This window comes from Mixophyes fleayi, chromosome 4, assembly GCF_038048845.1.
Source record: "Mixophyes fleayi isolate aMixFle1 chromosome 4, aMixFle1.hap1, whole genome shotgun sequence".
Classification (NCBI taxonomy): domain Eukaryota; kingdom Metazoa; phylum Chordata; class Amphibia; order Anura; family Limnodynastidae; genus Mixophyes; species Mixophyes fleayi.
In genome coordinates this window covers 125,241,901-125,303,378 of record NC_134405.1, presented here as the reverse complement: position 1 = coordinate 125,303,378, position 61,478 = coordinate 125,241,901, and the positions used below count along the sequence as shown (strand labels likewise).

General features: G+C 41.9%; 1 protein-coding gene, 5 non-coding genes and 1 pseudogene across 6 annotated transcripts; 4 read left to right on the top strand and 3 right to left on the bottom strand.

Annotated features, from left to right (window-relative positions):
• Positions 1-1,780: 1,780 nt before the first annotated feature.
• LOC142150738 (olfactory receptor 5T7-like) lies at positions 1,781-2,742 on the top strand (annotated as a pseudogene).
• A 10,323-nt stretch (positions 2,743-13,065) lies between these two features.
• Positions 13,066-13,137, top strand: TRNAD-GUC (transfer RNA aspartic acid (anticodon GUC)). The gene has a single exon. It is a non-coding gene; the product is annotated as a tRNA-Asp (tRNA).
• Positions 13,138-13,757: 620 nt separating this feature from the next.
• Positions 13,758-13,831, bottom strand: TRNAI-AAU (transfer RNA isoleucine (anticodon AAU)). The gene has a single exon. It is a non-coding gene; the product is annotated as a tRNA-Ile (tRNA).
• A 7,995-nt stretch (positions 13,832-21,826) lies between these two features.
• TRNAD-GUC (transfer RNA aspartic acid (anticodon GUC)) lies at positions 21,827-21,898 on the top strand. Its single transcript has one exon. It is a non-coding gene; the product is annotated as a tRNA-Asp (tRNA).
• A 445-nt stretch (positions 21,899-22,343) lies between these two features.
• Positions 22,344-22,417, bottom strand: TRNAI-AAU (transfer RNA isoleucine (anticodon AAU)). The gene has a single exon. It is a non-coding gene; the product is annotated as a tRNA-Ile (tRNA).
• A 431-nt stretch (positions 22,418-22,848) lies between these two features.
• Positions 22,849-22,920, bottom strand: TRNAD-GUC (transfer RNA aspartic acid (anticodon GUC)). The gene has a single exon. It is a non-coding gene; the product is annotated as a tRNA-Asp (tRNA).
• A 28,991-nt stretch (positions 22,921-51,911) lies between these two features.
• On the top strand, positions 51,912-52,877 carry LOC142150737 (olfactory receptor 5AR1-like). The gene has a single exon (XM_075205932.1). The coding sequence runs from the start codon at positions 51,912-51,914 to the stop codon at positions 52,875-52,877; it is 966 nt and encodes a 321-aa protein (XP_075062033.1).
• The last annotated feature ends 8,601 nt before the right edge of the window (positions 52,878-61,478 follow it).

Genomic DNA, 61,478 nt, shown 5'->3' with positions numbered 1-61,478 from the left:
GCGACGGCTGGACAGGAGGTAAGTTTCAAAGCAGGGGAAGGGGGATGTAAGCTTCAATTATGAAGGGGATGTAAGCTGCAATTATGGAGGAGATGTAAGCTGCAATTATGGAGGGGAGGGGGGGATGTAAGCTGCAATTATGGATGGAGGCAAGGGGGGGGAATGTAAGCTGCAATTATGGATGGAGGCAAGGGGAGGGGGGAATGTAAGCTGCAATTATGGATGGAGGCAAGGGGAGGGGGGAATGTAAGCTGCAATTATGGATGGAGGCAAGGGGAGGGGGGAATGTAAGCTGCAATTATGGATGGAGGCAAGGGGAGGGGGGAATGTAAGCTGCAATTATGGATGGAGGCAAGGGGGGGGGAATGTAAGCTGAAATTATGGAGGAGGGGAGGGGATGTATGCTGCTATTAGGGAGGGGGGAATGTGTGCTGCTATTAGGGAGGGGAGGAATGTGTGCTGCATCTTGCTATTATGGAGGGGGGGGGGATGCTGCTATGCTTTATGAGGGATGGGGGGGTATGCTGCCATAATGTGTGAGGGAAGGGGGGTATGTATTATGAGGGTAGGGAGGTTGGGTGTCTTAGTACATGGGTGGGAGGTAGGCTATTAATTTAATGGTGACGTTTAGGCGGGGCTAATTATTTAATGGGTACTAGTTTATTTGTGGGGTGCTGGTGGGTCAATTTAATTTATTGATGGGGCTTTTTAATTTAATGGTGGGGTCTATTAATTTCAGGTGAGGTATTTATCTGTATTGCAGTCACAAGAATGCTCTCTGTATTGTATGGTGATCATAGGAATCCTCTTTGTATAGTATGGCGGTCACAGGAATGCTCTCTGTATAGTATGGTGGTCACAGGAATGCTCTCTGTATGGTATGGAGGTCACAGGAATGCTCTCTGTATGGTATGGAGGTCACAGGTGTTCTAGAGTGGTTCCTCATTTCCTTCTTCCTGTTGATCCACTATTATTACCTGAGTGTCTATACCTATTTAGTGGTTAAGATTCTGACTTTTGGTACACCTTTCTGTATTTTTATATACAGTATTATACTATTTGGCGCCCCCTCCCATTTGTTTTGTGTTATATATATATATATTATATTTAGTGTGATGGTGACAAGGGGGCACAATGATAGAGATGGCTCCATGGCACGGTGTGATAAAGGAGAAACTGTTATGGAGAGCACAGTGGGATGAAGGGGCAGTGTGATACAGATGGTACCATTACATTTATGTTTTAATTTGTTTCAGTGAGTTTTATTTCAATAACCAATTAATTTTTTTATACAGCTAGCATGTGATAGCTGCATTTAAAGTACTTTGATTCTATGGAGGCTTATTACATAAAGATCCTTACAAAACCAGACCAAGAATAATGGAGAGGGAGGGGGTTTCAGTGCGGTCTAGAACTTGTAAAGTGCTAGCCACGCCCCCACAGTAGGTTGACCACACCCACCCGACAATTGACACTCCCACTTAGATGGGGGGCGCCGGTTCCCTGTCTCGCCCAGGGCACTAAAATGGCTAGTTACGGCACTGGCTTGACCTACACTGTCTTCTACAGAAGGTGAGTACAGCCTGAAGGTAGGACTTAATTATATTCAACAGATCACGATGAGGATCACACCGTGACTATGCATACAGTACTGACCATCTAGCTGCATCCAGGGTGTGTCAGGTGCAAGACACATGAAAGACATTTAAATAAAATATAACAATATTGTAATGTTGTTTCTAATATTTTTTTGTATTAAAAACACTGATTTTTCACCTTTATGTGTCTCACAGGTCATCAGGTATGCAATCAGTCATCAGAAAACACTTTTACATTCTTAGGATTTAATGATCAAGCAGATCTCTTTTTTCTCTTATTCCTATTATTTATGTCCATGTATTTAGTCACTGTTGTTGGGAATATGGGAATAATATTTCTAATAGTGACACACATTCATTTGCACAGCCCAATGTATTTTTTTTCTTTGTAACCTGGCATTCATTGATCTTTGATATTCCTCAAGTATCACACCTAAAATGTTGGTTGAATTAATTTCAACAGAAAAAAAATATTTCCTACCTCGGTTGTGCTTGTCAAATGTATTTCTTTATTGCCCTGGGGAGCACTGAGAGTTTTTTCCTTGCAGCAATGGCATTTGATCGCTATGTAACGATATGTAATCCACCTCTTTATTTCAAATACATGACAAAAGAAAAGTGTCTTCAACTGTTGAGTGCATCTTACATAGGTGGCTTCCTTCACTCTTTAATACAGACCTGTTGCACATTTCGTCTTTCATTCTGTGGCTCCCATCGTATTAAAAATTTATTGTGTGATATTCCCCCTTTGTTGAAACTCTCCGTCTCTGACACATCTACAAATGAGATTGTTCTATCATTTTTTGCATCATTTGTCATTGTGAATTCTATTATTGTCATTGTCATATCCTATGCTTCCATTTTACATGCTGTGTTTAGAAGTCACTCTTCACAGGGAAGACGCAAAGCATTCTCCACATGTGGCTCCCATTTCATTTGTGTCTGTCTTTTCTACAGCACAGTTCTCTTTATGTACCTGAGACCCAGTTCCCAATATTCATTAGAACAAGACAGGATTGTCTCAGTAGTTTATGCGCTGCTTATTCCCATGCTGAACCCTCTTATTTACAGCTTACGAAATCGAGAAATGAAGCTTGCTCTGAGGCGGGTAAAAAGTGTTTCATATTTCCAAATAATAACTTAGAAATGCATTAGACACCATGGGGTAAATGTATCATACCCCGGTTTTTTCAACTCGCGGGAGTTCGGCGTCTTCACAGCTTAAATTTAAAGCGGCGCTGCCTTGTAAAGGGCCAAGGCAGCGCCGCTTTAAATTTAAGCAGCGAAGACGCCGAACTCCCGCGAGTTGAAAAAACCGGGGTATGATACATTTACCCCCATATCTTTTTGTTAGATTGTTGTTCTTCTTATATTACTATATTTATAAGTAACAATAATAACAACAATACTTTCAATTTATTTCACAGGACTGTGTATAAAAGAGCAGTAGGGAACAAATGAGCGCACAAAAACAGACCAGACCTAGTAGTTTGCAAGATCATGCACAAAAACATGTTTTAGCAATCTAGAGGAAGTGAAACATTAGCAATATTTAAAGATTATTTTCATGCAGTCAAAATTCAGTACCCAAAATTCATGCTAAAGAAACTTGACAGTAGGAAATCAATCAGAAACAGATAGTTTAAATGATGTATCCACACAGGTACTGTAATGTTTATGACCCAAATCTTGAGTTAATAAAAGAGATATGAATGAATAAAGCGTAATGCCTGTGATACACTGGTCTATATTTGTTCTGTGACACTCTGTGCCTGTAAACGGCAGGATATTTGTATACACAAGAACTATGAGATATCTTTATCACATCTTGGGGGGGAAGAGAGCAGCTTTAAAGAACCTCTAGTGTGGGCTATGTCTTGTCACCTAACAAGACATCAAGGTTCCAGCTCAGTGGGAAGCCTATAACTCATATAGGAAAATATAATTCACAAATATACCTCTTATAATTGATATTACTAGTGACCAAACATATATTTGTGAATAGGAAGGTGAATGGCATCCCGTACATTGAATAAAGCTGATTGTCATGCAGGGCATGGGAGTAAATGAGTAAAGTATTGGCTCAACTGATCAACTTTACATAGCTCTGGTTAGTATATATACAATGGTAAATATATACTGGATTGATTTGTGATTAAATTGGGTTTGTATGACACTCACCAGAAAAAATCTGCTACTGATAAGTTGTAAAATGTTATCATTAGTCTGGCTGCACACTCACACATCTCCATACCAGCAGGAGGGAAGAAGGTAAGAAGCAGTCTTTAAGTGACCAGGTAACCTCATAGCAAGAGTCAGTCTTTGAGAAAACAATCAAATTGCAAGCCATCCAAGCCATCCATCTTTCTTGCCAGTGTCAGGCACAGGATATATAACTCATATGTAAGTATATTTTGTAATTGTTTTTACCATATGTTGTATGTCATCGTTATTAATTATTTTTATATTCCTTATTGCTCTAAATGAATCCATAGACTGTTTAGAAGAGATAGATTGCTTGGCCATATCAACCCTTTAAATGCAAATGTAGAAGTGTTAAATCTTAGCTGTCAGAACGCAGAGTGTGCACAATTGATTAAGTAAGTTAAAGGGGTTTCTATTGGCCTTATACAGTAGATGGTAGCAGCTATAGGTGTGTATGGAAGTAAGTGCATGTGTTGGGTAGGGATCTAGTTAGATTTGTAGCCTATGGTATAGGTGAGTGTATGAATGATTGGTGAAATTTTGCGTGGTCTCTTACAGTAGCTTCCAAGTCAAGTGCAGCTCTGAGTGCTGTTTGTGACAGGTTAAAGTTAGTAGTAGTTTCTTGACAATTTAGTAAGGGTAATTTGAGCCCTGACACATTGGTGACATAGCAGTGAGATAGTTTTTTTTCTTTTTTGGAGCATTTTAGTGCTTGGTTTAAGTAATTATTCCCTGCACTTATGGACTGGTAATATTCTTGCAATGAATATGGGCATTTATAAGGACATAAGCATATAAAAAAAAAAGATAAAGAAGTTTTAATTGGCCTCTGTGAACAGCATTTAAATTGGGCTGATAAAAAATAAAGAGATGCTGATCTATACATTAATAGCGGATGATGCAAAACAACAGCGAGATCCAAGCTGGGGACTAATACAGCACCAGTACAGCACACAATGGTTGTTGTCCAAGAACTGTCGGCTGAGCATATGTCAGCTGCCAAAGTTCTCAGGACGGTAGAGATTCCTCTCTGCTAATGATTCTTCAACAGTTGTGTATGTGTGACTCTAAAATGTGGGTGTAGCTTATTTTTATGAACGCCAGGCACTATACCTGGCACAGGCGGAGAGAAATATCAACTGGAAATGGCAGAAAGGCACAGTGATCCATCATATCACTGAGAGCCCAGGGATGTAAAATCTTTTAAACCCATTTGCAGCATTTTCCTATTATAGAAAAGAATGGGGGCTTGGACATTTATTTACAAGAATTTGAAAAGACTTGTAGACAATATAAGTTGCAAAGGACAGCCATTGTGATGTGGTGGATAGTCTCGTGGTCATCCTGCAACAATGGCTTTGAGGACCAGTCAATTACCACATTTGAGGAACTTAAGGGCCTAATCAGGGCCGTAACTAGGGGTGTGCGACAGGGGCGACTGCCCAGGGCGCAACGCTGAAGGGGGGGCGCAATTTAGGAATATTATAGGTTAATTTGGTTAAAATTGAGGGCTAGGGGAGGCGGCATTTGTTTTTCTCGCCCCGGGCGCTAGAATTCTAAGTTACGGCTCTGGGCCTAATGGTTAAAGAACAATGCCTGCATACTTGCCCTGGAGAAGTGAACCAGTTTGTTCAGAACCATGAACTCTAAACCACGGCTCAGGCAGCACGAATTGCGGATACTTATGCTGCCAACTGAGCGCCAAAGGCTAAGAAGCCTGCTTTTGCTAGCTGGAAAGGGGATAAGCCACTTGGAAATACCTTTGTCCTCCCAGCCAATCATCAAAGGCCTCTGTCCCATCTGCTAAACCTGCCTTTGACAGCTGCAGGGGTTTTGTGTGCAATAAAGTGGGACATATCAGTATATCTTGTCCTCACAAAAGGAGGCACACTGCTTCCTCATAGCCCAGGGGTAGGCAACCCGCGGCTCTCCAGGTGTTGTGAAACTACAAGTCCCAGCATGCTTTGCCAGTCGATAATCAGCAGATAGGTGGCAAGGCATGCTGGGATTTGTAGTTTCACAACACCTGGAGAGCCGCAGGTTGCCTACCCCTGTCATAGCCTCTCGGCCCATCTGCAGCTGGGATGGACAAAAAACATTCTGACAATCTACAGTCAGTTAACTTGGGTAACACCATCACTCTTGGACTGAGAGGCACTGAGGCTGAAATGACCTTAGTACACCAAGAAACTGTGGATTCTAAGGACCTTATTCCTGGAAGGACCCTGTCTGTCACAAGTATTGGTGGAATCAGCCCAGCCGTTTATATGGCCAGAGTTTATTTGGACTGATGTGCAGGGAGTGGGATGAGAGAGGTGGGAGTGTCGGAAAATATCCCCTCAGATGTGTAACTGTGTACTGACCTTGTACTGACTTGTGGTCCTCTTAACCCCATGCAAGGTCAAAGAGGGTGAAAACACCATGAACACCAGAAAGTGGCAAGGGGAATAGTGCTTCAAATGCTGGTGTAATCCGTAGTCAGAATGCCCACCCCCCTCCAGACCTAGGTCTGGGTGGTAAACATTCAGTTGAGTTGTGTGCAGAGGAGGTGAGGCCACTGACTAACTTAAACTCCTGCAGACAATCATTAGAGGACACAAAAGGTAAGGTTTCTCATCTGTTGAGCTCCTGTATGGAATACAGGTATGAGGACCCATGGATCTGATAAGAGAATCCTGGGAGGGAGAATTGAGTACAGAAGTCTCATTGCTAAATTATGAGTTTCAGGAAGAAACTACACACCTTGTCAGGATTGGTGCATTATGACACCATGCAAGCCAGAAACAATGGTAGGAGCACAATGCCAGAGAAATAGTTTATGAAGCGGGTCCAAGGTGTGGATTCTAGTTCTTATGACCCAGAATAAACTTTAGGCTGCATGAGAAGGCCCATATCTCATACACAGATGCCTGAATCTCCCTGTGTTTGTGTGGGTTACCTCTGGGTGCTACGGTTGTCTTCCACACTTCAAAAACATACTGGTAGGTTAATTGACTGCTGACAAAATTAAAACTCGTAATTTTTCAGAGTATTGCAATATCTAAAACATGGCTGATTTTTGAGGCGCAAGCAAAAGTTAAAAATGTTTTAGTACTCTAACATTCCAGTCTCAGCATGCAAGGCTCCCACTTGAATCCCCCCCCCCTCCATTCTTTTGTATTTAAATAGGATGCATCACCATCTGTTCACTTTCTATTTTTTTTAAATTGTAGACTACCATTGTTCAAAAAGCATCTAGAAGTTATGTAAATGCATTTTGAGCATTCGAAAAAATAATATTGCACCTGTTTTTCCCGATAGCCTCAGTAGTCTGTGTGGCTCTGTATTATACAATGATTAAAAGCTTCTGGGAGAGGGACCGACTTTCCAAAGTAAAATATACATTTACTACTATCCTGCTAGTTCACAGATTGCCTACAGTGCTTCTTTGTCCCTTATGTGCGAATGCTCCTACTAGTACCCAATAGCATTTACAAAACACATGCATAGTATCTCTGAATCCCGCCCCATGGGGCACATTTATCAACAGCCGCATAAAATGAAAAATAGTTATCGCATTGATCAGGATTGAACTATTTTTCATATTTATTAAAAAATCTCCACAGGAGCAGCAGTCACGGAAAACTGCTGTTCCTGTGAAGTTAAAAACGTACATTTTCACTGTCTCTTCGTTCCCAAAGCTGCTGTGGGGTCCATAGAAGTCTTGTGCGCATGCTCTGTCTCAAAACTTCTCTGCACTTCACTGTTGCAGAGAGCGGAGTGTGACAGCACTGTAAAGGTCTGCTCTTCGGAGCAGAGCTGAACAGTGCTGAAAAATAGGTGAAACGGTAATGTATGTCAGCCTGAGCTGCCGTACATTACCATATGTGTTAAACCATTTTCATTCATTGCTAAATTACTGTACATAGCAGTCCCCATAGCAGTCTATGGGGACTGCTATGTATAACGAAAAAAAGTGCAAAGCACTTGATGCACTGTTGATAGATGAGGCAAATATTTCAATTGGCGTCTATTCCCCGAAACCTGCTCTTTTCAGGGATTAGACGGCAATTGAGGGTTTAATAAATAGGTCCCTAGCATTTTATCAGTAGCTCTTCATTAACAACAGTATAATGAATCTGATTACTACTGTTGCTCATTGTGCATCTCTCTCCATATGCGGCCACTAAGCATGAAACAATCATATAATAAAACATTAGAGTCATAAAAGTACTGATTCCTAATAGAAAAAGCACCCAAGCAATTCACAGTAAGATTACAGACAGTATTACAGTTAGTTCTTGTTAGTATAGTGGGAAGTATTTCTGCCTGTCACGTGGGAGACCTGGGTTTGATTCCCTGACGGGGAGGCTTCATTGTTTTTTTGTTTGCAAATACGCATAAAAGATTTAACCTCAAGAAACAGGTCATTAAGCAATAGCAAGTTAGCTAACTTGCCTATAGCAAAGCACATAGAGAATATCTTCTTCCTTCAACATTTTACTGTAGACATATATCTCAGTTGGTTATAACTAACCCTGCAGGTGTTAGCCCAGTACGGCCATTATATTTTTCTTATATCTACACTTATTTTAAAGTTTTAGCTAATATTTTCAAATTTCTAAATTGCATTGTTCGATTCCCCGACTAGGGAGGCTTCATTTTTTATTTTATTTTTTTTCCAGTAGTAGAAATAGTCAGTTACCTTACAGTGCTTACAGCATGGTGCATAGATAATAATATATTCTTTCTTCAAGTTTTAGATATCATTTTCAGATTTAAAAAATTTATTTGCACAGTTCTGCAGCAAAATTACCAAAAAGGCAGATTAAAGAAAAAGAAAATATTTTTTTTCTAATGAATCGTTTCCTTCTTTTTATTAATGTATTTGTAAAAATAATAAATACAGAGCATACATATTAAAACTTGACTCCCCAATGGCTTTGTGTCTGTAATTAAATACATGGTTTTTTTTTACCAATGAATGGACTTTTTTTTTTAGGATACATTGATACTTAATTTTCTAGTTTATTAGTTTAAACTTTATCTTAAGGCTGCAAAAAAGCCTTGTGTTATTTTCTGAAGGAACAAAATAATTTTTTTAAAAAATAAATGTTCATTAAACCACAATGAACATTTATTTTTTAAAAAAATTATGTAAAAATAAAAAAAAATGTAATTCCCTATTTAGAACTTCCTTTTGTGTCGTAATCTGTGGTTCATTGTTTTCACCCTGGGGAGAATAAGATGAAGGACTAAATTCAACATGGCCCGTACGGGGATCGGACCCGCGACCTTGGCGTTATTAGCACCATGCTCTAACCAACTGAGTTAACCGGCCGATAGCTAAGTTCTTCTTACGACACATTTATGGAATACAAAAGAGAAGGTTTAAGGGCACTAAATGTAAATAGTTTATTTTTGTGATGTATATTTTTGGTAAATCTCTAATACAGGCTTTACATGAGAGAAGCTTACAGTATCAAATATGCGTTAGAAATTATACTGCTCTAAAATAAAATAAATACAATATTTCTTCCATAATACTAACAAGGATTAGCTGTTCAAACATCTCTTCTGGAAATACACATAGCTCAAACATGTTATATTTCCTCCACTTCAATTAAATCTGCGTAGATAGCTTTAAAACACAGCAAAGTATTAATTAGTCTGCATGGAGTTCATAAAAGCAACATATAATTAACAAAATAGAGAATGTAGTTTTCCTCTGTGATTCTTTAGCTACTTTATTGTTTTGTACAGAGTACACAGCCACATTATATCATGTGTAATACTGTTGTCATGTTTAACACTTTCACAATGTCAACATCAAAAGAACTTTAGCAAAAGCAAATCTATTATAATGTAGCTCTCAAATGTACTTCTAATAGGCAAATATCTAATAGTTTATTTACAAACTTTAAATGTACAATGTCGTTCTTTCGAGCATATACAGACATGATGGAATGGTCAGCTGCACAGTAGAAGCCGTGCCCCCCTCACATGGACTTTCCTATTATGAGTCGGCATGAGGCAGCTGTTACACCATTCATTACTAAATTAACACCAGACTAAACTAATAATCAGCAGGTCATTCTATGCAGTGCTTTGATGAGTGCTAATTAGTAACAATCTATATGTTCATAAATTAGATTTATATTTGGACACATTTGAGATAAGGGTCAGTTTTCATATTGAGACTAATTTATGTCTCGATTTATAAGGGCTCTAAGATCCTGGGTTTTAACAATGTCTATATGAGCTTTAGGTTAATAAATTAAGGCTTTTATTTGAGTCCATAAAGTTATTACTAACAAAGGTTGACTGCCCTATAATAATTTGCCTTTTGATTAATGCCTAAATTTCATATTTATCCTTAATAACTAATAATCCATCCTGGTAAAAACGGCTAGCTTTAATGAGATTTTGTATATGGCAGTTGACCCATTGCAGCTATAAATTCTATTTATGTTTTATATACTCTATTTTCTTTTTACATCCTTATATGACTTATTTGGTCATTTGAAGTGCTTGGCAATTCGTAGATTTGTTAATTGCTGTCAGTTTGATTGAAAGACAAGTATGTAAAACTGCTGCTGTGAAAAAAATCAACAGATACAAATTCTCCCCCTCACAAACCCTTATTCACCAATTTATTGCTCACATAATTCCTATGTTGCATGGGAGGTGTCTCTCTTCTGTTAGTAATCCATAGGATAAAAATAAAATACCTCAGAGAGCGCCAAACCTGTGCTCGCTAGGAGCTGTCATGGTAATGAGCCTGATTCAACACTTGAATTTATTATAGTGGGGCTTTCCTATGCTATGACATCAGTTACATACGCCCACAGTTCACCATTGTTGCCGCTCATCAGCACACTATCAGCCCTTCTTTAAATACTTTCTTGATATAAAGGGGAGTTCATGGTGGACTTAATGATTGTAAGTCATCCCAGCTGTGATTGAAAAGCAACCGCAAATCATAACCCTCAACCAGCGTGCTGGAGGTTCTTGTCGTGATGCGCTGTGATAATTGGTTTTACTTGTCCAGAGAAGTTTTGCGTGTTATCCAGATGCAACTTTGAAACCTAAACCATACTGCATTATTTTGCATTTTTTTTGGGAGAGAAAAGGCTACCAAGCCATATTTATTCATTGTTCAGTTCAGTCTTTTTGTGATAGTAACATTTATTTTGCTGACAGTGATTACTCAGAGCATACATTCTGATGTTGGGCTGTATTTGCTGGGACATCCACTTAAAGTGATGGACTTCAAATAGTTTGGAAGTGACCTCATAAACTTATCCAGATTGATATGCAGCAACAATTGCTTCTCTGTGACCATTTCAGGTGTCTTTTCTGTATAAAGAAAGCAGGATTCTGCTTTTATATAGATATAGCAGCATATCCTGATGATTTCCTTATGATCAATTAATTAAATGTTCTTGATTACCATTGTCTGGCTCAAATTACCTTACTTGATATGGAAGTAGTTACTTTTATGAACAAATGGCCTCTTCATGTTTACAGATATTACTTTGTCATTTTGTCATCACTTTGTACTTTGGTACACTTGCTGTTTCTCATCGAGATACAAGTGCATCTTTTCCACATCTTCAGTGAAAGGTAACAGCTAAGGCACATTCCACACTGACTCCTTCAGGGTTTTCAAGGTAGCCGATTAGATAAGCTCCTTCCATCTTGCCTCATTGATTTTCCTGAAGTTGAGATACATCTCGCAGATTGTTTCTGTGCCCAGACATTTTCTGTTCAGGAGTCTGGAGAGTAGAAGTCCCAGGATTTCCTGCCAAAGGTCAGGGCTTTGACCCTTACAAGACTGGAAATCCAATGATGTGTCAGTCATTTGTCAGACAGTCTTGGGCACTCTCACTGTGGGGCCTAAATATCATACAGTAATTACATGTGAAATCCCTGAAAATGGATTAAGAATGACATTTATCATCATTGTATCGCAGCAGATAGCTTCTTTGCACCTGTGTTAGTTTTACTGAGCAGTCCTCATAAAAACGTATGGAGATTGCTCAGTAATGCTATTTATGAATTGCAGAAAATCTCTTTTTTTTCATGGCAAAGTAGTATGCCATCTGAAGCTGGTGTACATTAACTAGAGATGGGCGGGCTCGGTTCCCTGAGATCCAAATTCATCCGAATTCAGCCTATCTGAGTACCGAGCCGAGCACGCTCGGTACTCTCCTGCCCGTTCGGATTCGAAAACGTCATCGTGACGTATTCGTTTTTCTGAGCTCGGTTCTCGCGAGATGTGAAAAGCATAAATACCCGCCTCCACAGCAATCCATCGCCATTTGACAGAGGGAGATAGCAGGGTTAGGTGACACTGACTATATCAGCGCAATTTGTCTAAGCCTTTTTTAAACATATCAATTGAATCTGCCATACCAACCTACGCTGGCAGTGAATTCCATTTTTTGACTGCCTTTACTATAAAGAACCCCTTCCTTTGTTGTAAAATAATATTTTCAACCTTCGTTCCATTCTATCAGTTTATGCAGCACTGTCCACGTTTATAGCCTTAATACATATTTCTAGACTATAACTTATTAATAAAGTTGAAACATACAACAAGAAGATATCCAGCGTTGGAACCGACTTCACTAAAAAAAAAAATCTTTCCCTACTATCCTACTGATTCACAGCTTCTTTGTCCCTTTTTTGGAATGCCCCTCTACCTATTACCCAGTAGTATTTACTAAAGACATGCATAGTATCTCTGAATCCCGCACCTAGCATTTTACCAGTAGCATTTCATTAACACCAGTAGTGTCTCTGATTACTACCGCATCTGCTTGTGAATCTCTCTTCATATACAGCCAGTAAGCATGGAAAAAGCATAGCTAATCCTATTAATAAGCTGCAGATTTGTGCAATTACAGTTCTGCATTAGCAATTTGTCTATTAGACTAATCATATTTCACCCCATTGTCTCAGTAGTCTGTGTGGTCTTGTATTATACGTTTCTGAGAAAGGGACTGACGTCACAGAAAAAAACCCCCATACCCTACTATCCTACTGATTCACAGACTGTCGGTGGTGCATCTTTTTAACTTATGTGTGAATGCCCCTCTCCCTAGTAGTATTTACCAAACACATGCATAGTATCTCTGATCCCGCACTCAGTATTTTATCAGTAGCACTTCATAAACATCAGTACAGTCTGATTACTACTGTGTCTCCTTGTGCTTTTCTCTCCATTTGACGTCAGTAAGCATAAAACACTTACATGATAAAGTGATAATACAGCTAATCCTCGTTAGTATAGTGGTCAGTATCCCCGCCTGTCACGCGGGAGACCGGGGTTCGATTCCCCGACGGGGAGGCTTCACTTTTTTTTTTACAGTGGAAATTCTCTTACATTTTACAAATACGGATTAAAAATTCCAGCTGATTTCAATAAGCAATACCCAGTTAGCTACAGCTGGTGCATAGAGAATACATATCTTCTTACTTCAAGTTTTACATAATATTTTCAGATTTAAAAATTGCATTTACACAATTCTGCAGTGCAGTTACCAAAAAGTGCAGATTACATGAAAATAAAATCACTTTTTATAATGAAATGTTACCTTCTTTTGATTATATTTTTTAGAAATAATAAATATACATATTACAACTAGCCTCCCCACTGGGGTTGTATCTGTAATTAAAATGATTTTTTACTAATGAATGGACTTTTTATTTTTGTGGGATACATTGAATTTCCTCTCTTATAACTTAACTTTGTACTCCATTAGCTAAAACTATATCTTAATGCTAAAAGCCGGTGTCTTATTTTCTGAAGGAACAAAATGTGTTATTTTTTTAAAACCCTTTCATTGTGGTTTATTTATTTATTTTTAAAAATGTAAATTTCCCATTTAGAACTTCCATCTGCCCTGTAATCTGTGAATCACTGTATTCACCCTGGGGAAAGTAACGTGAAGCAACAAAAAGGCAACTTGGCCCGTACGGGGATCGAACCCGCGACCTTGGCGTTATTAGCACCACGCTCTAACCAACTGAGCTAACCGGCCAGTGGTACATTGCAGTTTATGACAAATTTATACAATTAATAGGACTCCGCTCAGAAATAAGGTTTAATGCACTATACGTAATTTTTATTTAATCTGCACTTTTTGGTAACTGCACTGCAGAATTGTGTACATTTTTTATATATATATGTTTGTGGTACATGAGCTTTACATGAAGGAAACTTACAGTTATTAAACATCACACAATATAAATGAGCTATCTTTCCGAGGATACGCTGAACATAAAATAATTGTATTAGAAAACATTAATACATTAATAAAAAGAAGGAAACGTTTCATTAGAAACATTTATTTTATTTTTCTTTAATCTGCATTTTCGGCAATTGTGCTGCAGAACTGTGCAAAACTTATTTTTTTTTTGCATTTGCAAATACACATTAAAGATTCCAATAAGCAATAGCCAGTTAGTTATCGTGGTGCAGAGAACAATATCCTTTTCCTTCAAGTTTTAGATTCATTTTCAGATTCAAAAATTGCATTTACACAATTCTGCAGTCCAATTACCAAAAATGCAGATTAAATAAAAATCAATGTTTATAATGAAATGTTACTTCTTTTTATTAATTTATTTGTAAAAATAATAAATATAGATTATACATATTAAAAGTAGCCTCCCCACTAGGTTTGTGTCTATACTTGAATGTATTGTTTCCAATGAATTGACTTTTTTTGTGTGATACAATGACTATCCCCTTTCATAACTTAACTTAATTTTGTACTCCGTCAGCTAAAACTTTACCTTTTAAGCCTTGTGTTTTTTTTGTTGTTTTCTTCAATAAACTTTCATTGTGGTTTACATTTTTGTGAAACCTTTTGTGGCAACCTTTCACTTCTGCCCCCCCCCCCCCCCTTGCGTGGCATCCCCCCCCACCCCCCTCTGTTTTAGTATACTTACCTTCTAATTTCTCTACTTGTTTCTGCTTGTCTTCTGCTTTCTTCTGCTGTCCGCTCTTTTGACAGCTTGCAGGACCCGACCCAGCCAGGAAATGTGCGCGGCACATATGATCTGTTGGCTGGTTCCTGGGGAGTGGCCAGCCACCAGAAAGCCTCTGACTGACAGGCTGTCAGTACCGACACTGACTGTCCTGGATGCGATCATGTGAGTATACAAATACTCACATGATCGCTGCGCAGGGTACTGGCCCACACAGCCATAGGCCCTTCTGGCAAATGCCAGAAGTGCCAGAAGGCCAGTCCGGCCCTGGCTGGCGTACATTATCATTTTTGAAAGATTTCAGTGCTGTCAGCTCTGCTCCGAAGAGCAGCTCTTCGAACTGCACATGTGCAATTCTAGTGTAAAGAAAAATGAAGATGACCAGGAGGAGATCCGGAGACATCGCGTTCCGAAGAGGCGGGGTAAGTGTGATTGTTTTTTATCACAGAAACAGCAGTTTATCGGAACTGCTATTTCTGTGATGCGTTTTTCATAAATGTGAGAAATAGTTCAATCCTTATCAATGCAATAAGGATTGAGAACTATTTTTCATTTTATGATAAGATTGATAAATGTTCCCCCAGATGTTTCTTTTTGTGATGTATATATGTGGTAAATTTTTCATTTTTGATTTACATGAGGGAAACTATCAGTAATAAACATCATGCAATGTAAACTATACTGCTCTCTAGTTCTTTTGTGAAACATCAGTGCATTTTATAACACAATCACAATAAAATTGTATCCAAATTAATACATATATACACATAGCTCAAACATGTTATATTTCCTCCACTTTAATTAAATCTGTGTAGATAGCTTTAAAACACAACAAAGTATTAATTAGTCTGCATGGAGTTCATAAGAGCAACATCATCATCACCATTTATTTATATAGTGCAGCGCTGTACACAGAACTCATTCACATCAGTCCCTGCCCCCATTGGAGCTTACAGTCTAAATTCCCTAAGATACACACAGACTAGGCTCAATTTGATAGCGGCCAATTAACCTACCAGTATGTTTTTGGATTGTGGGAGGCAACTGGAGCACCCGGAGGAAACCCACACAAACAAGGGGAGAACATAGAAACTCCACACAGGTAAGATATAAATGCAAAATAGAGAATGTAGTTTTCCTCTGTGATTCTTTAGCTACTTTATTGTTTTCTACAGAGTACACAGCCTCATCATATAATGTCTAATACTGTTGTCATGTTTATCACTTTCACAATGTCAACATCAAAAGAACTTTAGCAAAAGCAAATCTATTATAATGTAGCTCTCAAATGTACTTCTAATAGGCAAATATCTAATAGCTTATTTACAAACTTTCAATGTACAATGCCGTTCTTTCGAGCATATACAGACATGATGGAATGGCCAGCTGCACAGTAGAAGCCGTGCCCCCCTCACATGGTCTTTCCTATAATGAGTCGGCATGAGGCAGCTGTTACACCCCTGTTACTGTATTAACACCAGACTGGACTAATAATCAGTAAGTCATTCTATGCAGTGCTTTGATTGGTGCCAATGAGTAACAATCTACACTATATGGACAAAAGTATTCGGACACTTGATCATTACACCAACAGGGACTGTAATGACATTATTTTCAAATACATATACTTTAATATGGAGTCGGTCCCCCTTTTGCAGCAATAACAGCTTCCAGTCTTTTTAGAAGGATTTCCACAAGATGCTAGAGTTTTTCTGTGGGAATTTGTACCCATTCATTCTGTAAAGCGTTTATGAGGTCAGGTACTGATGTTGGAAGAGAAGGCCTGGCTCGCAATCCCAGTTCCAATTCATCCCAAAGGAGTTCAATGTGGTTGAGGTCAGGGCTCTGTGTGGGCCAGTCAAGTTCTTCCACACCGAACCCACACCGATCTCACGCCGATCAAACCATGTCTTTGTAGTCCTTTTTGCATGTAGTAGATGCTGTGAAGCTGGTAGCTGGCTATGACGAGGAGACAGGTACATTTAAGACGCCCTCACTGACACTCAAGGTCGGGCATGGCCTGCAAAAGTTAGCGAGCATTGTGAAGTGCTGAGCCATGATGGAGGGCTGCACTGCTGCGTTTGAAAACACACAAAACTTCAGGAAGCTACATGAGGCGAGATGGAACGAGTTGATCTCATCGGATGCCTTGAAAACTTTTAAGGAATCCAAGTGGAAAATGCCTCAGCTATCACCTTTCATGGAAGATGTGAAAAAGATGCACTTGTACCTCGATGAGAAGCAGCAAGCTTACCGAAGTGGGCTATCCACAGTGCCTGCGGTTAACCACTGGGCACTACTTGCAAAAGTCACCCTGGCACAGATGATCTTGTTCAATCAAAGAAGGTAAGGGGAAGTTTCAAAAATGTTGCTGACTACCTTCTCCTTAAGAGATACCTCGGATCTCCCCAAAGATGCGTCCCTTGCGCTTTGCGAGGTTGAGAGGAAGCTCTGCCGGCACTTCACTCTCATTGAAATTCGAGGAATATGAGGGAGAAAAGTCCCCATCCTGCTGACACCAGCCGTGCAAGCTGCAATGGAACTTCTCGCAGGAAAGCTTGACAAATGTGAAGTGGATAACAAAAATGTCTACATATTCGCTAGACCAGCTGCCTTGTCACTCTGATTGCATACAACTGGTTGCCAGAGAGTGTGAGGTCAATTGTCCCCACACGCTGTCTTCCACAAAGCTTAGAAAGCACATTGCCACTCTCTTGAAGGTCCTCAACCTAAACGACACAGAACTGGATCAGGTGGCAGACTTCCTTGGACACAACATCAGGGTGCACCGGTAGTATTACCGCCTCCGAGAAGGTACCCTCCTACTCGCCAAGATAATGTTAATGGCTCTCGAGAGTAGCAGACTGGCCGAATTCAAAGGCAAGAATTTGGACGAGATGCACATTGATCTGGATGGTAAGTGGAAAATCTGGTGTCTGATGTGTGCTTTTTACTTTAACCTCGGTCATTTACATATCTGTTTCGTTTCAGAACCGGTCCAGCTACAGAGCGGCATGTCAGATGATGAGAGTCGACACTTCCACCTCAGAAGAGAGGCGGTGTATGGAGCTGGCAACACGGGACCAGTGCCCAGCCTTGGCTTCCACAGGTAGGTGTAGCACACAGTTTTGCTAGGCAGAAGAACTTTGCCTTCTCTGTATTTTGCGGAGCCATAATGGACTACAGTACTTCCTTTCAGGTTGCAAAGAAGTGCGGAGGAAATCCTGGGACAGAGAGGAGGTCCAGGTTGAGGAGGTTTATAGAGACATGCCGGGTGCCCGGAAAGTGAGACTGTGTTGCGTGCCTCATGGCTGAACCATCCATACTGAAAGATCGGTACTGGTCAGGGGTGAAATTCTACATAAAGAACCACATAACAGCTTTAAAGTGGGATCAAACTTGTTGAAATGATGCAAAGTGGTAGAACAGGGCTGTAGCCTCCATTGCCAGGTGTCGGTGTAAGCGGGTACGTGGATGTCCTCAGACAGTCAAAATACATGACACTTTCCCCATCTTGCAGTCCGTGTCAGTACTTTATGCAAAGTCAAAGTGTAAGTCTCATGTGGTAACTCTGGTGACAAACCACTCCTACACTATGATTGTTCTGTCGACAGGGCATTAGAAAAGGGGTGTCCCTATACGCCATGTTCCAGACATGGGTCCTCACGATGCAATAAAAACAAGTGTGTGTGTGTGTGTGTGTGTGGAGGGGGTATTTATTTAGTGTGTAGGGTATAGACATGGCCGGATTAAGGGGGGGGCACAGGGGGCACGTGCCCCGGGCCCCCCTCTCTCAGGGGGCCCCCCGACCAAGAGCAGCTTCAGTTTTTTTGCAATTAAAATAAAAAAAAAAGTGCTTGTCCGGAGCTGATCGGAGGCTGACACCTCCTCACAGACCAGTCTTCTAATTACAGACGCCGGGGGAAGGGAGGGGTTGTTGGGCTTCAGTAGGGGAGAGCTGTCCGCTGTGGGCTTCTGTATTTTCTAGGGGCTGGTCTATGGTTGGGGAGCAACAGGCAACCAATCGCAAGGCTGCCTGTTGCTGAGTGGGGTGGGGGCTGCTGACTCATGACAATGATGTTCCTGTCAGACACGGAGGTCAGCGGCCGCCGCGGGCATGTGCTACATGAACAACAGTTCAGGTAGTAACAATTTACATGGAATATGGGAAGATGATATGTGACTTCAGGGGCAATTTGCATGTGTGACTTCAGGGGCAATTTGCATGTTTGACTTCAGGGGCAATTTGTATGTGTGACTTCAGGGGCAATTTGCATGTGTGACTTCAGGGGCAATTTGCATGTGTGACTTCAGGGGTATTTTTGTATGTGTGACTTCAGGGGCAATTTGCATGTGTGACATCAGGGGCAATTTGTATGTGTGACTTCAGGGGCAATTTGCATGTGTGACTTCAGGGGCAATTTGCATGTGTGACATCAGGGGCAATTTGCATGTGTGACTTCAGGGGGCAATTTGTATGTGTGACATCAGGGACAATTTGTATGTGTGATTTGTATTTGTATAATTATGAGGAAGTTAATGACTGAGGATGAGAGGATTGACTGATCAGGGGGTTAATTATTATTATTATTATTATTAATTTAATTGTTGACTGTGGGTTGAAGCTAATTATTTAATGATGGGTGTTATTAATTTACTTGTGGGGTGATGGTGGGTAAATTTAATTTAATAATAGGGCCTATTAATTTAAGGTGAGGTGACGGGACCTTTAATTTAATACCGGGGTGGTTTGAGGAATTAATTGAATATGGGTTTGAGCTTGGGGAGGAGGACTATTTATTAAATGTTAATATGAATTTGTTAATGCCAGGGATGGTTGTGGGAAATGGTAATATTTATTAAAAGTAAATGTTATTCATTTATTGCTGTGGCTGTTTGGAGGGAGGGAAATAAGTTTATTTATTAAATGGGAGTACTATTAATTTATTGTCAGGGCTGGGTAGAGTGAAATAGATCTATTTGAAAAAATCTATTTATCAAATGTGAATACTATTATTTTAATTTTAGGGCCTCATTATAAATGTGGGTTCTATTGATTTAATGTTTGGGGTGATTGGAGTTTTCTAAATTACATATACCCATTTTTTTCAAAATAGGACCCCCAACATTCCAGGATCCAGGTAAGCAGCACCTAAGGACACCAGCAGCCACAGGTGGTGAAAGTGACAAGAACAGGTAGGAGAGAGCAGGACAGTCTGCCGACCGTCCTGTATTTAGTGGGACAGTCCCAAATTTGGGTGACTGTGTCACTTAGTCAGGATTTGGTCCGACTGCAAGGACATTATGGAGGTAAGTCCCGCTTTACACTTTACTGCTTGTGAAGGCAGAGCTGTGTGCACCTAACAGTAGTCCACACAGTTTTGCCTGTGTAATTGTCTAAAAATTTGTCTAAAATGCTAACCATATTCAAGAGGGCCCCCCTGTCTTAAGTGCCCCGGGCCCCCCAGAGCCTTAATCCAGCTCTGGGTATAGATGTAATAAGAGTGCTAATAATGTAATGTCAAGGTTCATTAGGGGAAATAGGCCTATCTGTTAAATGTGAATTGATTTAATGTTGGGGGAGGGGCTTAGAGTGTTTATTAGCTGGCTTTTCAAGGGGTGACAGGTATATATCCTGTTTCCAAACAGTAACTGAGTTTAAGACACAAGCAGGTAATGAGCTGCCAGAACAGGCAAGAGAAATACTATTTGCCAACTTTCTTGATTGTGGTGTAACTCTCCTGCAGGAAGGGATTTCTCTCTTCATGCTGGTCTGCATTAGGGGGCCACATGCACCTAGCATTGATGTGTTTCCAGCACGTTTGAAGGGGAAGTGGTTGGAGCTTGGCCTAACACTGACTAAAGCAATAGCTACCCACCCTGTGTGCGGGTCACTCTCATATCTGTCTGCATGAAGGCACCCACATCCACAGCCTGTCCTCTAATTTGATCCCACCTATTGACCTACAGTTTGGCCAGACCTTATACATGAGGCCACTTTCAGAATATATTTCAGGGCAACTTTTAATTGCCAATCTGCCCCTGACTGTATCCTCATTAGCCTAATTATTATTATTATTATTATTATTATTATTATTATTATTAATAATTTATAGAGCACCACATGCGTTCCTTAGCGCTGTACACAGTTCTTTTACTTGGGTAACCTAACATCAGTTTTACTTGTATTGTGAGCTCCACTTACCCTTTTCTTTAAAATCAGAACTGTATAGCAGAACGAAGGCATGAATGAGCACTACTGAGGGTGAAGATGTGGAGAGGGGCTGTCAAACCTGCACCTGTCACCATCCTTGTCTCTGCTACTCGCTTATACTCAAGCAACGATTCAAGGATGATTCATTGTCTTCAGCCTTTACTATGGAAATATGTTTAGATTAAAACCTTATTATATTTTTCTTTCATGTTTTCTTTTTAGTTTTTATATTTTATCTTTTTAGTTTTTATATTGTAAAATAAATTTCAGTTTATTCCTCTCCCTGTTACAATTTTTCCACCCCACCCAAAATGTTGCATTCCCCTCCCTAAAAGCCTTACACCCTAGTCTGCAGCCTACTCAGCATATTGTATAATTAGGATACATTAGAGATTGAAGACAGTAGGGGAAGACATTGATGTACTTTGGGGAGTTTCAATAAATAATGTTGCTTATCCACCGTGGTGTCTAATACAAGAAGTGCTTATGAACCTCAGACAATAAGTACTGTTGTTGGAACAAAAAAGTCTTAAGGATAAAAAATCCTAAGAGCTGTTTAATATGGACATTCAGAGAAAATAATCTGAATTCCCAAACTTTCAAGATATAGAGAAGGAGCAGTAGGAACTGCATGTGAAGCAGGAGGGCATAGCCATCGTGGAGCTGTCACTAGCGGATAAATCTCACCAAATACAAGAACAGGTACAAACAATAGACACAAGGTGGCAGCCTACAACCACTGATTACTACTGTGTCTCCTTGTGCATTTCTCTCCATTTGACGTCAGTAAGCATAAAATACTTACATGATAAAGTGCTAATATAGCTAATCCTCGTTAGTATAGTGGTAAGTATCCCCGCCTGTCACGCGGGAGACCGGGGTTCGATTCCCCGACGGGGAGGCTTCACTTTTTTTTTTTTACAGTGGAAATTCTCTTACATTTTACAAATACGGATTAAAAATTCCAGCTGATTTCAATAAGCAATACCCAGTTAGCTACAGCTGGTGCATAGAGAATACATATCTTCTTACTTCAAGTTTTACATAATATTTTCAGATTTAAAAATTGCATTTACACAATTCTGCAGTGCAGTTACCAAAAAGTGCAGATTACATGAAAATAAAATCACTTTTTATAATGAAATGTTACCTTCTTTTGATTATATTTTTTAGAAATAATAAATATACATATTACAACTAGCCTCCCCACTGGGTTTGTATCTGTAATTAAAATGATTTATTTTTTTAATAACCTTTCATTGTGGTTTATTTATTTTTTAAATCTGTAATCTGTGAATCACTGTATTCACCCTGGGGAAAGTAACGTGAAGCACTAAAATGTAACATGGCCAGTACGGGGATCGAACCCGCGACCTTGGCGTTATTAGCACCACGCTCTAACCAACTGAGCTAACCGGCCAGTTCTACAAAGGTAGTTAAGACACATTTATAGAATTAATAGGACTCCGCTCAGAAATAATGCACTATATATGTAAATAGTTTATTTTATATGTTTGTGTTACATGAGGTTTACATGAAGGAAACGTAGTTATTAAACGTCACACAATATAAATGAGCTATCTTATCGAGGATATGCTGAACATAAAATAATTGTATTAGAAAACATTAATAAAAATAAGGAAATGTTTCATTAGAAACATTTATTTTATTTTTCTTTAATCTGCATTTTCGCTAATTTTACTGCAGAACTGTGCAAATAAAATTTTTAAATCTGAAAATGATATCTAAAACTTGAAGAAAGAAGATATGATTATCTATGCACCACGATGTAAGCATTGTAAACTAACTGACTATTTCTTCTACTGGTTTAAAAAAAAAAAAAAAAGATGCCTCCCCGTCGGGGAATCGAACCCCGGTCTCCCGCGTGACAGGCGGGGATACTTACCACTATACTAACGAGGATTAGCTGCATTTCCTCTTCCGTGCTTTCTCTTTGATGATGGTAATTGTGTTATCCTAAAGCTGTTTTATGTCTATTGACGGCATACGGAGAGAAATGCACAAGTAGACACAGTAGTAATCAACACTGAGCTAGGAGTTAATGAGTAAAATCTACTTTGTATATAGCTAGAATGTTATCAGGTGTTATCCAGACGGATATTGCACATAATTAGCGAAAATCCACCAACTCAGTGGTTGTAGGCTGCCACCTTGTGTCTATTGTTTGTACCTGTTCTTGTATTTGGTGAGATTTATCCGCTAGTGACAGCTCCACGATGGCTATGCCCTCCTGCTTCACATGCAGTTCCTACTGCTCCTTCTCTATATCTTGAAAGTTTGGGAAGTTTAAATTATTTTCTCTGACTGTCCATATTAAACAGCTCTTAGGATTTTTTTTCCTTAAGACTTATTCCCACAACAGTACTAATTGTCTGAGGTTACTTTAGAATAAAGCATTAATTAGCCTGCATGGAATTTAGACGAGTTAACGGAAATACAAAATAATAAATAATATCGTCATTGCGCAGTCATTACTTCTTTTGCTGGACAGCTGTTTTGATGTAAATACCTTTGGTACTCGTGCTTCTACTTGCTGTTGCAATTGCTGCTTTGTAACAGGGATGAGGGTCCTGGTGCCAAGCAACAATAATTGCTGGGCAGGTGATGGTAAACCATTCCGTGGAGTATTTCTTAGGTCAACCAATGCTGCAAAAATATCGGTGTTATCACGTGTGCATTTTTCCAGCAGGTGTTTGGCTAAGTGGACAGTTCTTTCTGTTAGCCCATTGTATTAAAGATATTGGGGGCCGCTGGTAGAGTGTTGAAAGTCCCAGGTATTTGCAAACTCTTTGAACTCTCTACTCACGAATTACATGGCTTTGTCCGTCTGAGTTGTTGAGGGATGCCATGCAGTTTCTTATGTTTTCACTTTTTCTTTTTCGGGACATAAATTTTCTCATGAAACATTTTCTGCAAGAAGCACTTAGTGTCTGCTGCAATTATAAATAGTAAGAAGTGATGGCAACAACTTTCATATTCAAGGATCTGTGAATCTAGCTGTGATTAATGGGTGTTACAAGGGCTCAAGGCAGGCAGGAGGGTGACAGGAAAAAATAAGGAAAGTTAAGTATGAGATGAGAAGACCAGAGACTTTATATGGGTTTTCCATTTTTTAAATATATTTTTTTCTACAGGTGATCAGCAATGGAAGCTACAAAATATAGAATAGTGGGTGCCAAGGAGAGGGACCCCACGAAAATTCTATTATTGGAAAGGGGGATTAGGTAAAGTTCAGACTTTAATCCCCTTTAAATTACTTTGACAATTGAAAGTATAATAGGGGAAATACAGGCAGCTATAAGTAAATGATCTGGGCAACAATGACATGTTATATATTATAAACAGGAGTTTGTATGTTTTTTCTCTATTGTTGCTTATATAGTTTTTAAAGATAAAATAGAATCAGAAGCAATCCTGGATTATATGGTTCCTCTAGTTCCAAAACTCTGAACTCCCCATGTCATAAGATTTACTATTCAAGAATTAAACACTAAATAAGAGCTAGTTAATCTCTGTAAATCTATGTCTTGTCTGTATGCTTCCTGGACACAGAATGCTGCTGGTGTCAGAACATTCAGACTAAGGAGACATATGATGTCATAATTACTCTGTGATACAATGAAACAAATGAATGTTCAGCCCATGTAGTAACTGCAGTTTGTGAGTAATGTTAAAGGGAAAATGTGTATACCTTCTATATGGCCCATTCCCCCAATGCTCTGCTCAAGTTATTCCTACTTGACTTAATCTGAAATCAGGACATTTATGGTCATGCCCCCATATCTGGTATATAAATACTTTCTATACAAATATCAAACTTAAATTTTTCCCAATAATCACTGGCTTAATTTTTCCATCATTTATCGGATTTTATATTTGTTATTTTACTTTATATGTACTTTGAACTTGTGCTGCTTGTTGTATTTGTTTTTAGCACATTCCCCCACACTTTCCATGCCATGTCTCTTTACCAGCCAGATTACCCCTTGAATCAATCAGCTACACATTAATCCACCATGAATTCCTGTTCACATCCAGCAATTTCTAGAACTAAATTAATCCAGCATAGGCAGGGGAGGGCTGCAAAATTTTAGCCAGGGGGGCAAGACTCAACTCAGCAGCCTATTTTAATGGTAAAAAATTGCAGGTAGCACTGTGACCCAGCCCAAGGTAGCCCACTATGGGACCAACCTGGGGGGCAGATGCCCCCCCTGTGCCGCAGCCCAGCCTGCCCCTGAGCATAGGTTAGTTAAAATGGGAAATAAGTAATATGATCACTGACCAGTTGGAGGAAATGTCTCATGTTGGAAGATATATTTACATTGTGTCTACTGAGGGGTTGGGTGTAAAAAGTTGACAGTGAAAATGTCTACACCAAAATCTCTACAGTCATAAGGTCAACAGTCCGAGGGCCTGAGTCATTAAACGGCACGCATGTGACAATTTTGAGCGTACGCAAAATTACTCTGTATATGCCTAGAACCAGGTGTTAGGTTTCAAGATTACCTTGGTCAGTATTTACGCCGGCCTTCCTAGGGCGCAGAGTCTAACGGCCCTCCCGGTCTTCTCCAAGAACCGCCGCAAGGCAGGGTGGGTTTTGCTGCCGGAGAACCGCAGGTCGCGGCCCCCAGGTTTAGCCTACTGACGTAAGGAAAGAGTTCTATGAGATGGACACAGGGCCGATGGCCAGATGGGCCGGTTGCTAGCTGGCTGGCCCCATCACTCAGCACACAGACTGTCATGCCAGAATTCAGCATGACAGTCTGTGTGCTGAGCAGTGGGGTCGGCACTACACTTACTTCCTGGTGTGGTCGCTCCTCCCCTCTCTTCTATGAATGGCTCTGGAAATGTCACATGGGACGAGCACCAAGTGATAGGTGCCGTCCCATGTGTTAGGAGAGACTGTACAGCGCGCTGCGGAGCGCACAAGGTAAGAGGGAGGGGGTAGTTTGTGTGACAGTGGAGCTATATGTGGACAGGGGAGCTATATGTGGACAGGGGAGCTATATGTGGACAGTGGAGCTATATGTGGACAGCGGAGCTATATGTGTGACAGGGGAGCTATATGTGTGACAGTGGAGCTATATGTGGACAGGGGAGCTATATGTGTGACAGGGGAGCTATATGTGGACAGGGGAGCTATATGTGGACAGGGGAGCTATATGTGTGACAGGGGAGCTATATGTGTGACAGGGGAGCTATATGTGTGACAGGGGAGCTATATGTGTGACAGGGGAGCTATATGTGTGACAGGGAAGCTATATGTGGACAGGGAAGCTATATGTGGACAGGGGAGCTATATGTGTGACAGGGAAGCTATATGTGGACAGGGGAGCTATATGTGTGACAGGGGAGCTATATGTGTGACAGGGGAGCTATATGTGTGACAGGGGAGCTATATGTGTGACAGGGAAGCTATATGTGGACAGGGGAGCTATATGTGTGATAGGGAAGCTATATGTGGACAGTGGAGCTATATGTGTGACAGGGGAGCTATATGTGTGACAGGGGAGCTATATGTGTGACAGGGGAGCTATATGTGTGACAGGGGAGCTATATGTGGACAGGGGAGCTATATGTGTGACAGGGGAGCTATATGTGTGACAGGGGAGCTATATGTGTGACAGGGGAGCTATATGTGGACAGGGGAGCTATATGTGTGACAGGGAAGCTATATGTGAACAGGGAAGCTATATGTGGACAGGGAAGCTATATGTGGACAGGGAAGCTATATGTGGACAGGGGAGCTATATGTGTGACAGGGAAGCTATATGTGGACAGGGAAGCTATATGTGGACAGGGAAGCTATATGTGGACAGGGGAGCTATATGTGTGACAGGGAAGCTATATGTGGACAGGGGAGCTATATGTGTGACAGGGGAGCTATATGTGTGACAGTGGAGCTATATGTGGACAGGGGAGCTATATGTGTGATAGGGAAGCTATATGTGGACAGTGGAGCTATATGTGGACAGGGGAGCTATATGTGTGACAGGGGAGCTATATGTGTGACAGGGGAGCTATATGTGGACAGGGAAGCTATATGTGTGACAGGGGAGCTATATGTGTGACAGGGTATCTATTTATTTGTGTGACAGGGTATCTGTTTATTTGTGTGACAGGGTATCTATTTATTTGTGTGACAGGGTATCTATTTATTTGTGTGACAGGGTATCTATTTATTTGTGTGACAGGGTATCTATCTATTTGTGTGACAGGGTATGATTATAGTGTAATAAAAAATAACACAGAATTTACTGACAGGCGCCAATAAAAATGGGATCGACAAAGTTAAAAAATATATAAATCAAGCTCTGAATGACAATGAATACAAATTACCAAAAAAATAACCCCCAAAAAAAATATCCAAAGAATGACCTTTATGATTATAGTGTGTATGTGTGTAACAGTATAACTATAGTATGTGTGTGTGTGTGTGTGTGTGTGTGTGTGACAGGTTATGATTATAGTGTGTATGTGTGTAACAGTATAACTATAGTATGTGTGTGTGGGCCGGTGTATGACCATAATGTGTGTATGGGTAGCTCTTAATATAATGTGGGAGGTAGGCTGTTAATCTAATAGGGAATTGCAGGTGGGGGCTAATTATTGGGTGCTATTCTATTTGTGGGGTGAAGATGGGGGCAATTTAATAGTGGGGCCTATCAATTTCAGATGGGGTGATTGGATTTTTAATTTAATGCTGGGGTGCTTTGGAGAGAGGGAAATAGTTTTATTTATCAAATGTGAATACTAGTACTTTAATGTTGTGGCTGTAGTGAGGCCTAATTTTAAAAAATGGATGCTATATTGATTTAACACCAGGGCTAAATTTCATCTGCTCATTTTTTTCTCCAAATAGGGCATCCAACATTCCAGGATCCAGACAAGCAGCAACTGATCTAAAGACACCAGCAGCCACAAGTGGTGACCATGACAAGACAGGTAGGAGAGACCAGGACAGTTTGCCAACTGTTCTGAATTTGATGGGTGACTGTCCCACTTAGTCAGGATTTGGTCTGACTACAAGGACAGTTGGGAGATATGTCCTACTTCACACTGTACTGCTTGTTAAGGCAGAACTGCGTGCACCTAACAGTAGTGCACACTGTATTGCCTTTGTATTTGTCAAAAATTTGTCTAATAGCCAAATTGCATCATAGGAGCCCCCCTGACTTAAGTGCCCGGGCCCCCCGAGCCTTAATCCAGTTGGTCAGCAGGAGGATCTGTGCTCCGTCCCGGACAGGGCACAGCCTGCAGAGCAAGCCGAGGAGCTCTAAGTCTCACGAGATTTATTAATCTCATGAGACTAAGAGCTTCCCTGCTCACTCTACAGGAATGTCAGCAGCATCAGAAGCATAGATAAGTACAGTGGGCTGGGGGTGTCATAATGTATCTGGGGGGGTGGCGTAATGTGGATGGGGAGGGTCTGATAAATGTAATGTTTTATTATAATGTATGTATCAACGCACCATTTTGACCACGCCCCCAACATAATGTAGCTACGCCTTTGGCGGCACCGCCACTGCACTGCGGCACACTTTTTTTTTCCAGCTTATGAACAGAGGTGGGCCTGTGTGCTTTAAATGCCAGGGCTGATTTTTAGTCCCAGACCGGCCCTGGATGGACATGTAGAGGCACGGCCAGATCCACAGGGAAATTGATAACTGGAATCACTTACCGTATATTCAGAAGGTAGTAGTCTGGAGTAGAAACTGGTGGAATGCAGGAATCAATCCGCTGTACAGCCCCAGGAGCAGAAGCGTAGTCCAGAATAGCCGGTTCGGTACACAGAGATCTGTCCGTTATGCAGTACCAGGGATAAGGCAGGAGGGTAGTCTGGAGTATAGCCGGTTCGGTACACAGAGATCTGTCCGTTATGCAGTACCAGGGATAAGGCAGGAGGGTAGTCTGGAGTATAGCTGAGTCGGTACACAGAGATCTGTCCGCTATGCAGTACCAGGGATAAGGCAGGAGGGTAGTCTGGAGTATAGCCGGTTCGGTACACAGAGATCTGTCCGTTATGCAGTGCCAGGGATGAAGCAGGAGAGTGGTCTTGGATATAGCCAGTTCGGTACACAGAGATCTGTCCGTTATGCAGTGCCAGGGATGAAGCAGGAGAGTGGTCTTGGATATAGCCAGTTCGGTACACAGGAATCAGAAGTAACAAGGGAGAACACCAGAAAGACCAAAGCACAGGAAATGCAGCCAGATACAGGTAACACGTTGCTCTGACACAGACAGTGTGTCAGAGCAGGCCTGAAGTAGGATTTTTGAATTCCCCGCCCAGATCAGCTGACCTTCCGCCGGGACCTACCCGGAAGTGTGGCAGCATGGAGCGGAGAATCGGCGCTGACATCGGTAAGCGCCGTTACACCAGGACATATGGGTGGCATGGTACTCTGGCCACTGCAGATGCAATGGACACTTACTACAGCCTATGATTTCGGGGAGTGAATGGGGTGGGGAAGAGGCATTTGGGGATAGTCAATATAAAAAGAGGGTGTTCTCTTCCCTGTGCAGCAACGTCCAAGACAGGTTCATGCTCACACACGAACAGACGGGTCTCCTTGCATAAAGTCTGCACCTGCTAGGGGGCTAGTTTAAATCTTTACTGTCAATCATAAATTTACACAGCTGCCACTGCGCTCCAACTAATAGAATTGTGAACTTTGATTCCTATACCTGCATACACTCCTCTCATTAAACATCCCTATATTAAGAGTATGCTCATTATGGTGCCATTTCATGTAACTTGAGTTTTGACATATTGAGGGAGCTGCATTGAATTAAATAGGTATTTATTTTCTTTCAGTGCTACTTTTCTTTTTTTGGGTTATTTTTTACTCATACCCTAGCAATGTGCCACATTGTCAATTATTATGTGCCTGTTTAATAGTAGTTAAAAAGAAAAATTCTTGTTGATTTTACTCCTTATAGTTCCTTCAAGTTTTCCAAATGCATTTTTAATTTTTTTTCATTTGGTTTTACAGTTAGATAAGGAGTCTGGCATGACTATTTGCATGTGTAAGTATATTTGCATCTTTAATGTCCAAACAGGTGAAAAAGTTTACAAGCCATAAGTTAATGTAATATTTGGACCCCTTCATCCTTCTCTCTCACATATAGCATTTCTTTGAAATGGCTGAGACCCAGGTGGAAGAGCAGGAGGGCAACAGGTGTCAACCCTTCCAAAACCAGCAACTGGTCCATCATCGCCGACCCAGGGATCGTATTTTCAGGCCATGTGTTAGCTTCTTTGGGATGTCTGATGCTGAAGTGGTCTGTCGCTATTGGCTCCAGCCTCATGTCATCATGGACAGTCTGCTCATTATGCAGCGTGTTCTAGAACCAATACGCAACATCCTGACAGCAATACTGTCATTGACCAAATTGTTGGCGGCATTGCATTTCAGTGCCACTGTCTTGTTCTAGATGAAAGTGGGGGTCGTGCAAGGAATGTCCCAGAAGTCCTTCAGTTGTGTGCTGAAGGTTGTTCTGCGGGGATTTTGTCACGGCTCAAGCAATTCATCCATCTGCCACCCGATGAGGAGTCCACCATAGCTGGTTTTCCGCACGTCACAGGGGTAGTAGACGGAACACATGTAGCCCTGGTCCTGTGGGATGGGAATGCTTTGATTTATTTGAATTGGAAGCATTTCCACTTGATAAAAGTCTAGGCTGTACGCAGGGCCGGATTAAGAGAATGGAGGCCCCTGGGCTAAGGGCGCCTCCATTCCCCCATGAGGCCCCCAATGTGAGCCACCCGCCGCCCCCCCCCCCCCGTACCCCATGAGGGCCCCCCCCAAGCGCTTACCTGTCACTGTAGTCCTTCGTCCCCGGCGCGCTGTAAGCTCCTTACTGAGGAGATCTCGCGAGATCTCCTCGGTAAGCAGATTACTGAGCGCCGGGGACGGAGGACTACAGTGACAGTGCTCAGCAGCATTGAACGGGCTGGGGGCGCCCCCGCCCCCGGAACGATCAATAATGCTGCTGAGGACTTTGAAGGGCCCCCTGGATGCCCGAGGCCCCTGGGCTATAGCCCAGTTAGACCTCGGGTTAATCCAGCCCTGGCTGTACGTGATCCATCTCTCCTAATTCGAGACCTAGTAGTTGTGTGTCCAGGGAGTACACATGACTCCTTTGCCCTCCAAGAATTATGGGTGTGGTAAAGATTGCAACAGAGGCAATGGGGAACAAGGACAGATGGTGATGCGTGGCTATTAGTTACTATTTCCATTTTATAAATTATTTAAAAACTAGCAGAATACCCGGCGTTGCCCGGGATTTAAAGAATTTTAAGACACAACTGTGTTACAAAGTGTTTCTCTGAGTTTGAAGAGACCAGTTACTGGATGAAGCGGCATTCAACCATTCCCAATATTTAAGAAATGATCAGCAAACTGACTGTCCATTGTGTTGCCATGCAGAGAAACTCTCATATTTGTGGTTAGTCGCAAAGTGCGAACATGCCTGCAAAGATGGGATGATTTAAGGCATGCATTAATTTCATCCGCCATTGTTCCTTTTGGAATGACCGGCAATGTTTGTCGAAAATCAGCAGCCAATACAACAGTGACTCCACCCATTAGTAAATCATTGCCTCTTAAAAATTGAAGTGTTTGATTGAGGGCCTGTAAAGCATTTTTGTGTGACATGGTGCATTCATCCCCTACAATGACCTGACATTGCTGCAGAATCTGAGTTTTTTCTGTTCGTTTAGTGATATTGCAGATGTGAGTTTCACTTCAGGCCAGATTAAGCGGTAACTTGAAAGCTGAATGTGCTGTTCTTCCACCAGGGAGCAAAGTTGCAGCAATTCCAGAAGAGGCCACAGCAATAGCTATCTTGGAATGTACTGGAATTTTAGCAAGTAACAACTTGATGAGAAACGTCTTACCTGTTCCTCCAGGTGCATCCAGAAAAAATATATTTCCCCTTTTTTTTGGAACTTCTTCCAAGACATTGTTCCAGACATTCCAGAGTTATGGTTGTTTTAGATGATTTTCAGTTGTTACCCCCCTCGCCATCCCCACCCTTAGGAGTGCTAGGGGTGTGTTGCCCCCACAATATTTGTTGTCAGACTGTAAGTCATATGTGTACCAGGTTTGGTGTAAATTGTTCAAGACATTCCAGAGTTATGGTCGTTTTCGATGATTTTTAGGTGTTACCCCCCTCGCCATTCCCACCCTTAGGAGTGCTAGGGGTGTCTTGCCCCCACAATATTTGTTGTCAGACTGTAAGTCATATGTGTACCAGGTTTGGTGTAAATTGTTCCAGACATTCCAGAGTTATGGTCGTTTTCGATGATTTTTAGGTGTTACCCCCCTCGCCACCCCCACCCTTAGGAGTGCTAGGGGTGTCTTGCCCCTACAATATTTGTTGTCAGACTGTAAGTCATATGTGCACCAGGTTTGGTGTAAATTGTTCCAGACATTCCAGAGTTATGGTCGTTTTCGATGATTTTTAGGTGTTACCCCCCTCGCCATTCCCACCCTTAGGAGTGCTAGGGGTGTCTTGCCCCCACAATATTTGTTGTCAGACTGTAAGTCATATGTGTACCAGGTTTGGTGTAAATTGTTCCAGACATTCCAGAGTTATGGTCGTTTTCGATGATTTTTAGGTGTTACCCCCCTCGCCACCCCCACCCTTAGGAGTGCTAGGGGTGTCTTGCCCCCACAATATTTGTTGTCAGACTGTAAGTCATATGTGTACCAGATTTGGTGTAAATTGTTACAGACATTCCAGAGTTATGGTCGTTTTCGATGATTTTTAGGTTTTACCCCCCTCGCCACCCCCACCCTTAGGAGTGCTAGAGGTGTGTTGCCCCCACAATATTTGTTGTCAGACTGTAAGTCATATGTGTACCAGGTTTGGTGTAAATTGTTCCACACATTCCAGAGTTATGGTCGTTTTCGATGATTTTTAGGTGTTACCCCCCTCGCCACCCCCACCCTTAGGAGTGCTAGGGGTGTCTTGCCCCTACAATATTTGTTGTCAGACTGTAAGTCATATGTGCACCAGGTTTGGTGTAAATTGTTCCAGACATTCCAGAGTTATGGTCGTTTTCGATGATTTTTAGGTGTTACCCCCCTCGCCATTCCCACCCTTAGGAGTGCTAGGGGTGTCTTGCCCCCACAATATTTGTTGTCAGACTGTAAGTCATATGTGTACCAGGTTTGGTGTAAATTGTTCCAGACATTCCAGAGTTATGGTCGTTTTCGAGGATTTTTAGGTGTTACCCCCCTCGCTACAAACCACCCCCCACCCTTAGGAGTGCTAGGGGTGTCTTGCCCCTACAATATTTGTTGCTAGACTGTAAGTCATATGTGTACCAGGTTTGGTGTAAATTGTTCCAGACATTCCAGAGTTATGGTCGTTTTTGATGATTTTTAGGTGTTACCCCCCTCGCCACCCCCACCCTTAGGAGTGCTAGGGGTGTCTTGCCCCCACAATATTTGTTGTCAGACTGTAAGTCATATGTGTACCAGGTTTGGTGTAAATTGTTACAGACATTCCAGAGTTATGGTCGTTTTCGATGATTTTTAGGTTTTACCCCCCTCGCCACCCCCACCCTTAGGAGTGCTAGAGGTGTGTTGCCCCCACAATATTTGTTGTCAGACTGTAAGTCATATGTGTACCAGGTTTGGTGTAAATTGTTCCAGACATTCCAGAGTTATGGTCGTTTTCGATGATTTTTAGGTGTTACCCCCCTCGCCACCCCCACCCTTAGGAGTGCTAGGGGTGTGTTGCCCCCACAATATTTGTTGTCAGACTGTAAGTCATATGTGTACCAGGTTTGGTGTAAATTGTTCCAGACATTCCAGAGTTATGGTCGTTTTCGATGATTTTTAGGTGTTACCCCCCTCGCCACCCCCACCCTTAGGAGTGCTAGGGGTGTCTTGCCCCCCCAATATTTGTTGTCAGACTGTAAGTCATATGTGTACCAGGTTTGGTGTAAATTGTTCCAGACGTTCCAGAGTTATGGTCGTTTTCGATGATTTTTAGGTGTTACCCCTCTCGCCACCCCCACCCTTAGGAGTGCTAGGGGTGTCTTGCCCCCACAATATTTGTTGTCAGACTGTAAGTCATATGTGTACCAGGTTTGGTGTAAATTGTTCCAGACATTCCAGAGTTATGGTCATTTTCGATGATTTTTAGGTGTTACCCCCCTCGCCACCCCCACCCTTAGGAGTGCTAGGGGTGTGTTGCCCCCACAATATTTGTTGTCAGACTGTAAGTCATATGTGTACCAGGTTTGGTGTAAATTGTTCCAGACATTCCAGAGTTATGGTCGTTTTCGATGATTTTTAGGTGTTACCCCCCTTGCCACCCCACCCTTAGGAGTGCTAGGGATGTGTTGCCCCCCCAATATTTGTTGTCAGACTGTAAGTCATATGTGTACCAGGTTTGGTGTAAATTGTTCCAGACATTCCAGAGTTATGGTCGTTTTCGATGATTTTTAGGTGTTACCCCTCTCGCCACCCCCACCCTTAGGAGTGCTAGGGGTGTCTTGCCCCCACAATATTTGTTGTCAGACTGTAAGTCATATGTGTACCAGGTTTGGTGTAAATTGTTCCAGACATTCCAGAGTTATGGTCATTTTCGATGATTTTTAGGTGTTACCCCCCTCGCCACCCCCACCCTTAGGAGTGCTAGGGGTGTCTTGCCCCTACAATATTTGTTGTCAGACTGTAAGTCATATGTGTACCAGGTTTGGTGTAAATTGTTCAAGACATTCCAGAGTTATGGTCGTTTTCGATGATTTTTAGGTGTTACCCCCCTCGCCACCCCCACCCTTAGGAGTGCTAGGGGTGTCTTGCCCCTACAATATTTGTTGTCAGACTGTAAGTCATATGTGTACCAGGTTTGGTGTAAATTGTTCCAGACATTCCAGAGTTATGGTCGTTTTCGATGATTTTTAGGTGTTACTCCCCTCGCCACCACCACCCTTAGGAGTGCTAGGGGTGTGTTGCCCCCACAATATTTGTTGTCAGACTGTAAGTCATATGTGTACCAGGTTTGGTGTAAATTGTTCCAGACATTCCAGAGTTATGGTCGTTTTCGATGATTTTTAGGTGTTACCCCTCTCGCCACCCCCACCCCGTAATGAATTTTTTTATTTTAAATTTTTTTAGTTGCCTCCGTCATGTTTTAATACACTCGTATGCAAAATTTCATGATCTTCGCTTGAAAAATGTGGATTTGTATAGAAAAAAGGACAGAAGGACAGAAGGACAAATTTTCTCTTTTATATATTAGAAATAAGCATTTTGAGTGAGAAAGGCCTTGCTATATGAAGTACTTCGAACTCGAAGCCAGACCATAATTTGTTATGTACACCATTGCCAATATATAGCGTTTAACAATGGCAAATTTCATTGGGTTTGTTTTTTCATCAGAATATGGGCAGATTAGCATGGAGCAGTCAAATAAATGTGTCCTTTATTTTTAGGTGTGATGTTTACCTAGATATACCACAGCTTTCCATCCCAAAAAAATCTCAAAACATTTCAAAAGGACCTCCCATCTTTTTTTTTCAATTTGGTCCTCTTTGCTTGCCTGAATGAATCTGGCAGCTATCTTGACATAGCAAATATGACACCATTTGTAAACCAACATATTATAGTTTTTTTAGACTAGTTGCTTGTTATTATTATTTTGCCCTTTGTCCTTCTTTTTTTGAACAAAATGTTATTGAGTTTTTGTCGATTTATGGAAAGTATGAGGGGTACAGAAAGAAAAAGGGAAAGAGGGGTAAAATGAGGGGGTGCAAAAACATATTCAACATGACATAATAGTGTCTTTTAGATGGTACAGAGTATATCAGATTAACGAGAACTGAGGAAATAATTCAATCTAATCTGGCATTAGGATGTAACACCGTGGTGGCACAGGGGAGAGGAAAGATGAATGACAGGGTATTGTTAGTACAGGAGAGTGAAGAATTGGAGGGGGATGGGGATTTAATTGGGAGGGGGTGATGTGACAAGAGAGAAGGTTAGAGTTCTTAAATCTAGTCAGAAGAAGGGATTACACAAGCCAGGTTTCCAATTCAAAGTATTCTGTCCAGGATTGGCATGTAGAAAGAAATTGGTTAGGATGGTGATGGAGTAGTCTGGACGTATGTTCTAGTTTATGTATTTGCCAAACATTCTTTATCTGGCTTGTAACAGAGGTGGGATCTGGGTTCTTCCAATTCCGTGCTATTAAGCATCTAGCAGCTGTAGGAATGTGAGAATGGCGCTTCCAGATCAGTTTAGGGATTCCGGGAGGTAGGCGAGGGAGGAGATAAAAGGAGAAATGAAAGGGGAAGGTGAGGCGCCTGATCCTACTAATAAGACACCTCTCGCCAGAAGGTGAATAGAAAGTGGAAATATGTTCTTTGGAGGAGGACCAGAGTAGACAGAAAGTTTTCAGAGGGGTGGGGTACAGGGAGTCTGCGGGTCAATTTTGGTGTTGTGAATGTGACGTATTTGAAGGTATTGATAAAAAGAGGTGGTCGGTAAATGAAGGGAATCACAAAGCTCAGGGAAAAAGCCCATTGGAACGATATCAGGGAGGTATTTAAAGTAATTTCTTGTCCATGCAGAAAAAGTTCTAGGATTAAGACCAAGAGGGAAGGAAGGGTTATGCCATAAGGGGGTCATTCATTTAGGGTTGCCTATTAAATTGATGGTATGGGTGAAGTACCTCCATATAGTAAGGGAAAAGAGGATAGTGGGTGGTAGAGGGTGATCTGTGGGCAAATCCCCAGGGTCCAGTCAATAGAGAGCATAGTGGGAAGACATACATAGTTAATCTGTTTCCACGTCTACCCACATCCTGGAACCAGAGTTAGCGTGGGCCAAAACTATTTGGATGAGGTGGGCAGCGAGATAATAGTTATGGTGACAAGGAAGGCCAAGACTACTTTTTTTAGTAGTGTCAGAACAGGACTTTCTGGCCGGACTCTAGAACGTCTACCCAAATAAAGTGAAAGATACAAGACTGCATGTCCCTGAGGTAGGAGGAAGAGACACCTGCTGGGGGGTTTGAAACAGATAAAGTAGTCTGGGGGGCAGATTCATCTTCACTGAAGCCACTCTGCCCACCCAAGAAATAAAGAGGAATTTCCAGGATGTCAGATCTTGCTTTAAGAGTGCAAGAAAGGGGGGAAATTGGCTGTTAATAGGGTCTCATAATGTTTGATCTGGTAGATTCCTAAGTATTTACTCTTTTGAGGCTGCTACTTAAAGTTAACGCAAGCTTGGAGGCTTTGCTGTATTATAGATGGGCAATTAAGGTCTAGGGCTAAAGTTTTATTGAATTAATCTTAACATTAGGTAAAAGACCATAGTCCAGAAGTTCAGCCGTAAGGGAGGAAAGGGACATGTGAGGGTTTGTCAGGGTGAGGAGAACATCATCTGGCAAGAATTCAAGTTTAGTTGTCGAGGAACCAGTGGGGACACCTGTGATATTTGAATTGTTGCGAAATTTGGCTGCAAGTGGCTCCATCATTAAGGCAAAGAGAAGCGTGGATAGAAGGCAGCCCTGACGTGTCATTACAAATCGGGAAGAGAGCAGAAGCACAGACATTAATAAGGAGTAAAACAGTTGGATTAAAATAAAGGGAGGCAATGCCTTTGAGGAAGTGGCCATGTTTACCTGCAGAGCAAAGAACCTTCTGCATAAAGGGCCACCAGACTCTTTCAAAAGCCTTCTTAGCCTTGAGAGCCAACACCAGTTCAGGGATCCTATGGATGTTAGCTGAATGTATTACGTAGATGGCCCTCCTAGTGTTGTTTGCCGCCTGGTGATTAGATATGGAGCACACTTGATCTGGATGGACCAGCGATGGAATACAAAAATCAAGTCTGTTAGCCAGTATTTTGGAAAATAGTTTTGAGGTCCACATTTAAAAGGGAGATGGGTCTGTAGCTCGCACATAAAGTGTGATCTCTACCCTCTTTAGGGCTTACTTACTATGCTATATAAATCTATATACAACACTTGGAACAAACACAAATGAAAACACTAGCTATACAACTTAACTAGGCTTACAGAACAAATCATGCGATAAATGATTTCCTTCTAGACCAGAGCAATATGCACTACCTTAATGAGGCCTCAATAAACAATGTCACAAGGTAGGATCATTACACTATTTTTAATTATAGTGGCTCTTCAATTTCACTTAAAGAATTTATATAGAGACTAGATGAGCACTTCGTAAACATCTCAGACATGCAGGAAAAAAATCCAATCCCACATTATAGAAGTTTTATCTTTAAATGACACACCAGGAATGAGAAGGAGAGACTTTATTAAACTTAAGGCTCTGCTCAAGAAATAAAGATGAAAGAAGTTGTCAAAATATTAGATGCCATTCATAGATTACAGCAAACTTATAATGTCAATACAGAAAAAAAGACTCTCTAGCAACTAATGGAAATATGTCATTGCCTACTCTCCTGGAATGTCCAGAAGCTCCCTAATTTTGGGGACTCCAAGAGCAGACACCCTCCCGTATTTCCGTAGAAGGCAGGGGTTGAAATTACATAATTTGCATCATCTGGATGCACACCCCACTATGTGAATCTGTGGATCTGAATCTCAGCATTAGATAGTAGTGAGTGGGGCCATAAGGCCATCGTGACACATGCCCCCTCCCGCACTTGCCACCTGACCTGGCCTATAAGGCAACTGAAACAAGCTCTTCAAGAATCCATAGTTGCTCCAACCTTGGTAGAGGTAGGGCAAGCAATTAAGGGCTCTTTACAACGATGATCCTGTTTATTTTTTTTTAAAGTGGACTTTGTATTGTATCTTTTTATTACTGTATCATTATACCAATTGTAACTGTTACTTGTGTATGTTGAAAATAAAAAACTTAAAACATTTTTAAAAAAAAAAAAAAAAAAGCTACCCACAACACAAGATTCCCAGATCTGATGGTTTTAATATGTGCTATTAGGCTTTTAAGTGAGAAATGTTAAAACGCAAGAGAATAGGCTAGACCTGTCAATAACAAAGCATTCAATAACAAAAATCTAGAAGAATGTTCTAGCCATCTGCCTATATCTCTTTTCAGTATTGACTTTAAGGCATACACCCAATGTACTTGCAAACAGGCTAAAAACAATTTCTGTCTGAATCCATAAACTTTGACCAAGTTATTTTAACTCCTGGAGAGAAGTCAAGGATGATCCATCCAAAGTGTGCAAAGAGGGATATTTGCCACAGTTCCCTGTAAGGGAACAGGTAGGAACACAGTTAGTCTGCAGCAGGCAGGCTGCAGACAGGGTTTAAGTTTTCCTTAGGTTCCTCTCTTAGCAACACACACACAGGTGTTCCACATGGGTGTGATTGGTTTGCTGTGATTTGTTGTAGTGCTTGGGTGGAGGATAAAGGCACTGTCTGTATGTGTGGGTGGGACCACCGATGCCAGTAAGTGGCCGGCGAGCAGACAGGGAAGTAATGTCTAGCCAGATGTAGGTGGTGGGGATTTTCATGTACTGTTACTGGATATGATTGCTGTACCCAGCATTGGAGCTGTTTTTACCATCCTGACAACTGCTAATAAACAGCTAAATGGTTCAGTATACCTGTGTCCGATTCCTGTGAATGGTATACTTTCTCAGAAAAGTTATTAATCTCGTAGAGAAAGCTTAAGCACTAAACAACCCTACTACTCTAATTTCAATATACATGGAGAAAGTGTTTCACAGAGTGAATTTGGGCGTTTATGGAATTTGTTTTCAACAAATAAACTTACACCAATAACTATGCGCATATTTAAGTGCTTTATATGCTAATTTATTCAGCGCAGATAAAGGCAAATGATGCCTTATCTGAGTCATTTTCCAATGGCACTAGGTAAGTGTGTCCCATATCAGATGTTATTTAATGCAATATGCAACAAAAGGGACATACATGGCATAAAAATGGGTGACTAGGAACATACAGTACGTTAGCCTAATTGTGGACGACACCCTAATAATTTAGCACAACCTAAAAAAAAATCTCTAAAGGGGCTCCTTCTAGATCTAGAGGCATATAGCCGGGAGTCCTTATTAAAAATGAATCCTTCTAAAACAGCAGCCATGGATATATGCATTTCTCCAGACCCAGTAAACTGTTAAGCATCTCTTTATCCATTCCAGTGGTCAACCACACACTTTAGTTTCCTGGGGACCAGGCTCAACCCTACGCTCTCTAGATTGTTTCAAATATAAAATCCACCTCTGTTACCTCAAGCCACTAAAGAACAAAAATGATGTAGTCCTTTCTTAGGTGGAGCATACCAACTTAATAAAAGGAATCTTGTTCCAAAATGTATCCCAAACCTTCCAAATCTATATCCCCCCAATATTTTGAAGTGCATCTATAACCACTTTGATGGTGTTCAGGAGTGCTTAATATTATTTTATTTTATATAGCATCTTAGATAGCAAGTATTTGCAAATGACAATCAAACCAAAGCATTTGGAACATGACTGAGGAGATTAGCATTAAATTCAGCCACAAGAGCATTATTGGGGTTGGGTAATTAGTCACTTGATTTATCTCCAGAAAATTCAACAGACTTTACCACTTGTGCATATTTTAAAAGGTGCTTATTTATGATTGGTAATACATTAATATAGTTACTGTTGGTATAGTTTCAAACTTTTGATCTTTGTAGACTGGTTCCCAGGACTTTTGATGTATTTTCTAGCCTTCTAAATACTGTATCTCTTATCACAAGTTAATATTTCCAACTTCTCGCAAATGTTATTAATAATCTCTGAGTTTATATATAAAGATAATTAATGTCCTCACTGCACTTCATTCCACTTACCCCTCCATAAGCCACAAATGTTGGAGTGCCCCTAATGTGTATGTGTTGCACATCTGAATTGCCAGTCGAGTACTAAAGGTCACATTTTGTCAAGATATTATATAAAGCTTCAGTTTAACTTGGGGATTAAGTAATCAGACTGCTTATGCATTACTCAAATGCTGAATTCTGCCAGAATGTAAAATTGAGACAAAGTTACCCCATGTTCAGCATAATTTTGGTCAACTAAGCTCACACAGACAATGCTTATGCACTGATTCACAACACAAAGATTCTCCCAACTTTATGGATGTGTGGGGTAAATGGTCTCACTTAATTCACGCCCCTACTAGATAGTAATAGATTAGGTCATGAGTGGTTGACAACTCTTATTATAAATTCATTGTGTTATTTATTAATGCTTTATTCTTTCATTAATCACCTTATTTTCAAATCCATGGTCACAGGAGAAGTGTCCATGTCCCTGTATTTTATGAGTTATCCTAATGGCCACTTGGGTTATTAAAGGTTAAATCATATGTTCATGATTTTAAAAACACATTTAATCTTCCTACAGACCCATTAAAATGATTAGAACAAGCTAACAAATATACATTTTTTACATATATTTAGAAATATTCCATTCTTCCTTAAAAATAATTGTTTACAATATCTCCTATTTCATGTAAATATTGCAAAGCAACTTGCTGCCATTAAATTCTTGATAATGCCAATTAAGTTTACAAATATAGTCTATACTTTAAAATGTTAGTTACCATTGAGGGTTAGTTAGTTCAGAATATGCTGTTTATCCATTTGAAATAATTTATCCCACATGGATTAATTAACGGTGTGAAATAGAATACATATAAGTCCCTCAAAACACAGAACATGGTTAAAAACCATGCTACAGCTCAGTGTGAATGGTAAGGAAAAGAAAACCCCCTTGTATCTCTGATGTGGATTTTCAAGTAGTCATAGTAAAATGACTAGAGTTTTATATATATATATATATATATATATATATATATATATATATATATATATATATAAAAATATAAATACCCCTGTATTAATAATATCCCACTGCTTCCCTATGGTAGGATAATCTCCTAGAACTTCCTCTCACATCAGGATATCCACCCAGAACTTCCTCTCACATCAGACACACCAAAGGAACTTCCACAAAGGGACCATTACCACTCTCCATAATTAACAGGTGAGCTGCCTACTTGGTATTGGTGTGTAGGGTTAATGGAATGCAAGTGTTTAAACTGCTGAGGCTCAGTAATAATATATTGGGCTCATTCACAGTGCTAGGTAAAGGGACAGTAACCTGTTCAGCAGCATCAATAATCAAATGTATGGGCACATTCAGTCTTGTGCAACTAAACATATGTGCAGGAAATTAGTGTTGCTTTCCAAAACACAGGGGCCTATTTTGCCAGATTTAGAGCTTCTCCTTATTTAGCAAAGGCCCCGGGTTGGTGAAGACTATTGTCTGATACTGCCACTGTCATACCCACTGGAAAATATGCTTTATTATTTAAATAAATATTTTTTTTCCCTACAATCAAACTGAAATAACTATTTCTTTATTCTATTTTTTTTTTCCTTTTTTGGGTGTAGAAAGTGGAATTGGAAACTTGTCTGGGCTACTAGTCCAACTGTGCGCCATCAATGCTAGGTCACACATACACAAAAGCATTCTGGACTGGCTGGCAAAGCAGTGACAGTCCTCTTACAGCTGCCAGCCAGTATGTCCAGGGAGCTGAGTATCACTTAACTACCCTTGTGACATTTTCATGGTAGGTGTGAAACAAGACGTCCTACTTCTGGATCACACAGTATTACAGAACCGATAGATTGCAGTTTGATTCTCACTACCTGCAGTAGTAAAGTGTGTCAGGTTTGTGCTGCTGACATCTACAAGACTCCCTCTGTGGACACAAACATGGAAGGCTGACTCACACGTGTAACATAGAATGTGTGAAACATAGAAAAAATAGAATTTGAAGGTAGATAACAACCGCTTGGCCCAACTAGTCTGCCCATTTGTTTATTAACCTATGGTAACCTCAAACAGAATTTGGTCCTTTAATCTTTCTATCATTAAGCATGTTTAAATTGCTCTACTGTATTAGCCTCTACCACATCTGATGGGAGGCTATTGCACTTCTCCACTACCCTTTCTGTGAAGTAATTTTCCTCAAATTTCCTCTGAACCTAATTCCCTCCAGTTTCAGTGCATGTCCTCATATTCTAATATTTCTCTTGCTTTAAAGAATGTTTCCCTCCTGTACCATGTTCAAATCCTTGATATATTTGAAAGTTTCTATCATGTTCCGCCTTTCCCTTCTCTTCTCCAAAGTATACATATTAAGATCTTTTTGTCTTTCCAGGTAAGTTTTGTGCTGTAGACCATGGACCATTTTAGTTTCCCTTCTTTGCACAGTCTCTAGTGTATTTATATACTTCTGGAGATATGGTTTTCAAAACTGAACACAGTATTCTAGATGAGGCCGTACCAATGACCTATACAGTGGCATTATTACTTCTTTCTTTCTGCTACTGATTCCACTCCCTATGCAACCAAGCATCTAACTTGCCTTCCTCATTGATTTGCTTACCTGCCTTTAAGTCACCTGAAATAGTGACTCCTAGATCCCTTTCCTCCTCAGTAGTTTCTTGTCACGGGCACTAGGAGTCTTTACCCAGGGATCACCAGGTGGTAGGCTTACCAGAGCAATGTAGATGGTAATAGGGTACTCTGGTAGCTGGGTGATCACGGAACAGGAAATGGTAACTGATGGGATGCTCAGGAAAGTCTATGACTAGCAGCACTGGTAATATGGAGGTAATAATACACGAGGAACTGTATGGACAAGGGCACGTGAAGGTAGTCAGTGGTCTGCGATAGCAAGTTGTACCACTGCTATAGTGAGGAGGAATGTCCAACAGAGACAAAGGGGTGATGAGAGTCAGCGGTCTGCGGATAGCAAGTTGCACCGCTGTCTGAGTGAAGGAATGGAATCCAAGTGGAGGTATCCGGGTAGTCAGTGGTCTGCGGTAGCAAGTTGTAACACTGCTATGTGAGAGGGTACTGGAACAGGTGATACCGGAAACAGGGATCAGTGGTCTGTCATGAGCAAGTTGTACCACTGAATATATATGTGAGGAGGTGCACAGGGAGAGACTGCAACACAGGATATACACAGGCACCTTATATACGATCCACAGTAACATGCACAATATATATAAATGACTGAACAGATCTGCAAATATAGAAAGTCTCTTGAAGTAGTCCAGCACAAGTTAACACAGTCAATGATGGCAATAGACTCAGCGGATAGCAGACTCCAGAGGAGAACCAAACACAGTCCAGCAAGATATGCAATACACCAGCACAGTCAATGAGAAGTATGCATACCGTGGTTCTGAAGCAGGCAGTCAGATAGGAGTGCAGCGATACCTGAGCGGCAGGAGGCCGGCTGGATGAGAAGTCCCAGGATAGATGAGGTAGCGGTCTAGTAGGTGCAGCGCACAGGTAAGTAGACCAACAGGGACACGAATCCACAGGAATCAGTAATACGTGGAACTGGACTCATGGAGGACCCAGGAGAATGGAGATGATCCAGCAGAGGAGTAGTAGATGGGATACGAATCCAATGCTGACAGGAGGGTAGAGACCAGCGGGATACGTGAAGGCGTGGAGAGCGGATCAGCAGGAGATGGACGATAGTGCAGACAGCAGCAGCAGGACTCTGCGCCCACGGAGGTAACCAGGGGCAACCAACAGGACCCACAGTGATGGAACACGGGATGGCAGAGTAGACCAGGAGCTGTAGATCCAGGAGTGTAGCGGATGGCAACGTGAGCAGTAGACTGGAAACACAGGAGAGCTGAGATGAGGCGGCAATGCACAGGGGTAGCGGATAGGAATCAGCTAACAGTCACAATGATGAACACAGACGAGTTGCAAGCTGGAGACTGTAGTGCACGGAAGCAGCGGATAGGAATCAGCTAACAGTCACGGTGATGAACACAGACGAGTTGCAAGCTGGGGACTGTAGTGCACGGAAGCAGCGGATAGGAATCAGCTAGCAGTCACGGTGATGAACACAGACGAGTTGCAAGCTGAAGACTGTAGTGCACGGAAGCAGCGGATAGGAGTCAGCTCAGGAACTTGATGATGATCAGGTGAGTGGATGTGAAGTGAAGGCTGGAGTGCACGGAGGCAGCAAATAGGAATCAGCAAACAGCCACAATGATAATAATAGCGTTGAAGTGATTTAGAAGACTGTAGTGCACGGAGGCAGCGGATAGGAATCAGCAAACAGTCACAATGATAATAATAGCGTTGAAGTGGTATAGAAGACTGTAGTGCACGGAGGCAGCGGATAGGAATCAGCAAACAGTCACGATGATACAGTTGATGGTAGAAGTGGTATGGGAACCACAGGAGTAGAAGTGGTTTGGAAACCACAGAGGTAGAAGTGGTTTGGAAACCACAGGAATCAGCAGGGCTGAATACACGAGGAATACAGGAACACCTTCAGAGACTCATGGGGAATGAGACTCCAAGATCAGGCAACGTGGTGTTGACCACAGGTGCTTAATATAGGGAGTGTTGCCTGATCTGCCAATTGAGTTAAAGGAACATACACTGAACTATAGGAAAGGGCTGCGCATGCGCAGACCCTCAGGATGGCGGACGGCCACGGTTCCTAAATGTCCGAGAAGAGGCACTCACGGTCCGGTGAGTGACATTTCTATTATAGTGCAAATAATGCTATATTTAGCCTTTGGGTTTTTGAGACCCAAGTGCATGATTACACATTTTTGTTTAGCATTAAACTGTTGCTGTCTCTCTCTTGACCATTCCTCTAGTCTACCTAGATCATCAATAATTTGTTTTACCCCTCCTGGTCTGTCTACCCTGTTGAATATGTTTGTGTCATCTGCAAAAAGGCATACTTTCCCTTCAATACCATTTGCAATGTCACCAATAAAGATATTAAAAAGCACTGGTCCAAGTACAGATCCTTGGAGTACTGCACAGGTAACCTTTCCCTCCTGTGAATGTACTCCATTTACTATAATGCTCTGTTTTCTATCCTGCAACCAAGATCTTATCCATTCAATCATCTTAGAATCCAATCCCAAGCTTTTAAGTTTATTTAACAGTCTGCGATGTGGGACAGAATCAAAAGCATTACTGAAATCCAGATAAGCTACATCTTCAGCGCCCCTTAATCTATTACATTAGTCCCCAAGTCAAAAAAGTCAATAACATTTGTTTGATATGATCTCCCCCAGTAAATCCATGCTGTTTGGGATCCTATAAATTACTGGATTTGAGATATTCTACAACTCTTTCTTTTAAGAGTGTTTCCATCAATGTCCTTACCATGGCCGGACTGGGACTAAAAATCAGCTCTGGCATTTAAAGTACACAGGCCCACCTCAGGTCCAGCAGAAAAGAAATCGCGTGCCGCCGCTCAGTGGCGGTGCAGAAAAGGGCCTGGCCACATTGTGTTGTGGGTGTGGCCAACATGGGGCATTGATACATACATTATAATAAAACATTACATTTATCACGTCCTCCCAGCCATATCACGCCATCCCACCAGGCACATTATGACACCCCCAGCCCATTGTACTTATCTATGCTTCTGGGGCTGCTGACATCCATCAGGGAGGGAACTTCCTATAGAGTAAGCAGGGAGGCTCTTAGGGCTAGATTTACTAAGCTGCGGGTTTGAAAAAGTGGGGATGTTGCCTATAGCAACCAATCAGATTCTATCTGTCATTTTGTAGAAGGTACTAAATAAATGAAAGCTAGAATCTGATTGGTTGCTATAGGCAACATCCCTACTTTTTCAAACCCGCAGCTTAGTAAATCTAGCCCTTAGTCTCATGAGGTTACCAAATCTTGTGAGACCTAGAGCTCCTCGGCTTCTGCAGGCTGTTTTCTATCCAGGGACTGGGAGCAACTATCATATTCCTCCTGCTAACCAGAGCTGGATTAACGCTCGGGGGGCACGGGGTATTTAAGACAGGGGGCCCCTATTATGTAACATGGTTATCATATTAGACAAAATGTTAGACAAATATACAGGCAATACTGTGAGCACTACTGTTATTTGCCCGCAGCTTTGCCTTCACAAGCAGTACAGTATGAAGTGGGACTTACCTCCCAACTGTCCTTGTAGTCGGACCAAATCTCACTAAACGAGACAGTCATCAAAATTCAGGACTTCCCCACCAGTGTTCTTGTCACTTACACCACCTGTGGCTGCTGGTGTCTTTAGTTGCTACTTTTTTAATCCTCGAATGCTGGAGGCCATATTTGGAAAAAAAAAAATGGGTACATGTAATTTAGAAACCTCCAACCAGCCCTGGTGTTTAATCAATGCAACCCATGTTTTATAATTAGGCCTCCCTCCAGCATCAACATTAAAATTCTAGTATTCACGTTTAATAAATAAACCTATATACCTCCCTCCAAACAACCCCAGCAATAAATTAAATCGCATTTACATTTAAGAAATATACCTATTTCCCCAACCATCACTGCCATTAAATAATTTCTATTCACATTTAATAAATAGACGTTATTTTTTTCCCAAACAGCCCCACTTTCAATTAATAGCCCCCAAATCATATTATGCCACAATAGTGCCCCAGTTTATACAATAGTGCCCCCAAATGATATTATACCACAATACTGCACCCAGTTGATATTATGCCACAATAGTGCCCCCAAATCATATTATGCCACAGAGTAAATATATTAACAACACTAAATTATAGTTGCATAAAATGTGAGTTTATATAAATATCCAGTAGGAATATACAGCACCCCCCCTTCGTGTGGCATCCTTTCTTTTCTCTCCTTCCTGTGTGGTATCCTCACTTTTCTCCCTCCCCCCGTTTTCTGTGTGCCATCTTTCCCCCGTTTCACCTTTTTCTGTGTGCCATTCTTTTCTCCCTTTCCCTTTTTCTGTGTGCCATTCTCTCCCCTTTTCCTGTTTTCTTTGTGCCATTCTTTCAGCCCCTTTCCCTTTATCTGTGTGCCATTCTCTCCCCCATTGTAATGTTTTCTGTGTGCCATCCTCTCCCCCTTTACCTGTTTTCTGTGTGGCATCCTTCACCCTTTATCTCAATCCCCCCCCCCCCCCCCCGTTTTACTGTACTTACCTTTTCATCTTTTTTTCTCCTCTTGTTTCTGTCTTCTATCTTCTTCTGTTCTCCACTCCTCAGACCCGGCCGACTTGACAGTGCAGCGTGCAGAGCTGCACATGTGATCTAGTGGCTGGTTCCTGGGGAGGAGCCAGCCACCAGGCAGTCAGTGCACGGTGTACGCTGTCAGCACACCGTGCACCAACTGCCCAGGACCAGACCGGCCCATCGGCCCTTCTGGCATTTGCCAGAAATGCCAGATGGCCAGTCCGGCCCTGTTCCTTACTACTGATATAAGGCTCACTGGTCTGTAGTTGCTCGCCTCTTTCTTGCTTCCACTTTTGCGTAGTGGGACTACATTTGCTCTTTTCCAGTCCTCTGGAATTACTCCTGTAGCTAGTGACTGATTGAATACTTCTGTTAATGTTAATCACCAGCACCCCTTTAAGCTCTTTAGTATCCTTGGATGTATCCCATCTGGACCCATTGATTTATCCACTTTCGAGAGCTCTGTTAGGACCTTCTCCTCTGTAAATGTACTTGCAGAGCCGTAATTTAGAATTCTAGCGCCTGGGGCGAGAAAGACAAATGCCGCCCCCCCTCGCACTCAATTTTAACCAAATGAACCTAAAATATTACTACATTGCACCCCCCTTCAGCGTTGCGCCCTGGGCGATCGCCCTTGTTGCACAGCCCTAGTTACGGCCCTGTGTACTTGTATCTACCCTCATTTTTATCAGTATACTTGTAACTTAACTGTGGCCTCTTCCACTCTCTCTCTGTAGTGAACACTGAACAAAAATAATTATTAAAATAATCTGCTATTTCCTTGTCTCCCTCAACAAGACTCTCACTCTCTGTCTTTAGTCTTATTAATCCTCCTTTTATTTTTCTCCTTTCACTAACATGCCTAAAAAAAATATATGCCCTCTTTACCTACTGACTGGGCCTATTTTTTTTGTTTTCACTATACCTGCCACTTCTTTTGCAAATCACATTAGCTTCCTTTTCCTTGTACCTTTCTTAAACCTTTTGATACAAAGGTCTGTTACTGTAAGCATTGCACTTTTACATTTTTTCCACCTCTCCTGCACTCCTTTCAAGTTCTTACACTATGCCAAAGAGCAGGGCCATCTTTTCCATTGGGCACGATGGGCAGGTGCTCGGGGGCCCCACGGGCAAGGGGGCCCCATTGGCACGGCTCTTAATTAGAATAAATAATCCTGCAAAAAAACAAAACCTGCATAAAAAACCTTCAAGGGTCACTGAGCAAGTGCATCTATCTATCTCTATATATATATATATCTATATCTGTATCTCTATACATCTATATATATATATATATATATATATATATACATATATATATATATATATATATATATATATACCGTATTTCCCCATGTATAAGGCGCTCCCATGTATAAGACGCACCTTAATTTTGGCCCCAAAATGTAAAAAAAAAAATATTACGGTAGCTGTCAAAAATGGCAGGGAGAGTGTAATGGCCGGCTGCTCTGATTGTGATCAGAGCAGCCGGGCAGCACACTCTCCCTGCAATCGCCCCCCCCCCCGCCCCCCCGCTGCCACTGTGCCCATGTCCGCCTCCTCCTGGATCCCCCTGCTGTCACTCTAATGCTGCCCCGCTTCCCCTCGATCCCCCCACTGTCACTTTAATTGCTTCCCCTCAATCCCCCTACTGTCACTCTAATGCAGCCCTGCTCCCCTTCGATCCCTCCGCTGTCACTCTAATGCAGCCCTGCTCCCACTCGATCCTCCGCTGTCACTCTAATGCAGCCCCGCTCCCCCTCGATCACCCTGCCGTGACTGTAATGCAGCCCTGCTCCCCCTCGATCACCCTGCCATGACTGTAATGTAGCCCTGCTCCCCCTCGATCACCCTGCCGTGACTGTAATGCAGCCCTGCTCCCCCTCGATCACCCTGCTGTCACTATAATGCTGCCCGCTCCCCCTCAATCCCCCCGCTGTCACTCTAATGCTACCCCGCTCCCCCTCGATCACCCCGCTGTCACAATAATGCTGCCCCCCCCTCCCTGCATCCCCGCTACCCCTGTATAAGACGCACCCATGTTTTAGACCCCAAATTTTGGGGAAAAAGGTGCGTCTTATACATGGGGAAATACGGTATGTAGGGGCCCCGGTGCACTGCTTTGCCCGGGGGCCCTTAATGTTGTAAAGATGGCCCTGCCCTAAAAAACATAATGGGGGGGGTCTTATGTGGTTTGTAAATAGCAAAATTGACAATTTACCTAACTGCATCGTAATGTTGGAATGAACCCAGTGCCAGAAAAATTAGATATTTTTATATATGTTTATATTTTTTATAACATTTTTATTGATATATTTTTTTCCGGAAGCAGCAAGTGTTTGGTGTTTTCTACTCTGTGAAGTCGGAGGCAAGCCTACGCAAGGTTACATCTTACAAAGCAAATTGTTGTCTTCTTTGAACGACGATGGTTTATTAGAATAAAATATGTCTACTATTCAAGGACAACTTCATGGAATTTGGACATTTTTTAATTCATGGGCATAAAGCATTCCTCTCCTTCTTTCAGAAAAGATGGGAGCTTTCTATGTATACTTACACTAAACCACACAGTTGATATATGCTCTACTGTATGTCAATATATTTATCAAGATAAGAAAAATAACAGTCTGCAGGACATTGTTAGATCAGTAGGTACATTATTGAACAGTACCATTATCAATTATTATTTTGTATGTATAGAAAACTGCAATTAGGCTAGGGGGGGCCCAGATTTTGCTTTGGGGACCACTGACGTTTACCTAGTAATTGACAACTACTAACAACTATTAGTATACCATCTATAACTATTGCAATCTACTATACCCCATTAACAACTATTATTATGTTTATACATCTTCAAGAATTAAAGCACAAAAATACATTTTAATAACCCTTTCTACAACAAAAAATTGTGCAAATGCAGTAATGTCTAGTTATGTTTTTATAAGTAAAAATGTTATATAGGAGTAGTGGTCTTATTATTAGCAAACATATTACAAATCATATATTTTTTAATTTAAAATTGTTATAGCAGAAACTTTTTGCTACAAAGATGTACCACTGAAAAGTAAGCCACTAACATTTACAGATTGAAATAAACAGTGCAGTAGGTTTATTATTTATGTGTAATTACTACACAGTCTAATTCTGTAACAAAATACAAAAGTATATTTGCAGAGATAAATCGGCTGTTTGATTAGCAGAACAATTTATGATATCCAGCAAATCGTAAAATATTTGGCAAATTGATTTACAAATATTTTATTTGGAACCCAAAAAGTTTTTAAACACTTTTATAATGTAAATATTTTCAATTTGTTGTTACTTCACATATAGGACAATACTCTATTGAACAAGGCAAACTTATGTGAGTGGTTTATCCAGTACTGTAAAAAGCAATTTATGGCACCTAGGACAAGACCATAATACAGCAGCTCATAGCTCCCCTCCTTAGTTTCAAACATCAATTTTATTTTCATTATTATGGGAGAGTCTGTGAGGATACAGGAAGCAAGAGGGTGTAAAAGATATTGGCAAATCAAACATAGCGGTATTATCTGACAAACATGAAGGTGCATTGCTTTAAGATTTTTAGAAAACAAGTGCATGATTCTGCATATTTGACACTAAATTGCCCTTGCTACACTCAGTCATGCCTCTAGTGTACAGAAAGCAAGACAGACTTTACAAAAAGGATCATAGGGACCTACATGAAACTAGATGTTCATTTTCTACTAATTTAAATTATGTGTGTGATGGATACAGTAATGATAAAATATTTAGTTAGACTTGCATGGTTACACTTCTTTTTTGTCTTATAGGCATTTTTATTATAGTCTTTATTATAGATGAAATCTCAATGGAGTTTTCAGAAGGCAACAACCAGTCCCTTGTCAATGAGTTTGTGCTTATCGGCTTCTCTAAGAGACCAGACCTTTGTGTATTTTTATGTTTGTTGTTTTTATCCATTTATCTAACTTCTCTTTTGGGAAACTCTGGGATAATATTTATTGTGCTTAGTAATATTCAGTTTCATACTCCCATGTACTTTTTCATAAGTAACCTCTCTTTTATAGACCTTGTGTACTCTTCTGATATTGTCCCCAAAATGCTTGCTGGCCTTATTTTTGATCAAAGATCGATTTCCTATGTTGGCTGTGCCATACAGCTATTCGTTTTTTGTGCTCTTGGAAGTACCGAATGTATCCTTTTTGCGGTTATGGCTTATGACCGTTATGTTGCAATTTGTAATCCATTAAACTATAATTTGATAATGGAGAAAAGGACCTGCCTTGGATTAGTATCAGGGACTTATACAGTCGGTATCCTGCATTCTATAATCGAGACTTGCTTCACCTTTCATCTTTCTTTTTGTGCATCTAATGTCCTCTACCATTTTGCTTGTGACTTCCCTCCGTTATTAAGTATCTCCTGCACAGACACTACTATTAATGAAATCGTTCTGTTCATCTTCTCATCTTCTGTTACTGTTCCTTCTATAGCATTGATTCTTATGTCCTATGTCTCTATTTCCATAGCCATTCAACGCATAACTGCTAAGGAGGGAAGACAGAAAGCTTTTTCTACTTGTGCCTCTCATATAACAGCAGTTACCCTACTTTATACCACAGTCCTTTATGTGTATCTCAGTCCCAAATCTTCATCTTCCAGAGATAATGTGAATATGGCAACTGTCTTTTATACAGTGGTACTACCCATGTTAAATCCAATGATTTATAGTTTAAGAAATAAAGACATTAAAACTGCTCTAAAAGCATTATCCCAAGGAAAGTGCTATCACATACTCCTTAGATGGGGGGGTTAGACTTTATCTACACTATAATAATATATTATGTGTCATTTATTTACTATGTGCTATTGTATACTGTATTTGTTTTTGTTTAGGCCTTAATTGTCAATTTACCAAATGTTACATTCAATTGGATAAATAAAATATCATCCCAGTATTTTCTTCTCATATACAGAAATGTACAGTCAGGGGGGATTATTAGGCAGTCGTGCCAGGATCTTTTAAAGAAAATGCTTCTGCGATCATTAAGAACCTGCTTTAACATGAACAAAGTTATGAAAATGTCTGGTACCATTTAAACTAGAATTATCCAACTGTTTACAGGCAGGCCTAGCTTTGTAAAAGGTAACATAGTTCCAGACCTAGGGCAGCAAGTCTGCAGGGACAACACTCAATTGACATCATTGTGTGTAGTTTTTTTCTATTCTCTATATCAATAATTTATCATTTTCATTTTATAAATATATAGCCATGAACTGAAATAATGCAATTAAATCCTATTTAATTCATAGAGATGGGATACTGTTTTTGTTGGTACCATGGAGCTTTGGCGATGGAGAAAAATGTAATTATAGGCGTGTATAAAACATATGTGATGATATAATAATATCAAGCAGCCCTGTTTGTAATATATTCAGCCATCGTTTAAATATAATCATCATTCAGGGATGGTGTTACCATTAGGCGAACCAAGGCGGTTGTCCAGGTTGCCAATAGTTAGGGGGCACATAACAGACTTAATGTTACTCATGCAGTGTTTTTGACTACCACGGGGCCTCTGTGCAGAGTTCCGCCTCCTGACATTGTGGAGAAGCGGCCTGCAGTTTCTTACCTGTGAAGCTTTCTGCTGCTCCTCAGTATCAATGATAAGTTGGGAGCGTGGAGCTTGGATATGATGTCACAGTCATGCGCCACACTCCCAGTCTAAAGAGCAGAGGTTGCCTAGGGCACCCTCAGAGCATTCATCAGCCCTGACATAATTATACGTTAAGAAGCGGTCACACCCAAGGTGTTATAAATATATAACTGGTACTAAATGTATGCTATTTCCCAAAATTTGAAAGCTGAGACCCTGTGGAATCACATTTTGTTTTCTGTACAGTAGCTGCTGAACATTCCAACATAAACATTCAATATAGACTTGGATCCTGTCAATCTCTTACCAATTCTACAAACCATGACTTTTTTCTAACTCTTGCAATGAATCAGAATTGTAGCCACACAATTTAGCACCCTGGGTCATTTTGGTGGGGGTGACAGTAGGCATTAGGGACGAGCTATGAAAAGGAGCAGGGTAGCATCTACCCAGGGGAGGGCTGGCTAATTATAGCACGAGAGTCAAGTCTTGACTTAGCAGCCTATTTTTAAGGGAAAAAATGCAGGTGGCCCAGTGAACCAGCCCAAAGTAGCTCACTATTAGACCAGTCTGGGGGGCAGATACCCCCCAGGCCCCCAGCCCCTGCATCTACCCCATAGCTGGTACACTTTAATTAGAGCACAATGTATGCACATGTCTAGCAGCCAAGAGGCAGGGAGAGGATGCTCTTAAGCCATACAATGTATGTATTAAACACAATAAGACTGGTCAGACACTATCCTCTGCCTGCTTCTCACCCACCAGGCTTCTGTCATACCCAGTGCTAGCACAATTATTGGTAGCAGGGGCGCACGGAGGATTGTCGGGGGGGGGGGGGGGGGGGTTTCTCCCCGCTGACCGAAAAAAAAAACCAAAAAAAAAACCACGAGAGAGAGCTGATGCGCAGCAGCTCCGTTTCGCCAGCGCTGTCCTATACAGCAGCCGCAGCGCTGTCTAAGAAGCGTCTGCGGCGGTGCTGTATACAATACAGTACCGCCGCGGACGCTTCTTTGACAGCGCCGCGGCTGCTGTATAGGACAGTGGCCACTTAGTTAGCGCAGGGGGGGTTCTAGAGACTCAGAAACCCCCCCTGCGTGCGCCACTGGGTAGATAACACTGTTAAGGCCGCGGCTATTTGATTAGCTTCTAGAACCAAAATAGTAGAGGTCTTCACCTTTAGTAGCCACCTTTCCAATAGAACTAAACTCGTTTGGATGTACTCGGATGCTCCCAGGACTTAACTCTATGGTAGTAGAAGCTAATCAGAATAACTGCAGTGCAGGGTAGAGGAACCAGAATACTGAGGCAGAAACCGGGGACAGGCCAAGGTCGTGGGTCCATAGGATGCAGTAAGGTCAAGGTTCAGGTCAAAGGTCAGGGCAGGTCGAAAACACGGCAAATACAGGAAACAGGCAAAGGTCCAAGGACACAGGAATACAAGCAGTGTGCAGAAAACAAGCCAATGTCACAACAGGGAAATCAGGTCACACATAGCCAATTAGCTAGTCAGAAAAACGTGACTCTCACTAAGCGGTATAACCGACAGGGAGCTTAAGCCCTCCCTGCCTTAAGTACAAAAGATGGTCAATGGAAAAGCAGGCAAGCATCTCTACAGGAGCCTTCTTTCCAGTGATAGCATTTGTCCCTGCATGCGTGAGCCCAAACTGGGGAAGGAGGAGAAATAAAGGGGAAGTAAATTCACCAGTAAAGGACCAACATTGTCATGTCACCATAAGCCATATGTTTTGTTGAGCCAGTCATGATTTTTAGGAATACATTTTCACTAGGGTGACACTTTCTGAAAACAGAGGGGAAAGTTCTTGCTGTTGTCCTGGTGTGTACATTTTTTGGCATTCAAGGAAATTAAGTATACCTAAGTATGATCTCTTACTGTTAAATATCTTTTGCTTAACATATTTTGAATAAAACATTTTGTTTTGTATATTTGATATAGTGTTAAATATCACAAATAATGTAGTACAAATAGGAAGTTTTACGTGTTTTACTATTTAAAATATTTCAGTACAAAGTAGACCAAGAGTATTCAGATATGGGGGCACTCTGATTTCAACATAATGCTAATTCAGGATTAAAATTCCATTTTTTGTTAAATTATCCATAATCTCTATCTCACAAATTCCCAATGAATTTTCAGGTGCACAATATTAAACTTTGGATTGATTAAAATGTAGTGTTGTGCCGCTTTTTAGTCCGGCTCCGTGCAATTACTTGCTATCCATTGACATCAGTGGACTGGTACACTCTAAGAATAACAAAACTTGGCTCATCTCAAGCCCAGGAGTGTGTGAGGTCCATACAGCACCACGGAGTCTATTTGTTTTATATCCCCGGAGTCCGGCTTTGAGTGACAGCCACGCTAATTTTCCCACCAGGCGGCGAACATATCTCCATAGGCCAAAGTGGGGAATAGGGAAGAATATTGTTACTCCTTAAAGCAAATCGAGTTGGAGGGGAAGCCAAAGTCACCTCTTCAACTTCCTAAGTGGAGAGTGGCGGTGACCCGACTGAGAGACGGTGTGAGGCTGGAGGTGCTGATACCTACCTGGAAACCTTACCAAAAGGTCTTGTTCCTGTGGAGGAAGATGGGCGGCAGATGTGAGAGAAACGCTCGGCGAGACTCCAGAAGAGTGTGGACGACTGGAGTGAGGGGAACATCTGAATCTCTGGACGTGCGAGCGCTTCAGGAGGGCTGAGGCATGGAGCCACCGTGGTCAGAGGACTTTCGGGTGGCGTGCGGCTCACAGAGCCATAGCGAGGGTGGTGCGGCCGGTGCAGCCGCCCAGGGAGCAAGGTCTAGCCTGGCCCCCTGTTATTAAACAAGTCACAGCCCCAGGTACACATCTGGGGATGATGCAGAGTCAGCACTGCGGATCGCGGTATGAGCAGCGCGGGGGAGCGCCATGTTGCAGAGGCACTCCAGCCTCTATTGCCACCACACAGGATAACAGCACTGCAGCACAGGACCCTCCGATGACAGGCAGGTCTGCCCGCCCACTTAGTGCTGAGTGACACGCTGAATAGCAAGCTGAAAGAGGCGACCCTCCCCCGTAGTCAGCTCTCCAGCTAGTCCAGCCCAGCAAGCTGCCTGCTACATGAGTATCGTGACTGCTCAGTAGAGGACCCTCCGCCCCCTGGACAGCCCACAAGCTTCTCCTGCAATTTACACCTGCCTGTACTCCAGCTATATAAGTAAAAATCAGCATGTGTTCCTTCTCCTGTCTCTCTCTTTGTCTTTGAATCTCTCTCTCTCCCCTTCCCCTCTGTCTCTCCCCCCCTCAACCTTTGTCTTTCCCCCCTCAGCCTGTGTCTCCCCCCCCACTCAGCCTGTGTCTCCCCCCCCCACTCAGCCTGTGTCTCTCCCCCCCTCAGCCTGTGTATCTCCCCCCTTCAGCCTGTGTCTCTCCCCCCCTCAGCCTGTGTCTCTCCCCCCCCTCAGCCTGTGTCTCTCCCCTCCTCAGCCTGTGTCTTCCCTTCCGTCTCCCTCTCAGCCTGTGTCTCTCCCCCTCTCAGCCTGTGTCTCTCTCCCCCCCTCAGCCAGTGTCTCTCCCTCCCTCAGCCTGTGTCTCTCCCCCCCTTCAGCTTGTGTCTCTCCCCCCTCAGCCTGTGTCTTCCCTTCCCCTCTGTCTCCACCTCAGCCTGTGTCCCCCCTCAGCCTGTGCCTCCCCCCTCAGCCTGTGTCTCTCCCCTCCTCAGCCTGTGTCTTCCCTTCCCCTCTGTCTCCCCCTCAGCCTGTGTCTCTCCCCCCCAGTCTGTGTCTCTCCTCCCCTCAGCCTGTGTCTCTCCCCCCCTCAGCCTGTGTCTCTCCCCCCTCAGCCTGCATCTTCCCTTCCCCTCTGTCTCCCCCTCAGCCTGTGTCTCTCCCCCCTCAGCCTGCATCTTCCCTTCCCCTCTGTCTCCCCCTCAGCCTGTGTCTCTCCCCCCCTCAGCCTGTGTCTTCCCTTCCCCTCTGTCTCCCCCTCAGCCTGTGTCTCTCCCCCCCTCAGCCTGTGTCTCCCCCCCACTCAGCCTGTGTCTCTCCCCCTCTCAGCCTGTGCCTCCCCCCCTCAGCCTGTGTCTTCCCTTCCCTTCTGTCTCCCCCTCAGCCTGTGTCTCTCCCCCTCTCAGCCTGTGTCTCTCTCCCCCCCTCAGCCAGTGTCTCTCCCTCCCTCAGCCTGTGTCTCTCCCCCCCTTCAGCTTGTGTCTCTCCCCTCTCAATCTGTCTTCCCTTCCCCTCTGTCTCCCCCTCAGCCTGTGTGTCCCCCTCGGCCTGTGCCTCCCCCCATCAGCCTGTGTCTCCACCCCCTCAGCCTGTGTCTCCCCTTTCCCTCTGGTCCCCCTCAGCCTGTGTGTCTCCCCCTCAGCCTGTTTGTCTCTCCTTCCCCCCTGTCCATCCTCACAATTAATTTAACGAGATTAGGGGCTATTAATGTATTGGTAATGGCTATTAATTTAATAGAGGTAGGGGCTATTCATTTAACTTGAGTAGGGGTTATTAATTTATTGGTGGGGCTATTCATTTAATTAGGGTATGGTCTATTTAACAGGAGTAGGGCTATTAATTTATTGGTGGTGACTATTAATTTAATGGGAATAAGGGTTATTAATTTATTGGTGGGGCTATTCTTATACTTGTGGGATGATTGTGGTGGTGGTGGGGGCTATTAATTTTATTTAATACTGGGGATTTTTGGGTGCTTTTAATTAAATGTGGGACAGAGTTGATGTTGAATAGGACCAATTTGTGAAATGGGAGTGCTATTAATTTAATGTCGGGGCTGGTAAAACAGGAAATATGCTTTTTTTAAAAAAAAATGTGGATAATAATGTAAATATATTAAACATGGGTACTTTTATTTGATGCCAGGACTGGTTAGAGGAAGGAGGCCTGGACTATTGACTTGTTGCTTTCCTTACCTTTCCTTGTGGTAAATAATAAATATTTTTTTCCAAACAGGGCCCCAGCAGGATCCGGCCAAGCAGCAAGTGAGTGCTCAGACACCACTACAGTCACATCATCCGCATCTACTTTCAGAGACAAGCAGTCGAAAACCACAAACTTGTGATGACCTGAAAAATGGGTCAATGGTAAAGAAATAAAAGATTGCAGCGGTGGCTAAGTGGTTAGCACTTCTGCCTCACAGCACTGGGGTCATGAGTTCAATTCCCGACCATGGCCTTATCTGTGTGGAGTTTGCATGTTCTCCCCGTGTTTGCGTGGGTTTCCTCTGGGCGCTCCGGTTTCCTCCCACACTCCAAAAACATACTGGTAGGTTAATTGGCTGCTATCAAAATTAACCCTAGTCTCTCTCTTTCTCTCTCTCTCTCTCTCTATCTCTCTCTCTCTGTGTATGTTAGGGAATTTAGACTGTACAGCTACAATGGGGCAGGGACTGATGTGAGTGAGTTCTCTGTACAGCGCTGCAGAATCAGTGGTGCTATATAAATAAATGGTGGTGATGATGATGAAAGAGTGGACTTAAAGAGCAACCATGCCTCACCCCCGCCCCAACTCTGAAAGTTTTGCCGTGACAGCCATTAATCAGAGGGAACCTCTCCACCTCCTTATACAAAGTTTTTAACCAATCAACAAATTGTCCCGGGATATCAGGGGTTTTAATCTCTCAAACATCTCTGTTGTTGTGATAACTGCTCCAGAGATGTTCCTCGCTTTTACTGTACCAAATTGACAGCCTGAGAGTAATGCTGGGGACAGATACACTAATCTAGAAAACAAGATTTTTGCAAAAATCTTCCTCTCAACACTCCAGAGGATTCAATTTTTGATGTCACCAGGCTCTTTACCCTTGGACAAAAGAATCAACGACGACACTTTCATAGACTGAGGCATCCAGTGCTTTTCAAAACAGCTTTTACACATGTCCAACAGAAGTGGAGTGTGGCAGGATCACTTATAAATAAATTATTGTATAAATATATTTAAATTATTAGCATAGTGCACCAACTTATATCATTGCAAATGTACTGATTTTGATATTGTGTTCTATTTGTGTATCAGAGATGTATTGATTTCTGATGCAGTAGTCATGGTGGAGGAAATGTGTTTGTATAAATAAGAAGGAAAGGAAATCCTAAATTAATTTAATTAAGTCTTTTCCTCTCAGAAGTGACAAACAGCTGCTTTGGCCTGCATGAGAGACAGGAAACTGCTTAACAATGTAGACAGCAAATTTGAGGAAATCAGGTTGATGCAAAAGTTAAATTGTGTAAGATTAAATTATATCTTGATGTTAAATTATCTAATGTGATATCAGACTTTTCGGTGCCTCGTTGGATCAGGGGGCTGGGCTACCACCTGACGACATGTGTATAAAAGGAGGACTGTTTTACCATGTAATATATCATTTTCCATCTGAACATCTGGATAATCACCAGTACCACAAACTGATGTGTAAAAGTCCTTGTTAGAACTCTTGACTCTATGGGCTATATTTACTAAGCTGCAGGTTTGAAAAAGTGGGGATGTTGCCTATAGCAACCAATCAGATTTTAGCTGTCATTTTGTAGAAAGTACTAAATAAATGAAAGCTAAACTTTTTCAAATCTGGCCCTATGACTCTTGACTCTATGACTGCATGAAGATTCTGCCTGAGACTATTGCCTGCTGTATCCTGTGACCAACAGATAAGAGATTACACTATAATTCATTCGCCGGCTGTCCTGTGTTGAACCCAGCATCTCTGTGTCAATGCTCTGCCCATTACCCAGCAGTCCTGATCCATAGTAAGTGGTCAGGATGTACCAACCAGCCCACAGCAAAGAGCCATTACAGCTGCTGTACCAGCTACCCCAGAAGTACGCAAAGGAGGCCAGTGGTGGCAACCGAATTCTCCTACAACTATTGTCCAGTTAGCACGCGCAGTCTGTGAGACTCTGGCGGCAAGGTGACACCAGTAGGAGTGGTCAGTAACAGTCAGTTACTGACGACGAGAAACCAAGATAAACTGTTCAATAACCTCCTTAAACTCTTTCACCATTAATTCTGCTGTCAAGGGAGGGGGGGGGGGGAATCCAGATTATCAGTATCAGGTTTAGGAGTTGCCTTCAAGAATTGAAACATCTTTTATTTATCCAAAACCTTTTTCTGAAATAAGTCAGCATAGTACTATTTCACCACTTCCAAAATACCCACCCGAGACTCTTGTAAACTACCCTGGGAGTCAATGAAACGATAACATTTTTTGCCACTTTCGCTCTTCAATTTTTAAAAGGATCAGCTGCCCCTGGGGACCCATAATCTGTTTCCAGGATCAAAGATTTGTATCTGCTGTGCTGATGCTGCCTTATTTCAGACTACAGTCGGTTAATCTTTTATCGCGCCTCCCTCCCCTCTGAATAAAGTGACTCCAATTCTTCTCTTCTCTATTCAGCATTCAACCAGAGGATCTGTCACTTGGCATCATAACAACATCAAAACCCCCAGCCATAACCACTGAAACTGATGTAAAGATACACTGCTTAATGTCTTGGAATAAACTGATACTTTCTGGCACTGTCTATGGTCCATAAATATTCATGAGCCTGACTCTCCTGTCCTAAAAGGTTACCTCCAAAAGCAGAAACCTACCCATCAATACCTCTGTCAATCTATGTATGATCACAGTGTTATACAGAATTGCAACTCCTGCATATGCCTCAGTCCGCGAACAGAAAGATAGACTGGTTTCCCTATCTCTATTAGCTTCATATAAGTGCCCTTCTGTAGATAAGTGTGACTCCTGTAAAATGAACATATCTGTATC

Coding starts and splice junctions, on each gene's coding strand:
- LOC142150737 (XM_075205932.1), top strand. CDS start 51,912: ATGGAGTTTTCAGAAGGCAACAACCAGTCCCTTGTCAATGAGTTTGTG.